General features: G+C 42.3%; 2 protein-coding genes across 2 annotated transcripts; both read right to left on the bottom strand.

The window, feature by feature from the left end:
* Positions 1 to 30181: 30181 nt before the first annotated feature.
* Positions 30182 to 40360, bottom strand: LOC136367328 (kazal-type serine protease inhibitor domain-containing protein 1-like). Its single transcript, XM_066328843.1, has 4 exons — positions 39813 to 40360; positions 33283 to 33443; positions 32417 to 32561; positions 30182 to 30540 (listed from the first exon to the last, which is right to left on the bottom strand). The coding sequence occupies exons 1-4, from the start codon at positions 40267 to 40269 to the stop codon at positions 30395 to 30397; spliced, it is 909 nt and encodes a 302-aa protein (XP_066184940.1). The 5' UTR covers positions 40270 to 40360; the 3' UTR covers positions 30182 to 30394.
* A 7299-nt stretch (positions 40361 to 47659) lies between these two features.
* On the bottom strand, positions 47660 to 60433 carry GABRP (gamma-aminobutyric acid type A receptor subunit pi). The gene is made up of 9 exons (XM_066328796.1): positions 60347 to 60433; positions 58913 to 59022; positions 56725 to 56792; positions 55482 to 55699; positions 54623 to 54705; positions 52167 to 52304; positions 50786 to 50938; positions 50094 to 50275; positions 47660 to 49682 (listed from the first exon to the last, which is right to left on the bottom strand). Exons 1-9 carry the CDS (start codon positions 60400 to 60402, stop codon positions 49368 to 49370), a joined length of 1323 nt encoding a protein of 440 aa, XP_066184893.1. The 5' UTR covers positions 60403 to 60433; the 3' UTR covers positions 47660 to 49367.
* Between the last annotated feature and the right edge of the window lie 11656 nt (positions 60434 to 72089).

The following is a 72089-nucleotide window of genomic DNA, read 5'->3' as shown; positions in this document are numbered from 1 at the left end:
GAAGTGCTCTATGCAGAGTGTTCTATTTCCAACAGTGATTCATGGTGCTGGGCAAAAAAACGCTGACACTCCGAGAAGATATTTTCCCGTAAAAGGTTGAAGTCCTTAAGCAGCAAAAAACACAAACGTCCATCATCTTTAAACTCTATTGATTTCTGGTGAAGATTTAAAAGGCTGCTTACTTATTTCCCATCATTTCTGTCGGAGCTGTAACAATTCTCTTCCCACTGAATAAACCTCTCATGATCCTCTTGGTGATTAAGGTCAGACAAAATGTCAAACTCCTAATGCTAAGTGCTTTCACATTAAAAATTAATACCAAATCACCAAGTAAAATCCAAACAAGAAGTCAGACATGTAAACAGAACACAATAAGGCCAATACTAGCCATTACAAAAAAGAGCTGTAATGCATACATGAAAAAACACTTGGCAACAGGTAAGAGTGCATTCTTTCACTTTTGCATCTTTAACTCCCTTCCTTATCTCAAGAGTTATTGTACTATGTTTGAAACAATCCTTTTAAAAATTCTTTTTCCATTAAGCTTGCAGTTGCCTCCTCTATTTACCCCTAAATGCCATTTACTATATGACTGAAGTATTACAAGGATTGTTTTTATTCCATTCTGAACTTCATCCAAGAACAGAGGACTTGCTGATTACTAAGCCAGTATACAGGTAACAGAAAGACATCATAATGACCCTCTAAATCAAATTCTAACTTATTGCTAATTATCTATGCATCATTTTAAACCATTGAATATATACATACATGAACAAAGGAATGCAGAACATAGCCCTGAAAGAGGCTTCCTAGGGCTTTTTATCCAGACTGCTGCTGGTCCAGGCAACCAGACCAGATTAGTTCATTCATAAACTTATCAAGTACAATCCTAAAACTAACTACTTTCTTCAGCCTTATAAAGAGTTACTCCTATTCTGAGGGAAAGCATGAAACTATCAAGTGTAGAACCAAACCTGTAGGGTTTGTAAGCCCGCAAGCAACTATAGAATAAACCACAAAGGTAGATCTCGAATAAGGTACCAAGACAGCCAAGTAAACACTGGTTTGGTGTAACCAAAGGAATTTATTCCAGTCAGTTACCTTTAAAGTTTTGGCCCACCTTGCTAATTGACCTACAAAAGATTGCTCTAATTTAGAATGAATGAACATAAATGAGAGATTCACAGGTGTTAGGGTGAGGAAGGATCTCTCTATACTGCCTGAGTTCTGAATGGCCACTTCAAAGCCAGCTTCTGTGAGAGCTGGGCCATATGAACAGAAATGTAAAAGTTACTGTATTGAGAGGTGCCAGGAGGCATGGCAGAAAGGAGGATGGTGATTCTGTGATAGGCTTTAATATAAAGCTAGGAATATTAACAAAATGCAGTCTGTTTCCATGACCGATTATAAAAAGACCACAATTTGCAGTAAAACCAAAGTTGTTACTCTTCTAATTATTAACTATATGGTTAAGCTTTCAAATCAAAATTACTACAAAAGAATTAGGAGCTGTTTGTAATAGGCAAACGTTGTTTTGGGGTTTTTTTCTGCATTTTACCTTGCTCCCATAAGACTTTGATGGGAGTCTGGAGAAGGGTCCAGGAAGGACCTTGACTAAAACAAAACTTAAGTTGTTTGGTGTGTCAAGCAAACAGGGTATCAAGGACAAACTGCTAGCCAAGCGCACAGCCCAGCAGAGCTGTAATAGAGAGAACAGAGAATGCAGAGAACTCTTCTGCATTGGTTCCATGAAATATTAAATGAGAAATTGACTGTTCCCATAACATACTCCTTGCGAAGCACACTCCTTGGGAAGTGATGATGAAATAATCATCACTACTTTTGCTACACGTTGTAGTGGAACGTTTATGCAACACCAACAAAAAATTTGGTATGTGGCTATCTAACGATGCTTTGTGTGTTTGGATACCAGTAGAGATTACAAAGATTCAGCATGAATCAAACAATAAGAATGTGTCAGTCAGTGAACTGAAACACTCCAGTTCAGTATAACACAGCCTCAGTGAAGCACATTACATGCATCTCTGCAGTATTATAACTTCAAAATTGATCTGAAAATTGTGTTTGCCTTTGCTTTAATATTAAACATTATAATTGTTTAATATAATTTTATCACATATTATGTTCATTTGTATACTGTTTAATATTTCTTAAATACTCCAATTCTGATACCAACATGTAAATGCTTTAGGCTAAATTTTGCATTTCTGATCCAACTAAAATATTTTCTGTGCCCTATTCTTGTTTTCTGCTGTATTAAAAATCACTAAGTACCTTGAATCATAAAGGTTTGCAAAAAGTCAAAGAACCCTTACTTCCTGCCTCTAAGGCAAAAATTTGTATACAAAGGTTTTGGGGGATTTTTATTTATTTCAGAATGAGTAAAATTGCATAATGAAATAATGATTTGTAAAGGACAATGTTACAGTTTACCAAAGAAAATAAATTATTGCTAAGAATCTTTAAAGTAACACATTTTGTTGGAACTGCCACACAATCTTGCTATACTCTTCTCTGTGATGTCTTTGCCACAATTAATCAGTAGAGTGTTTATAACCCCTACCTCAGGGTCACTCAATTTTTTCTGTAAATTGATGAGTGTTTAATATTGACATTCATGATGCCCTCCCTGCACTCCAGGCAGGAACACCTGTCTGCACAGAGATGCTCTCATGCTCTCGGTGTTTTCAGCAGAATCTGACATCTGGATTTGGTTTGGTGGCCATGTGGCCTCTCTGCTGCACTGCTGAGGCACAGCAGGAGGGACCGTAAGGTAGTTGTGAGACTCTCAGTGACTTTAATGAGATTTAACTGATAAAGCTTGATATGTAAATAGTGTCCAGGGACTTACTAGACTTTACTGTTTAAGTTTATTTTCATCAACCTCCTATATGCCAAAGACTACTGTATGTTCTTGCTATCATGCTCCCCAAATGCTGGTGAGACTCCCAGAGCCATTGCAGTGAGGAGTGCAGGACACCCCTGCAGACCTGGGGCTCTGTTGGCCTGACAGAGGGGAGATAATGAAACCAAAGCACCCAAGTCTCAGAGAGAACTCCTGAGAACACGTTGAGAGAACCAGAGCTTCTGCTTGACGCTGTTTCTGCTCCAAAGATGTGCCCAATGTGCCAGCCTGCAGCAGGCTCCTGTCACTCTCACGGGTGTGCCGGGTCAGGCTCACGGCACCAGTTAATGCTCAGAAGGCTCCACGTCCTCCAGCCTGTGCATACCTACATTCAATGACTGTACAGACAAAACTAAAAGATGCCCCTTATTACCTCCCTGCATTTTCAGTTATCTAAGGAAAACTAAAGTAACAAATTGCCAAAATGAAAACTTCATGTGTGAAAAGAAACAATAAACCAGATTAATTTCTGGGTTTATAAGCCCAAGATTAATCATGAATGAATATAATTAAGAACACCCAAATAACTCCTCACTAATGTCTTGCTTTCCACACTTACTCAGCTTCAAACAACAGCCCTCTCATGTACATTTTATATTAAAATCTTGTAAAGCTTCTACAGATGTTTTTAAAATCTTTTTTTTTAGAAAATAGAAAATTATTTACCTGATATTAACTGGAAGCATTTAAGAGCAATCCTTCGTAGTCTGAATGTGCAGATTCTCACCTACTAACACAAGTATGTGCTTAACCTTTGAAAGACTGAAATGCGACTGTATTTGTGGTTTGTGTTATCCATGGACAACTTAAAGGTGTGGAATCCCACCAAGTCATGTTACTCAATGATTTATGTTTAGTTTGACTCCATCTCTGAGGAAAAGAAAGGGTTTTTCCTTCATATATTTCCTTCAAATATTCCAGAATCTCGAACCATACGAACTTCTCTGAAGCTGTATTTTTGTGAAAAAGGTATTCTTCCTCACATATAAAAATCTTTCTATGTCAAAAATTTCTTCACTATTTGAATATTTCTATAATAGAAATGTTTTTATAAGAGAAGAGTGCATTATGAGCATTACAAAACTGTTAAGACTGTTTAAGTTATATATTCTAATTAGTTTGGCAAAGCTAATACAAATTATGTTTACAGACTAACAATAATAAAATTGAAGTACTAGTTAAATACGTAAAATAATTAAAGGAATCATTTTTAGCCTGGCATAATTAGCTAATCCACTTTACAAGCACTTATTAAAATGAATTTACATGTTATATTCCATAGGTAGTTACACAATAGTGTTTATACAGGAAAAATATAATGAACCAAACTCTTTGTATCCAGCTCTCCACAATTAAAACGAAGACTCCCCAAGTAATATCAATCTAGGAGAGACTAATTAAGTTTGGTTTGATAACCATTCATTTCTTCTATTGCCTCTGAGCAAATTGTTTATTAGAGAAAGTTATTTTACACAAATCAAATCAAACTGGGTAAACCATTATATTTCAGAGAAACCTTAGCCATCAGTCAATTAATCCATCATTTTCTCTAGACACTTTTGTTTAATGAGCAGATCATATTATCAACAATTTAGATATCTTATGATTCAATTACGACAGAAAATTTATTGACAACTTCTCTAATACTTTTCTTATGAATAAATATTAAATGTTTTCCACTTTTGATGAGGAAACCAAATGCGATCGTGTTAAATGTAAAAAATATTTTAAAAATAATTCATATTATTAAAAAGAACAATCAAACATATCTCACAATTTCTGGGAAATGAGCAAATTATCTGATTTCTACTGATTAAATGAGAACACATTTATTTAAGTATTACCAAATACGTGTGAAGAGATTTAACACAAATAAAAATGAGTCACTTCATGCAGCACTCTAGAATATGTAAGGCATTATTATGTAAAAATGGTATCAACGCCATAAAGTTAGAGACACTTTCTGCAACTACATGAAAGATCTGCCTAAAAGTTAATAGAAATATATTCTTCAAACCTTACAGCTGAACATATTTGCTGTGGTAATCATGTCTATTAAAAACCCAACTGGTGAGAGGTTTATAATTAAACATGTCAAACTCAAGAAAAGAACATTGCCTAACAATGATTACTTCAGAACACAAGATTCTCTGACAGACATCTCTTTTTGAGGAAATCGGAACTGACTCACTGAGCACTGAACAAACCCAAATCCTGATAAAAGGACAAAGGGAAAACTCTCTCCAAATCAACGCCCATTACCCCATTTATCGGTGCATTACAACATCATTATCACTTCAAAGAGTTTTTCCTTGAGCCAAGGAAGTTCCTTGTCTAACGAGGGGAGCTGCAGGAGGGTTCCCAGCAAGACTCAATGCAGAGCCATGAACCCACAAGAGAAGCACTCACAGCAAACTCAAACAAAACCTCTGCGAGTTTTCCATGTCTGACACATTCTGCACATAAGAAGCAGCAATTTGTGTCTAGATTGCATATCAGCAATATCTTTTGACCCTTTTTCAACATGGAATGCTCTTATTGTATATATCCTAGTTAAAAATATTATAATACGTGTATTGTCAAACATCTATAAAATACAGCAATACCTCCTATTTGGACTGGTGCATAATGATGTGTTGCGGTTTACAGACATTGCCTCTACTTAAAAAACTGAAATGAAACGTGAATTCATGCCAAATGGAAGCCAAAGAAAGGTCAAATACACTTTATTAAAAAGCATGTGCTTGCAAAATCCCTTGCAAAAGTGAATGCACATCAAGTTGCTCACTGCCTCTCAGTAACTGAGTACTCTACTCTGATGGTTTCACTAGTCATCACTAAGAACTCCAGAAGCTTTCATGCAAAAAAATACGGAATATCACTATTATTAAACCTGGAATTGTCAGGTACATAGCAGTACATCACCTTACAGAAATTTTTTAACAACTTACAGAAGTTTTAACACTGTTACGTTTTCAGCAATCTGCCTGTAGATAGCCAAGCCCTAAGGAGTCTGCTCTCCCAACACGTCAGCATCCAAGGGTTAACAACTCTTGCTCATGGAAAAATTCAACTAAACATAACTGGCAGAAAAATGTTCCTCTCTTACTAAAATATGGAAGTTACCACTTCCATATTTCGCTGTAATATTCTAAAAACTTTAGAAGAGAACAATCAACTATTGATGAAGGACAGCACAACGTAGAAGGGTGTGAAGGTTTGGATCCTTCTGAGGAGGCAAGTAAAAATGATGAAGGATGTTGGCACCTCTTTGTCACTATAACAGACTGTTATGTCTTTTCTCTTTCAGAACCATCTCTGAAAACTCACAGGAGTCTGAAGAGATGCTTCCCTCTCTGAATGTCTCATAGTCAGAAGCCCTAAGTTCAATTTTCTAAAATACACTCTTTTCTGTAGCTGGAGAAAGTAGCACCTTGAATATACCCTATGTATACTGGTGTTGTACTGTGAAGTCCCTGGTTCTGTCACAAGAGATTGTTATAGTCCCCAAATTGAAATTCAGCATGTCCTCTCATATTTTAAAATGAAGGTACCTTAAATCCTTTCACTATAGCTCCCAAAATTGCTAATGTATACTTTGCCTTTTTGTGTTTGGAGAACTTATATCACATTTAACAGCTGATGTCTGTTGATTCAGTTTTCCTTCCCTGCCTCTGTCCAGCACAACACCAATGTGTGCAGAGCCACGGCGGTGCTCTCCCTCTTCCCAGCACCTCGACAACCACACCACTCCCCCAGGGCTGTAAATCCACCTCTGGAGCTGAAAGATGCAGTGCAGTTCCTGTGTTTTAAATGCTTAAGTATAAAACAAGGCCTATGTGGAACACAAAAAGTGTATGATTCATGAAATAAGGAAACAGTAACTCGATCATAACAAATATATTTGACCTTTAAAGCAGTAACAACAAACATTAAAAACACTCAAGCTTTCCTTCGCTGCCAAGTTTATTTTCCTCATAAGTTGTGCCCCATTATGCTACAATAATCTTTCATTACTCCAGCCCAATAATGCACAGTCTATCGTCTACCTATAGTTGTCTGGTGTCTATTTAGTTTTATAGCAAGCAAGCAATTTGAGAATATGGTAATAAAGCCTCAATCACAGTAATGATGTATGATGGGCTGTAATTTCTGTGTGCTAATGGTTTACAAACAGTATCCCAATGATGACGGGAATCTCATTGATTCATTACATGAGTGCAATAATACCAAAATAACTTACTATAGATCACTGTTTACTCGTGCACATACTGATAACAACCTCTATATATTTCTATATACAGATATATAGAAATAAAATTAGTATTAGTCTTTCCACATAAAAGTTCACACGGCACAAAACATTTTGTGTTGAGTTCCCTAAATCAATGTTTAAAGTTGAAATTACTGCATTGAACGGGTTCTTTGAAAAGCAACCCATTGATTTTAATCTGCTTGAAGCAATCAATTACTCCCTGTCCTCTTTATTCCAAACTGTAATGAAAACTAAACTGCATTGTCTTGAAAACTAAATGTGAAGATGATCATAAACAGAATTTAAACTCCATGGATTATTCATATCTACCCATTTAGATTTGCCATTTCCATTATGAGTACATTTGCCATGAGCATTTAATGGACATCTAAAAGGGAATTCATTAAAGCAGGAGCTGTTGGCAGCACTTATGGGCTTCAGACTGCTTTATGTTTGCCTTTAATAGCTCACTATTATAAAAGTGATATATTGTGTTCATCCCATTAGTAGTTTGCAGAAATGTCTGTAAGACATAACAAATCCTTTTGAGTATTGTCAGAATCAAAACTAAATCACAGGGTACTTTTTTTTCAAGCAGCATATTATGACCCCAACAAGATACAATTTTAGGTCATTTAAATTTTGATGATCTTAGCCAAGTAAGAATTTAATGGCCCTATGGACAGTTTGTTCTTTTTCTTAATGAAACACACATGAATTATTAATGCCACCTCAAATGCATATATTTTAAAAATTTGTCATAACTGTTAAGGTTAAGCATGCTTAAAAATGAAACATATTTCTCAAAAATATCTTCTCCCTTGTTTTGGGCCAAAGTAGTGTCAAGGCAAGCAGGAAGCTTAATGCCACCACCAACGTGTGAATGGAAACTGCAGCACAAGCAGCCCCCACCCACTTGCTTCCCCTCCCCCTGGCCCTCCAGAGGTGAGCAGGGGAGATGCATTTGCACAGGTGTGTGCTTACTGGCACAGCAGGAGAGCAAAAGGCAAACTAAAAGAAAGTTGAACTCTAAAACGTAACCCAGGGTTGGTGACAGAAAACACCTCCCCACATGACAGATCAGTCCCACTTGACAGATTTATGCACCTCTAGAAATAACTTCCTATCATTCACCATCTAAGTATTCATGGTGGCAGCCTGGAAGCATTCCTGTGATTGAATCTTTATACAATACCAAACAAACAGGTATTTGATTATTCACTACATGTTCAGCAGAAGCACTCCCACCCCAGCCCATCACACCCAGTCCTGCATGTTTCCTTGTGCTCCTTCTGCTGACCCTCTGCCTCTCACACATCCCAACAGATGAGACTGATGGATTTATTTATTTGTAAAGGAAACAAATAAAGGATTTCACAGCGCGTACATCTAAAACTATTTTTTAAAGGATCACAACAATTACTAATAAATACCAATCATTAGATTTACTTTTGAAAAGTATGATTTTGCTTAAAATCCCTGTAGTTCAGGAGAACACCTGAGCTTCCAAGGGTACTGGCAGCTTTACAAAGCTGTCCTGGTACTGCACTAAATTCAGCCACGGTGCCACGATACTCAGAAATAACTTAAGCAGGGGGCTGTATAAATTGAAGGCAGCTGCAAAGCCTGTGCAGTTAGAACAAGCCTCTAACACCCCGAAGACCTTCTAAGCTATGCAGTTTGGCCTTGAAAAAATAAGCTAATGTCAACAGCTTGAAAGCTTCTGAAGAATCAAAAGCTTTCTTCAAAACATCTGTAACAGCCCTACTGTAGATTCCTAAAAGGATGCTGCTCATCTCTCATGGCTCACCTTACCTGGATGGAAAGCTCCTAAGAGCACTGACTTCTCACTTGGGCCTTTATGAGTGCTCCTAGAATTGCGGGTGACAAGCTAAATATTCCCTGAGGAGGAGAATGACCTAGGGTAGGCTGGTTTCACGAAAGATCTTGCAGAAAGATGCTAATTCCTTGTGCAACACAAAAAAGAGGAAACAATAGGGAGGCAATGGGTTCATTTTCCTTTTCCTGGAGAAAAAAAACACTGCCTGGTACCCTCTAACACCACACCTGTGTTCTCTTTGGCTTTTCAACACCAAAGCCAATCACACAAGAAAAGTGATTGGCTCTGTATTTTATTATTTTTTAAGTATTTTCTCAGTTAAACTTGACATTTGAAAATGCTTTACTGCTTTTCCTAATGGTACAACAAAATAGGATGAAAAGCGCAAATGGTTCAAATATTTAGTAGAAAAAGAAAAAAAAATATATCAGAGGGCAAGTATTATCAAAATGTTCGGATGAGCCACGAACTGCCACCCAAATAGAAACAGGAGTGCTTGCTGGAAGCTCTGTCCCTGACTGAGCAAAATGCAGTTTCTGCAGAGATTTCTGTGCAGAGCTTTCCTGGTACGGTTATTGTCACACAAGTGCAAAAAGGAAGTAGGTATGACATCTCATCTGCCTCAGAGGAGCCTTTTCCCTTTATCCATCATGAAGCATTTTACAGTGATGTGAATGTTTTCTTCATCTGACACTCTCAGACAGTGTCTACCTAAGTCATGTGAAGCCAAGGGTAATCCAAATAAAAAAAGAAAAATTTAAATTAGATTATGAAATCTGATGACTTCCCACATCTGGAAAGGCTCCAGATCAAAGGAACTGCAAAACAGAGGAAGTAGCTGAAGCCTCATTTCTATCTCAAACCCCAAAAGGTTTCTCATCCTATATACTGGATATGACTGCTGCTCTAAAGGAAACAGTTCTTAGGAGCTCAGCTTCACTGGCTCTCTCTCTTCTGGAGTGGAAGTGGTGCATTTCTGGTCAGGTGACAACAGCTTGAAAAAGAGACAAAGGTTTCTGTACATGCTGCTCCATGAACACTTGATCAGGCCAACATTGCCCTTTCCACACAAATACTTGTAAATAACTCTAAGAAGCATGAAAAAAAACAATTAATAGACCACAACAGGAATGCAAACTGTCCAATCCTATTTAATTAAAAAAACAGGAGTAGTGATATGAGAGTAAAAGTTAAATGGAGGAACAGCATGTCCTTTGCAATTCTGGATTAATCCAGAACTTACAACTATAACAAAGTGCCCCGAGTGATGGACAGTTCCCATGTCATCTTTAACACTCACTTTTTTGTAAGGGTAAAGCTAACCGACCTTGAGGTCACTTTATAATTATTATTACTCAATTTCACCTTTGTCTCACATATAAGAATAGAAATCATCAGTGCATAAAGCTACTTGTAAAGATTGCTACTTGGGTTAAGTATTTTCTCAGGGGAAAAAATTCAATGAACTGAAGCTAGTGCTGTAGAACAATTCCTGTTTAAGAGCACTGCCAGACAAATACATATTCCCCTTTATAAATCTAAACTGACAACATTGTTCTAAAAGAAAATCTAGAAGGTCATCCAGATAACTGTTTTTGTAATACCCTAACTGCCAGTAACTAAATTCAATTCATAAGTAATTTTGAAGGAGAGGTTAACAACTCATCAGGTAAAATCACACAACCTTCCTTTCAGCAGTGCTGGCCAGTGCACACTATGATCCCAGGACCCAAACAGAATGGTGGATAATGCCCCCAGTATCAACAAGAATTTTCTAACTTCCTGGGATTTTACTGGATTGTTCTTATTTTGGACAGATGTACTCATGATGAGTTATTTTGCATGTTTTTTCTCTTTGAATTACACAAATATGCAAAAAGCAATTTCCTAATTAAATTTAACTTGAATCATAAAAATTGCTGTAGTCTAATATTAAAGAATTATTCACTTTGCTCTGAACTCTGATGGTTAATTTACTTACTGCAAGGTCTGTTAAATTAATTCATTAAGTTACTTAAATAATGAGGATACAAGGCCAACGTACAACAACAAAACCAATATATTTTAGATGAGTAAGCTGTAAGTTAGCCTGGGCTGCTGGGGTTGTTTTTTCCCCAAGATGTCCTATTTGCTACTTATTCCTTCTTGCTAAATTCGTTCGGGAAAGGCAGCACAAGTGAAAAGGTTGAGCAATTAGAGGTTACTCAGAGAATCTGCTTCAGGTGAAATACATGAATTTTCAAACAAAGAACATAACATAAAAATACAAAGGATCTAATAAATACAAAATCGTATTTAGTGATCTGGGCAGTAAACAAACAGCGTCAGAACAACCAAGTCTGGCCATCAAAGACAGCAGAGGCTGGAAAGCCACAAAGCAGACACATGGGAAAGCTGAATCCAAAACTGCAGTTGTAAACCAGAAAGAGGAGTTCCATTAGGTATCTGTTAGGTCTATCTGTACCAGAAAAAATTATTAAGCAATGTAATATTTCCTCTGTCCTAGAAAAATCTGAAATGCACTTCCACTCAAAATAAGATGTAAAATCATGAAAGACTGAGTCTCTTAACGCTTTCTGCCGAACAGCATTCCCTAATTATCCATTACTGAGACAGGTAACCAAATTAGTCATAAGGGTGGCTATCACTCACATGCCAAAGAAATACAACAGAAAATTAATTTATACAAGCACTTAAAAGTCAATTGCTACTATGCATATTGTGCATATAAAACAAAATGTAGCAAAAGGTCACTTCATTAGATGCAAACATCTCCACGTGTGGAATTACTGACAGGTGACTTAGACTAGTTTTGCAAATGAACTATCCACCTAATTTCACAGGCAGTTTCATGTTCTGTCAGCAGAAACACTAGTATTTTTCTGAAAGCAAATCAGTGCACGAACTCAGGCTTATTCCTCTGCAAAACACACTTGTGATACTAGGAAAATCTTTTCCTTCTTGTCCTCTAAGCATGCAACAGGTTTTTATGTGGTTAAATTGCTGTACTAAAATTGTCTGAAATGTAACTCAGAGAAAAATTCATCCTGTTTGCAGCATTTAGTGACACACTGTAATATTATCTTATGAGCATTTTGTTGTCACCACAGCTTCTCTCTTCTCTTGCCACCAGTTCAGTTCATTCTGGGCACTTGCTATTAGAAAAACAGTATTCTCTCTCACATCACAAATTATACTCACATCCAAATAACTCAATAATATATTTGCCAAACACTTAAATCATCAATAATTTGGAGTGAAAGTAGGATTAGATTTTAAGTCTGCAAGTGATGGAATCAATTCTGGAATGTTTACATATTAGTTTACAAATATTGCTTATAGCTTAATAGCATCATAGATGTAACTTCACACAGATATTGGCTCTAGACAGTAATTATACCCTCAGCCTAATGTTGCAGTTAATGGACATACACATTTCAGTGATAATTGCAATCCTTGAACATGATAATGTGTGTTTATTAGCAGCTACAAAATAAAGCCCACTTACAGCCAAGTGAAGAACTGAACTGTGCTTATTATTTATTTTTAGTATTGCCTGATCTGTGTTACAAAATTCTAAAATAAAATAGCATGGCACTTAAATCAGTGTTTTAATTGCAAACATGTGAGGAAAGCATATCTCTATAATGATTCACGCAGGTTTAGTTGTCATGAGCAAGGAGTCCAAAAGTAACAAGTGAGAGAGACAAAGGTGTTAAGTGACAGAACAGCAGATACACTACACTTCAGGGGGGAAAAAAGAAAAGGAGGTTTTTAAGGACTTAAATGCTGTAAACATCATTGTAAGAGAAGCAGGAAGGCAGGAGTATATCATGTAAAATCTGAGAAAAGAGAAAGCAGAATAAACATTCCCCAGGCAAATGCAGAAAGGAATGTGCTGTTCAGTCCAGGAAGAAAAGCATCAATTCACATATAAAACAACCATGTAAAAAATGATGTAATTGAGGACATGTAAAATGAAGAACAGTTTACAATTCAACTTAATGAAGAACCCAGGGTTTATGATTCCACAAAGTTCTGAGTGTTTGTCTCTGTGTTCTGATGTGTGTTTGCTGTACAGGATTTCCAAGTAATGGAGAACAAAGGAATTTTCAAAAGCAGTTAAAGGACAGACATTGTGATTTAAAGTTTGCCACGGTTTTGTTACTAAGAGCTAGTTATTTTGACTTCTGTACTAGCACTTACCTTCTATTTAATTCAGCATGGGCTGTTAAATGGATTTGGATTTTTCACGACCAGCACTTTTCAGTGCTTCCCTGCCATTCTGTAGCTGGAAAAGCACAACCCTGCTGTGTCTGATAAACCACAGGCAGTTGTGCTGGGCTCTTCCTTCCTGCACACAACCACAGGGGAAGGTTGTGGGTGCCTCATGAGGAGAGGAATTGTGCAACAGCTGCTGGAGTTTTCCACTAGCACCAGAGGATCTCAGATCCACCAAAGCAAATCCTGACTTTCTTATGTAAACTGCAGAGAGATTGGATGAGATCAGCGGGAGAGCTATGACACAGAATAAAAATGAGATTTGACCCAATGAAGGGAAAAATAACAGTGACAATATTTTTCTTCTGAAACAACCATTTTTTATTCTTCCTAGAATATGCCACAGAAATAAGTTGTATCCAATTCTCCCTGTGATATATCCTTAACAAACTCTAAATGTTAAACTTAAATGAGAGGCATTTCATGCAATCTGAAATATATTCAGTTCAATTAAAAATAATTGATGCATAGTGAAATAATTCTTCCCAAAGCTGCTGTAAGATCTTCAAAAAATAAAGCTACTTAATAATTTTCATCTCCTACAGGCTAGAGAGAAGCATTATTGCATATTAAAAATTGGAGTGTGGTTTTCCCAGAGGTGAAAGAAAGTTATTAAAACAACCTATTTATTGTTGATATAACTATCCATTTGTGCTACACAAAAAGTAACAATTTCAGTACATTAAAAGAAAAGCTAATTAAGACATAATTAGTATTTTCTATGTTTTGATAATTAAGGGTTAGTTGGCTATTTCTTTTCAAATTTCTATTTGCGGTAACCCCAACCATGTCTTTAATGAGCAGCTAACACTATTGAGTCCCTGATGGCTGAGGAGTTTAGTGACCACTACTACATTACTTTCATTTATCACTGCCTCTTTATGTATAAATTAAAGTAGCCCGGTAGCTATGTTGATCTACTTTATATCAATTTCTTCATCCATATCAGCTGAATATGTATGGCATTAACCTCATTTACCAGTTTGGAAAAGCTGAATTAAAATGAGATCTAATTTCTAGTGCACAGAACAATTTCAAAACTGCCTGCTAATTCCCAGCACCTGTCAGTGTTGGATCTTCACCTCGTGGTAATGAAATAAAACAGTGTATGTATTTTACAGCCAGGAAAGGATAATCATTCTTAAGGGTTAAGATATCATTAATCATGGAAATGCCAGGGCCCAGAGCTTTTGCTGAGCCACTCACATTCAACTCCTCCACCTGCAAAGATCGCACTAAAGGCAGTGGGAGTGCTGCAGATCCCTGCTCTCGTATTGCACAAGGGAAAAGTGGTCATACACTGCACAGTAAACGTATTTCTCTTTTTTGCTAGGTCATGCTTTGTGTCTGCAGGTGATGTAATCACAGAGATATACACATACCAAAGAAATCTCAAAATAGCAAGTCAAGAGAACGCCCCTTCCAGGTGAGAGGACAAGCCTGTGTTCAATGCTTTGGTGATACCTGGCTATACACACATCTGGCTTTCAGCTGCTGCAAGCACTATCCAGCAAGAAAACTATTCTTTTCCTCCCCTCTAAATGCACTGTAGTCTAAATTCTAAACCCTTGAGATACTTTTTGATGATAATGAAGATCTGCCAAGTCTAAAAGCCCAGGTTCCCAGACTGTGTGGCCAACAACCCTCCGGTGCCAGGTGGTGGCTGCATTTCTCTGTGTTCGCATGAGGCTGTTCCCCAGGAACCTGCAGCCAGGATTTTCACTCCTGCTCTTCCACCTCGGCTCCCCATCATTGCTATTTGAAGCTGGGGCAAAATAAAAGCACAGTTTGCTGGAACACCGCATTGCCTGGGATCTTCACTTCCAGAATGGAGGGCTCCCTCCAAGTGCAGCACCCGAGACTGATGAACCACCCCGGGACTCCTCTGAATTCGTTCAGGGCTCCCGCTGGATGGAAAGATCTGAGCACGGAACTGTTGATCGTCTCACAGCAAAGAGCTTGGCTAAGTGCATTTCAATCAAAAGACCTCCTTCGAACAGGCAAAGCAAGGCCCGGCCCCGCACACGCAGCTCTCCGGTAAGATCCCGGTGACATTCCGGCCTGACAGCGCTGTGCCCGGACCCCACGGCCACCTCCTCATGTGCTCCTGCCTCACTGCACTGCCCACACAACCACCCTGTTCTCAATCACAAAACATTTGACCACTAAAAGCACTCTCCCAGAAAAATAAGATGCAAAAGAACTAACAATAAAAAGAACTTTCTGTCTCTATGCGTATATTTTTCAAGAACTAAAACTATTTTTCACTTCCAGAATAACTCTTAATGCAACTTCAAGAGAAAAGTCTACAGCCAAAGCAATCTCTTTTTTTACAATCACAGTGTACATGAGTACTTGTGGAAACTGAACTGTTACAAGTGTCAGAACTCCCAAGTATGAAGCTGCCTTAGTGATAAACTTGTTTCAGGTTAACAATTCTAAGCTAGCTGAAGAAATTTCAGTAACTACCTTCGCTCAGCTGCATTTCGTTGTATACATTAATCAACAATACTTATCAGTTTTATTGACCTTGGCAGTATCTAATGGCCAATTAGGGGCAGTCACAGGCAAACCCTGCCCATCCCACGGGCTGCTGAACGAGCCTGTCTCAGCAGAATCGGGAATAGCTGCACAATGAACTGCTCCAGGGAAGGCTACAAAACCCTCCTGTTGCTTTTCCTCCTCCAAGAACAAATGTCTGCTGGGCCTAGCAGCACTGCTTTTCCAGACAACTTTCTTCCTCCTACCCTGCCAACATCCAAACCAGCAATACACCACAAAACCATGACACTGTGAAAAGTAAGTCATGCCAGCATTAAAACAAAATATGTACTGATAGACAATTGATAGATAAGTATTAACAGTCCTGTACAGTAGTACCAGATGGTCCAGTCCAGTATTCAACAGAAATTTAATATGCATATATTCATTCAAAGATCTGCCCGTTCCAAAGACAGTGTCTTGATGCATTATTTTTATACTGGAATGGTTATGGCACTAAAAGTGTAGTACCGCATCATGGAAGAAATCTCCAAGGTTTTGCTCTCCTTCCTCTGACAGCAGGCCCCAGTGGGCTTATTAAGAATGCATTCATTTGCCTAACCAGTTCTCTTTTTCTATAATGAGTTTGCTTTTATTATATGTACATGTTTAAGAATATGAGTTAATTAATGAACAAAAAGTGTATATTTATATAGAAGACATGTTCTACATTTTCATTAGACGCTTTACTGTTCTCTAACCATTTTCTGTTTGTCTGTATGCAAGCATATTGCAAACTAAATCATTACAACATGGCTGAAGCAGGCACAACTTCCATTATCCCTTCTATAAATAAAACAATCCAAGAAATCCTGAATATTTATAAAAATGTGTATTAACTTAGTAATTTGATTGATGTCTGACTTTTCTGCTTCCAAGTGCGAGCGTGTTTATTGCCAGTTTGCAGAGAGCTGCCAGCAGGACCCGTATGTGAGGATTTACAGCCATGGGGGCAGCGTGCCATCTGCTGCTCTCTGAGCTGCTACAGCAGCAGCGGCACAGCAGCCACCCAGTGCTGCCTTCTGCTGCTCTGAGCTGTACAGTGCACACAAACAGCTCAGCTGGCCTGACTGAAAATGTTTACAAAAGCACCAAAACAAGGAGTTTTGATGCCTTCACAAACAGCTTTTGTTAGACGAGCTGGCAAATACTGTGCTCTGGACCATGGGCAATCTATCCACGTGGGTGTGAGGCTGCTGTACCAGGCCTGCAAACTAAAGGATACTGGTAGATAATGTAATCAAACCACTGAAAAAAAAAATCACTTTGAAAGTGCATTTGCAATGAACTCCAGGGGTCAAGAGTGGGGCTGGAATTTGGGAATGTTTCTTTTATTGTTACATACCAGAGCCTTGCAGAACTCCTCCCGTACCAGCCTGGTTCCATAGGAGCACATGCAATGGGCAAAGTCAGTGTATGAAATAGGATTTATTACCAGTTAGACTCATGTCCACTGACGGGGTGCGGGAAAACCAGAAACAATAAACCAACACAAAGCCGTTCTCTTAAATTCACCCTACAGTGTTTCACCATGTCCTTTAACTACAGGGCATTTCTTTCTCTTCCAAGTGCTCTCCAATAAGTCAGTTGGAAATATTAGCTAGCATTTTCCTCAGTAATTAACCATTCAATCCTCCCCACACAGTTACCAGGCTTGTGGTCACTCACAGCACACTGCCGAGCTGGCAGAGTCAGCTTGGACATTTTTCCTACTGATCACAGAGCTCCAGGTGATTAAATATAAATAATGCACTGCCCATTTTTTGCCTGCTGCTCCACCCACACACAAATGCCTCCTCCAGCTCTCTCTAAGGATAGATACAAAAAGCTTGAGGTACAATCTCCTACCCAACCCCTCCCAGCACACTGTACATTGATGGGGCCTCTCCAGGCAGTTACACACCCGTGAGGCAGGAAAAGAGGAGAAACAGAAACCCTCAACATCAGTTAAAGGGAAAAGAGTAATTATAATGGTATAATTAAAATAATATTATGAATAAAAGAAAAACAATAACAATAATATTATAATAATAAAGAGAAATTACAGATCAGAATGAAAGCTACCATAGGGCCATACTGCCTTTGAAGAGCCATCAGTAGGAATTTTGCTCATGAAAATACCTGGAGCACCAGTATTTTTACTGGGTACCTCCTGCTCCTTAGCACTAGAGAAGTCCACCAGATTTCAAAATAACAAGTCAGCTTTGACAACTCAAAGGAACAAATTGCTTTAATGGAAAAGTAATTCAGTACAGTGAAAAACTTTCTTTTTAATAGTAAGTGAAAAAATTGAAGTACATTTCAAACCTGAAGAGGAAAAAAATATTCTGGAGACTGGGACTGTCCACCAGAAAGCAAGGAAGGAGTGTTACACCAGTGAAGCCAAACCTCAGTCACTGTCACAATTCTTGCTGAAGATTTGCTTGAGGCTCTAACAGAATTCTTTCACAAGATCAATTGATCTCATCTTACTGACATTCTCTTTATAACATCTACATTATGACTGTCCCCTACAGTTAAGGTGAATTAACTGCTGCTTCTTCAAAAATGCATCTTACTTTTCCCTCTTCTGTATTTAAAATGCAGAAAAGCCAAGTAATGTGAGAAATACAGTGGAAAGCACATAAATTAATAACTGTCAAAAGAATAGAACTATTAAAAGAATAAATCTTGTGTACCCAGCTGTGAAATATAACACAATATAGGAGATGCCAGCTGAATGTTTGAAATAAAAAACTGAAATGCAAAGTAACCTAAAATTGTTTAATGAACATAGCTGTTAAAATATTAACTACTTGCATACCAAAACTCCAAAGCATGCATGGTAGGAAGCCTGATCAGATGAACATCACATTAAAGTGGTTCTCTCTCTCTCCCCATTCAGTCGTTTTCCCCCAGCTGAGCTCGAGAGCTTTTATAGGTGAGAAATATTGGCAGGTTCATCTCTGCACAGGCTGTTTGAGTTCAAATGTCGTGGTTTACAAGTATTTACCTTTGAGCTGTACTGAAGCTGGGCTCCCACACTCTGATCCAAGAACTACAGAGTTGCCGGTTCTACCTCTTCATTTTTGTACTGGCGTAACTGGGTATGCATCAGAGATCATCTGGAAAACTCCTAATGACACAAACAAACATTTTCAGGAAGAATTCTCAAATGAAAGTATATTGTCACAGCCAATTTCTTAAGAAATGCATCAGCTACCTTTGTTAACCCAGATTTAAGGTTGTTCTAAGATTTTGTTTTATTTAGATGCTAATTAGACTAATTGACCATGATTAAACATAAACATCAACATAATGCTTTTCTAATTACTTTGTCATTTGAAATTTCCTCAGATGTGTGTATTATATTGTGGTGAATTCGTAAGAGTGTTTTGGGTTTTTTTCTTAGAACATCCCTTCCATATTGAAAGAAACAGAAATTTGAGAAAGAGAGGTCTCAAATTGCAGGTGCAGAAGAGCAGTTTGGGTTCCCTGGAAATTGAAGCTCTTGTACTTAGAAACAAATGTACATATGCACCATATAATGCAGTGTCACCCTCACTCCCCCTCCACTTCTGTCTGCCCTAAAACATCTGAACCAACGCTTTTTCTGACATAAATCCTCACCTGGTAAATATCTCCATATTATCAGGATCAAGGTCAAAGAATCAATTTCAGCCTATGTCAGCCAAGAAAACAATTAATTTTTAAAAGAAATATTCCTTTGTTTAACCTCACAAGTTTTTCTGCTATCTATTCCTTGAAATCTGAATTCCCTAGCAATTAAAAAAATTAATTTTCACTTTTTGTCAGGTCTGATATACACAGTCACTGGATTAGAAGTCAGTAGCTACTTCATCTGTAAACCTGTATATTAAAACCCTTCACTTTTAATAAAAACATAGTGCAAGATTGCTAACACCACAGAGCCCCAGGGTAGATTAGGAAGGCAAGAAACAAAGGAGAAAATGTAAAGCTTTTTCTTCACTTCTGAGTTGCATGTCCTTTTTAATTTGTTAGGTAGTAGATGGAAAAGAACAGAATAAAACATGGACAAGGATTAAGAAAGTTTTTGCCACAAGAAATTGGTCATTCACAATAATCCTCAGCTCACTGCAAAAGGAGGACTCTAATATGCACATTTTTAAATCTAGAGCCTTCTTTTATATTTGAAGCTCTAGTCTAAAAATAAGGCTAAATTTCCAACTGTTGACCAGCAGCTCCTCTGCACTTCTTCACCCACAATAATTAATGTAAAGCAAGTACTGCAGCAACCAGAACCCATAAGTAATAAAATTTACACTTGTGAAACACCCCTCCTGCCAAGGCTCTGGAGAGATTACAGACTTAAGTACTCCAAAATGTTACAGAGAGGATGATGGAACGGCTCAAAGAGAAAAACACCTTGGCCTGATTTGACGATGCTGCCTTACCACAAGGATTTGTCTTTCTTCTTAGTTGCTCCTTATTCAATAAAACAATTCTTTTAGCAAATACCGAGATGGTAGGCTCAGCAAAACTGAGATAATTAAATTAAGAAAAACATTAAAAAAGAAGACAAGCTCAGAATTTAGACAGTCCAACCTTTATGGCAAGACATAGAGAGATGGCAGAGAAATTGAGAGACAGCAAGGGAGATGTGGAAGAAAGAAGAACGGAATTTTTGTCTGTGAACCATTTTTCATCACTGGAGCTTAACTGGGTACCATGTAATCCATTTAAGCACAATATTCATCAAGTCAGAAAAAATTAAGGGGCAATTATGTAAGCAATTTAGGTTTAATAATGCAAACACTTACCTCCTTCAAAAGAGCATACAAGCAGCAGTATGTCCCTCAGAGAGGTGTCAAAATGAGGCAGCTACTTTACAAGACTTTGCTGAAGGTCTTGAATAATCAGCCTAAGAAAAGTAAGGATAGAATAAACAATGTTCCTTCCTTAATAAAACTTGATGGATATTTAGCAGATTAATTTGACACCGGAAATAAAAATTATGGCCCCACACTAAATGCAGATTTCATCAGGTTCCTAACTTGCCTCATTTTTTTCCTTCAAGGGTGCTCCTCTTTCTGGATGGACAGGTCTGAGCACTTTCTCAGGTTAAGATGTAGGCAAAAGAAAGTCACAATGCAACTGGTTGTTCACATTGCTTTACAAGTTCTGGTGACCATGAAAAGAGAATTGATGTGTATAGTACTGGACAAGTCCCTGCACTAAGAGTTTCCTGTGTCTAAATGTATTTTTGTGAGAGAAGAAAGGTATTTTAATCCCTTCACGGCTAAAAAATATTTCTCATGAAAGGCTCTACAAGCATCCCTTGCAGAAGGAAAAAACAAACCAAGCTTACCAGACCCATTTCCTGGTTCTGAGAGAACCAATTCAGTTACGTAATAATCCACAATGCCCAGTGTGGGGAAAAGGATTGCTTAAATGTCAGGCCTTGTAGTTACCATTACCATCCAGCATTACTCGAATCAGATCATATTTAGTATTTTCCAACATTTCTAAAATGAAGAGGAATTGTTAGGTTGAGACTTCTTAGGCTGTTTAGAAGGCTTTCATGCCAAATTACATCAATAGCAATGGAACTAGGCCTTCACACTCCCTAATTATCTCTGAAAAAACCCTCTCATCATAAATTTAAAGAATTGTCAGATAACAAAAAAACATCTGAATACAGACTCCAAAGAATTACAGTCTAGAAATTCACTCCTCCACTTTTCTCAGAGGTCTTGAGGTTCAGTATTCTAGCACTTGAAATGCCAGCTGCATAATATTCAAACCATTAGAAAAAATTAAGCTGTGCATGGCTGAAAGTGATCAGAGGGCCCTCTCAAAAATACATGCTACCTATCTAAAAACTTCAGTCTCTTCCCTCCCTAGTTTACAAAGCATTGTTTTGAACTGAATGATACATTGCATCACTGAGAATTTTTGTCTAAAAAGTGACATAGTTCAATATTCCATGTGAGGATACAATCTCATCATCAGGACTTAAGATCCTTGGAATGCTTCAAAATGAGATACAATGCAGAATTGTGCAATTAATTAATAAAATTTAACTGTCTTCATTCAGCTATGCCAAAGCTTTTACTGAAAAATTAAACCTGCTTGTTCTTAAGACAACTAAAACCAACTACCTCAAAATCAATTAGGCCTTGCCATTTAATCCAGGGAAGATTTCTGTGGACTTTTACAAACTGCAGCTGTAAAAGTCCACAGACTTTTGCAGTTTTACAGCTCAGCTCCTCAGCTTGGTGTCCAAAACACCAAGGCATCCTTGTCAATATTTTCCTGCTTTTTGTTGCATTCACACTCATTTTTACAACTTTGAAGATCACCTGGAGTTCGACTAAAGAAAAATCTGGCCTGGGGCCAGACCAAGGGGCCTGACTTCTCACTGGCCTCTATTTTGTACTGTCACACCAAAGCACACGAGGAGAGACAATTTAGGGGAGCTCTCAGACTGAAGTTACATTGCTGCCCTATCTACCTTTTACATTTCACATTCTGCGAATAGTCCATTGGAATGTTCCTCAGATCACACAAGCATCAAAAAAGGCAAATGCACCCTCCCCTTCACCAGGTGTGAAACACTGGGTGTTGAATTATGGAGGAGATGGGAAAAGAACTGCAGACCTGGTTGCTAATCCCTTTCCCAGTAATAAATCACACTCAAATTCACACTGGATGAACCTCAATCTGGAATGCTAATGTATATGTATTTGAAACTATCATATGCTAATTATTACATATGTTAGTATTGTTTAGGGACTATTTCTTTATTTTTTATATAAAATTTAATTCACTAGATCTATGGCTTAATTTTCTTTTCTCCAGAAATTCTTAATTTAACTAAAGAAATCTCTTAAACTATATTTTGTATTTAAATCACTGTTTTTAATGAGCTGCACACTGAAGAGTCACACTGCAATCATTTTAATAATAAATGCAAACTCCAATTACAGTAGATTCATAAAAATAACTGCAAAATGGTGAAGTGTACTTGAGTTACTTTGTTTTTAATAAACAGATTATTGCAACTTATCTTTTATTAGACATTCCCAAAGTAACTCAAAGAGTACATTAACTTGAACAGTATTACAAACAGTACTACAAAAAGTAAGACTGAAAAGCAAATGAGAACCTCACTGGCAAGTAACAAAAACTGTTAACTTTGTACTGCCTTGCTGAGTTACCAGGATCACCAACATGTTCACACATAATGGATCATCCTCCAAGTAAATTGCCAAATAGCATAAATTTTCCCATTTTTTATTCTCATCAGAAGTTGAGAAAGGCTGAACTTTCACACAGACATGTATCAGAAATGTGTTTCTATAGGAGCTGAAGAAAAATGGAGGCATTACACAGAATGGCTTGACAACAAGGGCTGCTATTTTACAACCACACTATAAAGGAGTGATCTGAGAAAGAACACCAAGAAAAAGGCATGACAGCACTATGGAGTCTGCGAGGCATCAAACCCCACAGCCTCACACAGGCAGCTAACCCACCCTGGTCCTTCCTCATGGGACAATCTGTTTCAAGCAATGCACTTCACACTTCATCCACCCCAGTATCAAACCGAGGAACATAACATGCCAATACCTATAAATTAAGAGGTCCAAACAAAAAACCAAAAAAAAGGCAGAAGTGACCACTATTTCTTACCTCCAAAACTTTTTTTTTTTTACATCAGCAATAATGTCTCTGAAGACAAGCTGATTTTTCAGCACATCAAGCCATCCTAATTTTGTAATTTTAGAAATGACATGAATAAGAGCTTGATGACAAAAAGAGCCACTTTGGATAGAGAAGTTAGTGGTTCACAAAGTAATTTCCTGTAATGAAGCATTTTAACACTAGCAATACAAGTTTTCTACAAAGTATATGAGCTAAAAAGTTCTAATAGAAACTTAAGGCAGGGATTTTTTTAAAAAGAATTCTTATGGTTAGTACAATAATTAACATTAAATCATTAAATAAAGGTAAACATTTAGTAACACAAATTACATTACATACACAGTCATTATTCTAGGACACATGACAGCAGTTTTTGAATCCATAGAACACTGGCAGGTAAAACAGTAATTATTCATACCATGGGCACTGATTATTTCACTATGGAACAGCAGTTCTCACAGCCAACTATATTCAAGTTTTTATAGGCAAGAGTCACTACGAATGTTCTCAATTCAATCTTCACCATCCCACCAGGTAATGGACTTGGCAGTGGTAGGAATTCTGCTCTGGTACCTCCTTTGCTTAAACTCTTATCAGCAGCTAAAAGGCAATTCCTAAGAAAACAACTGTGTCACCAGAGATGGTCCAGCAGTCAGACAGATCCTGGCTGCTTTAAATGATTTGGGAGTAGAAACAGACATGAACAAGAAATGGCATTTTTAATCACAAAGAATGGCAACTTTTTCTAAGAAACAGAATTACACCCTAATGGAAAATATTAGATACTATTTTTTCCACACTTGTCACATTTTCATAACATTTAAGAATAAGCTGAACAAAAGTCTGTGAGTAGTTCTAGTCCTACCTCTCCAGGCCCCTGAAGTCCCAGGCATCTCTCCTAGCAGCCTGTCAAAGTATCAAGAACCAGAAATATTGGAGGCCCAGCTCCGCAGCAGCCCACCAGGCAGGCAGCCACTTGGCAGGAGCCAAGCAAACTGGCAGGAAACCAGGGAGGTTCCTAATTGAAACTTTGCTGACACAGAAAGATTCCCATAAACACTGTGATTTTAATCAACACTTGCTGACTGAAAACACTCTATTAAGAAAGTTCAACCAGCTCTACCCAAGAGCATCTTGACAGGAATAACTCCTGAATTGCCACAGTTGAGGGGGAAAAAAAATTAAAATTTAGTGGTCCTTTCATGCGCCTTGTACTGAACTGTTTAAATAAATGCCGAAAACGGCCTCTCTCACGCTGCCAGAGCCTTGCTGCCAGCAGGGGAGCGGAGCCTCAGGGGACGCCAGCCACATGCCTGGCACCTCGGTGGGGTCCCCCGAAGCCCTTTCCCGCTCTCGGTTCCTTCCTCCCCTCCTTCGAGACCGTTTCACCGGCTGATGTTCGTCTCGGACAAGTTCTGCAGCGGGGCTGCCTCTAGTTTTCGGGGAAGAAGCGGCGCAGGAGCCCAGCACTGCCTTCAGAGAGCAGCGGCACTCAGGAGCAGGCGCGGCTGCCTTCCCCCGGCCTGGAGCCGCCGTGGGCTCCGCGTGGGCGCTGGCAGCAGAGCGCTAGGAGCGGGACGCTGGGAGCACGGGTGTCCCGGCCCCACGGGCGTCCTGGCCCCACGGGTGTCCCGGCCCCACGGGCGTCCCGCCTCCGCAGCACAGCCGGGGCCGCCCGCTGGCTCCCGCTGGCTCCCGCTGGCTCCCGCTGGCTCCCGCCGGCTCCCGCCGGCCGCGGCCCCGCCGCAGCTCCCCGGACAGGGCGGCCCCCGGGCACCTTTGGCCCCTCTGCCCGGCCGGCCCCGCGCACCCCACTGCCCCCGCCCCGCACCACCTGAGCGCTGCGCCGCGGAGCTCAGCACCGCCCTTCCTCCTCCTCCGAGCCCCGGCCCGTCCCCAGGGCGGCGGCCACGGCCCGGCACCGCCCGGAGCGCCGCAGCACCGGCCGAGGGCCCGCGGGGCCACCCACCTGGAGGCGCAGCGCATCCCGCCGAGCGGACGGGCCCTGCGGGGCCGCGGGCCGGACCGGGGCCGGGCACGGGCGGGGGCGCTGCGGACACGGGAGGACAAGGGCGGACACGGGCGGTGCCAGCTCCGCCCGGACCAGCGCGGCGCCCGCCTCGCGATCATAGAGGGCCCAAGGACTTGGTGTGAAATTATTAATGGTGCCGATGTTTCCCTGATGCTTTATTGCCCACGTCGCAAAGAGTCCCATGCGAAGCCCGGTAGCCCCAAAGAGGGGGCCCATACTGATAGGATGTCTCTGGAAATGGAAACTGATTTAGACCTGGAAGGAAAACATGAACTGTATTTGCTGTATCTTCAGCAGTGAGGTCGAAAAACAATTATTATCACAATTTAATCAGGGTAGGGAGAGTGGTTTCTTTGTATATGAGCTATCACATTTGAATCACTGAACTCTATGCTTTTATAGAAAATACTTCCATTAATTATTTGTCTGAAGCAAAAATATGGAAAATTTATAGCAAATAAATAAATAAAGAGTTCACAAGCAGAGCTTGTGGATAGCATATGTACCTAAGTGTGAGTGAGAGCTGGACTTTCTAAAGGATGAGCCAGTTTCCAGCTTGCCTGGAGTGTGTTTTTTCCTGGACAGAAATGTCAGTTCTCCTGGCCTGGGTCTTCTGCCTGAGGTGATGGCTGAGCATGGACAGAAGGGGAGAGCACAAAGCTATTCCAGGGGACAGGCGGGGAGCCCACACTATGCTCAGCTGCACAGGACACCCCTGGCACTCCCTTTAACCATCACCTGAATAATTTTAATCTCTGGAACACAGAAAATTGCCTTTCTATATCCAATTTCTGTCAGCTATATCCTGATTATTTTAAGAGAGAAAAAAATTGCTCCAGTTAAAGAATTCCTACACCAATAGCTGACAAAACTTGAACACAGCAAGCAATAATGTTAGAATGTGAAAGCGACCCAGCCTGTGTCAGGGTCCTGTCCAAAGGACCTTCTGCATTAAGCAGTGTAGTTTCTTTAGCAGCTTCTATACAATTCTTTTACCCTCAAGTGGGAGGTGGAAATTCCACAGTGAAGATGATTGTGTGACAAGAGGAAGCTGTGCCATGAAGTTCAGACTTGCATGTAACAAAATCTAACAGTCTTCTGTGGAAGCTCAATTAAAGAAGGTTTTAGATCTGCCTCACAAAATACAGGACTAGTACCTTGTTTTCAGCTAATTTCCTGCTGCGTGGAATAAATGTCACTTCTTGAACTTGCTATTCTTTTGGGTTATGTGAACAGGTCTGTTGCTACAGGCAGTGCATTCACAATGAGATCCATTTCAGTATACTGCTTAGAGAGGACTGAACCTTCTCCATGCTTTTTAAAATTTAATTTTAAATTACTTGATTAAAGTATATAAACAAAGCCAGCCATTTGTGTCCCCTCCCACAAAAGAGAAACTAGGAATTTTTCAAGGTATCAGTGTTCCTTTTTTCTGCATCACACAGGGATTTTTCCTAAAATGCAATTTTCTTACTGAAAGGAATGGCCGATAATTTACAAGAACTTATTAAATATATATAAAAAATACATAGAGAGAGAAAATGCAATATATTTAATTTAAAATTCTTTGTTCAGGGACTGTTAGCTTCTCTTAAATAGACATACTCCATCAGGCCAAACACTTGGTATTTGCTAGAGTTCTGCTGCACATTTTCTCACTCAAACATTGTTTTCTTTCTGTTTTTCATTTTCCATTAACAACAGCAAAAGGCCCTAAAGAATTTTATATTCTTTCTATGGCTAATGATTTCAAGATTTTCTGTGCCATGTACTATACTATACCAATATATATTGCCACCATTTAGTGAGTACTTTAGTAAGCTAATCCATTAATTTGCAATGCAGATCATAATTAATCTTGAGTATATGTCTGCATATTAAATAGCTCCATAAAACTGATCAGTCATTTCTATCAGATAATGTTCTAAGTTAATATATAGTGGATAAGCAAAAAAAAGTTATTAACATACCACTAAGAAGATCAGGAAGAGTCCATAAAAACAAAATCAGTAGTTAAATACAAGGCTGCTTCCTATTTCTAATTAAAACTAATTAATCTTTTTCAATAACACAATTACACACTTTCTTCTCATAAGCTGACAATACCCCATGAAGCCTGAAATTAAATAAATTATTCTTTGTTTGTTTGCTGGACAAATGTCAATAATACCTCAAGGCAAACACAGTCTATAGCAAAATCCTTAAAGAATTTCAAATTGAAAAGAAAAATCTTTCTGAAAGAAAAAAAAGGCACAAATAGCACATTAAAAGGAGAATTTGTAAGGCATTGTATATGCATTAAAAATCGTACGCTTTGTGTGCAAGAGAGGCCCCTAAAGCCTCCTTGTACTATGGATCCAGCTGGTGGTCACCTCAGTGTGTGCAGGGATCACTGCATGGGGCTGTGCCTTGGCCAAAGGAACCTGCATATACCAAGGCTTTCCCTGCAGATGCTTGAGATTCTGCTGCTTTAGTCCTGAATGTGTTCAGTAATTTACTGCTGTTCATCTGCCTCAGCCATTGGGAGCCAGAGGTGTAAGTGCAGGGTTGGTGTTTTCCACTGCCCACTAACTCAGAGCCAGCCTTCATATAATTAGTTAAAAAAGGAAATAGAGAAATTTCTCAGGGTGCTCACTTAGCCCTTGGAACAATGCTGTGGTTTTGACTCCATCTCATTTGTTGTCTGGTTCATGGATCAGTTGGAACAATGTTCATATGTTTCTGTGTATCGTGGGTTTTGTAACAAAAAACCAAAACCAAACCAAAACAAAAAAAGTTTATTCTATTCTATTCTGTTGAAACCCAGATGGGGAGATTTTTTTTATCTGTTGTAGCTCCAGAAGCGAGGGGATAACTGCCTTCTCTGATAACAAGCCAGCTGTTAAAACCGGGTGGGGTTTAATTGTTTCTTATTTCTGTTCAGTCTTCCACTACCCCCATGGGGATATCTTCTGTTAATGGACCATTAAAGCTCACCAATGACATGACACATTACATTATCCTATTGTGAGATGCTCCATCCAGGGAGGAGGAGCCAAACCAACTTCACCTAGATAAAAAGTGTTTTATTTCTCTGGGGAATGGTTTTTTCCCCAGGGCCCCTGGAGCTTGCAACCCTATAGTTTGACCCTTCCTTCCTTTCTGGACCTAATTGGCTGAGTTCCAGCCATCCCCCCTGGCAGGAGCCTTGATAAGGTCCTGCTCTTCCTCTTCTCGCTCTCTTACCTCCTGGGTCCGCTCTTGCCTCCTGGGGCCCCTGCCTCCTACCCTCTGGGCCCTTGCCTCTTGGCCCTCCTGCCTTCGCCTCCCCGTATGGAATAAACGTCTTGGATCAACCCTGGGGGTAAGAGCCTCTTTTGGAATCTTTTGCCCGCGTCCCCTCGAAGCATTTCCCCCAAAGCCTCCCAAGAAACAGAGCTAGCCCTGGGGGGCTGCGGGGGAGTGCTTCAAAAAAGGAGCCACAAGTGTCACCAGACATCCAGTGTTCCCACAGGACTCCCAAAGGAAGACTGGACCCATCTCTGGACCCTTGGTTCCACAGGACCATCTCTGTTTCCAACAGGACCACATCTGCCACTCCAGGAAGGCTGACTTTGGACTGTTTCCAACACCCTGACCAACAGGGTGTCAGGTTGTATTTCTGACTCTGTCAGGGTTTTCTAGGATTTCCTGTTTGGTTTGTTTGCTTGCTTATTCTTCTGTACTACAACATCTGTATTATTTTTAATATCCCTAGTAAAGAACTGCTATACCTATTCCCAAAATCTTTGCCTGACAGCCTTTTAATTGCAAATTTATAATAATTTGGAAAAGGGGAGAAGGGGGGCATGCATTCCAAGAGAGACTCCAATCTTCCGTGGCAGATGCCTGTCTATCTAAATCAAGACACTGTGGTTTGCTGCCCTTCCAGCAGCCTGGCAATGCTGATGGCTCAGGGATAGGGGCACCTTGTTCATAGCCCCGGACAAAGGACAGATCCTGACTGAGGAGTGCAATCCCTGTGTGTTTGAAAGGGAGCTACAGAGCAGCTGCTGCCTTTAAACTGCAGGAATGTCCACCAGTAGGCATCCGAATCAGGAGGAAGATCATGATCCTGAACCCTGAACTGCTCCCAGGCTGCTATGAGGACACCATTGCTATGGGGAGCAATGCAGGAGCTCCTACAAGAAGGAGCCTAAAGGTGTGCTCACAGATTTGAATGTGCAAGGAATCTTTTCTGGCTGTGTTAGAGTATTGACTATAAAACAGCATTTACTGGCTTTAGACCACGATTGCTTAATGTATCTATTAACAGTAAACAAAATCATCCCCCAAAAGACAGATACCTTTGATGAGACATGGAAAATTTCAAATGAGAAGGAAAATCCTGCTGAAACTTATGAGAAAACATGAACTATGGAGATTAAAGACTATTTTGCAACCTCCATACTTACTTAGGCTTGTTGCCATGTGAACAATCTCTTGATATTTCTTAGTAAGTACTTTACAAAAAAAAGAAAATTGATACAAAGTAAAGATTTTGTTTAACAATTGGCATTTTTACTAGACAAATTAGAATGTGTGAAAGAAATGGTAAGATAATTTAAAAATTAATATAAAATTGGATCCCTTTGGCATACTTAGCAGAAAGGTGCATTGTGAAGGATGATATTTAATACTCTAAATACATGGTGTTACAACTGTTCTTATTTCTGGTGAGTAGCATGATACACTTCATCCAAAGCTGCATTTCAGGAAGATGGATATACAAGTGAGTATGTGTGTTATCAGAGGAGGCATTTACAGAACAGAGACTACTGGTAAATATAACAATGTGAAAGAATTTGGACAACAAATGTATAAAAATTATTACTCAGAATTGTTTTCATTATCGTAGTTCCCGGATTCATATTCTTCATCATCTTCCTCATCAGAATTGTCGTAATACTCCTTATATTCAATGCTGTAGCTTGTGCTTCTACTGCCAGCAGTAAATGCAAATGCAGGAGATGGGTCTGCAAGATGTAATTGAATCCAGATTAAATTAGTTGAAGATAGGAACGCAGAGGAAAGTATAGGTTTGGATTTGTACAGCAAGCTCATAGTTTCTCAATCATTATTATCTATGAAAAGGACAGGGTTTTTAGTGGATGGCTTAAGCTCATACCACTGAAGGTCATGGTCCAATTTCTATATAGAGTCATGGAATCCCAGAATAGATTGATTTGAAATGGATCTTAGAGCTCATCTTGTTCCACCTCCTGCTAGGGGCAGGGACACTTCTACTATCCCCAGTTGCTCCAAACCCCATCCAGCCTAACCTTGGACACTTCAGGGATGAGGCAGCCACAGCTTCTTTGAAAAACTTTCTGAGTAGACTTTCTTCCTAACATCTTGTTGCAGTGTGTAATTTTGTGTTTAATACCCTATGGTTTATTCCTTTCTCCCCCTGCCCAGGGTGGTAGTTTAGCTTGGGTTGTTAATCTTCTCTGATACCTTCCCCTATTCTCAAATGTTCCCTGCCAATCCTTCCTGGTACCAGCCCCTGTCTGGACTGCCTCTCGGGAGAACCCCCTATTCCTCGAGGCTCTATTGGCCTCTTTACATAAATCTCATCACATTAGCCTTCCCATTGGGTTTATGTTTTGTAAACTGCACTTTGTGTCCCTCCTTGTTCTTCTCCCTATTGGCCCCTTGACCCCAAACTCCATCCTGATTCTGTCCTTTAAAACCCACAGTCTAACCTTTGTTTCCTGTCTTCACCTCTGCACAGTATTCAGGTTAATAAAGAAATCTTGGACTGCACGTAAAGCCCGCTTCATTCCTTATTACATTGAACAATGGTGACAGCTTAGGACTCTAGGACCCCAGGGATTCTGTCATCCCCCCATTAAGTGCCATATCTCCAGGCGGGAGATTACAACATCTAAATCTCTCCTATGTTAGTTTTAAACTACTCTCCTTTGTCCAACCACTGTCTACTTGCATAAAAAAAAATCCCTCTTCCTCCTTCTAGTACTTCCCCTTTAGAGATTGGAAAGGCTCTGGGATCTCCCCATAGCCTTCTCTTCCCCAGGTTTATCACCAGCAGCTTGCTCAGCCTGTCTCCAGAGCAGAGGTGCTCTAGCACTGGGAGCATCTCCGTGGCCCTCTCTGAAACCACTCTAACAGTTCAACATCTTTCCTGTGCTGAGAAAATGTTGAAAATTCATTTAAATCTTAGTACTAAACTGTCATATCAGTCCTCTGCAGCTCCTGTGCATCTGCAAATACTCCCAGAGAAAAAAAAGGCTTTGAAATCTGCTTTTCAAAACTGGACAAGTGACAAGGTCCCCTAGACCAGGAGGTAAATATGACAATCTATCTTTATCCTGAATTTTCCAGGAAAAACAATTCTCTGTGGAGGAAGAATGTTGTTACTCTGCAGGGCTGGACCCAAAACAAACCAATAGTAAAGCTATTTCTTACATCTTTCAAACAACTCTCATTAAGGAACAACAACTGTTTCCTTATTAATTTTACGAAAAATAAACAGCTAAGCAGACCTGCCATGATTCAAAGACTCTCTCAGTTACACCATCTATTCTGGGTCCTGCCAACATCAAAGGACTTCTCTGGGATAAGGACAGTGGAATAATGTGTGTCAGCTGTATGGCTCCAATCCACAGCTTTCTGTTTTCTGGAAGCTTGTATAATTTGCAGCAAAATATTACTATATAAACCCGTTAGGGATAAAGTAAAAGAAAAGCACACAGAATAGTGAAAATATAGGCAACTTTGGGTAGTTTCTCCTATGCTTCATTTTCATTCCAACAACCCTATCCTTTGCATCTTGCTTGTATACATTTTTATATTTTTTACATCCAAATAATAATAATAAAAAAAAATTACCATCAATGACTCTCAATCTTGCAGAGGCATGTGTTGTACCATGCTTATTTTTGGTGTGGCAGATATAAATGCCTTCATCTGATTTTTTGAGTCCTTGAATCTGCAGCCAGCCTGTCACACCATACTTCTGAGGCCCACCTCTTGCCTTTGACAAGGAAAGAAATGATTGAAATTACGTAACTAGGAGACATCATTATATTTTTCAAAATAACTGTGGACAGATTAAATATCATTACAATTCTTGTGCTTTTTTTAATGCCATCATTCTCTGATTCTGTTTAGTTTTAATGCCATCATTCTTTGATTCTGCTTATTGCTGCCCTGTGTTTTACATCTTGCTGCTCTGCACCTCTCTGTGTTGGTGCTTTCCCATCTCTGCTCTTTCACTTTCACTGCCCTGCACAGTGCTCACATTCCTGTTCCTCTTCACACCACTCTTCCCTGTGTCCTCGTGTCCCTTGTCCCAGCACCACTTGCTGCTTCTTCAAAGCATTCCACCTATGCTCAACTCAAGATGAGATAGGGAGTGACTCTGGGGGAGTTATGAGGGCCAAGGGGGCCTAACCAAACTGACACTCAGCACCAGGTTTTATGATGGATTGGAGTGACATTCCATGGGAACTTTCACACTTCATGACAGTTTCAAGTGGCTTGGACTAAAGCCTCCTAAAGAAGAATACGTGGTGCCCTGGCTATTGTTTCTTCTGCTGGGACTGCTGAAACACTGACAGAAATCATCATTCTTTGCATAGTCACAGTTGGGAATCAATTTATCTCAACAGTGTTGTGTTCTTTAGGAGGAATTCATAGATTAACCACCTTGCTCCTGTTCCCAAACTGTATGCAATGGTAAACTCTGTTTTTACCTGAACTGAGAGGTGAGTATCGTCTCCTGGCAGAAACATTTTATTCCCCTTCTTTTTCCATTCAAGCTGTGGCATAGGATAGGCCGACACCTCACAGCCAAAAATGACATCATTGCCAGTGTAATTCTGGGCATCCTGAGGTGGCATAGAAATAACAGGAGCTGCAAAGAACCGACAGGGTGCTTTATGAGACACATGTGCACAAAAAACACAAACACAAAAGTTTTGTTAACATTAATCCCTGTTTCACAGGATATCATCAGATTGTGTTTGCCTTTTGACTCTCACATACTATGAAGAGCTACGTGATTCCAAGCATCCTCTAAAGCTCAGAAAACCTTGTGTCTGTGCTTTCTAAAAACACTTATTCAGGCCTGCTCTTCCCCTTACAGATGACCATGGAAGCCAAGATGAAATTGAAGGCTTAATTTTGCCCCATGAGCTGCCACTGTGGACCAGGCTCAGGCCCCCAGCAGAGCCACCAGTGCCCGACCTGGGCTTCAGAGAAAAGCACAGGAGATTCTGCCACACACGAGTCACAGGGGGATTTGACTGTGTGATAGCTCTGAATGTGTTACATTTTGGTTAGCTAAAAGCCAAAATACTATGATTGCTGGCTTTTTCTGAGTACATCATTGCCTTGAAGTTGCTAAACATCGTCAAGAACTGCAATCCACGGACATCACAAGTTACAACAGCATTAATGCATTTTACATTTATCCTCAATTGCTATGGATGTAATCGAATATTCGTGTTAGGAATTAAAGGGATTGAAATGAAATTATTTCTGTAAGGTTTATGTTATGCTTATTATACCTGTTCCATTTCCACTTGTTTCCTCATGTTCTCTCGTACTGTCGCTCCCTCCAGTGTTTATTGATTGCCTCGGAATTCTCACTTTTCCCTATTCCCGAAGCAAAAGCTGCCGGCAGCCACGAGAGGGAGCCAGCCCGGGGGCTTGGAGGCGCCGAACCCCAGCCCATGCCCGGTTCCTGCACCCCTGCTGGCGAGCACATCCATCCCTCTGTGAGTGTGTGTGAGGTCTGCTCATCTCCCGTGTTAGCAGGGGACAAGCATGTCCGGCGGCAGAGACAAAATAGTGCATTTACTGTTAGCAAAGATTTCCTGGGTTGGAGATCTCTGCACTTTCCCCCTCCCCGATCTATTTAATGACAGCAAGACATGTTTTGCCTTCTAAAATCTGCTTTCTATCTATTTCCAGACAAGTGCTCAAAAAAGAATGCATTTTCTGGGAGATTTGGCTTGTATTGAATTTTCTTCCCCCTGCATCTCAGATGCTTGGACATAGAATTGTAAAGTTTCTATTAACAATAAAACAATAAATTAAATTATTAATAAAATATTATAAACATTAAAACAATAAATAAATATTATTTTCAATATTTGAATCAATACCTAGGTGCAGCATTTACTCTTTGGTATTTGAAACTGTAACAACCTGTTCCATGCTTTCAAACAATAATTTATAATGTATTTGTCAGTTTTTCAGGATTGGTGTCTGTGCAGAAAATATTAAATGCATACTGATTAAAATTAATTGCAAACAAATTATAGTGAAAACTACCAATTTCCCCGTTTACAAATCCCTCATTAGACAATCTTGCTACTCTTCAAATGTAAAGTTTTTCAAGCTAGGAAACTTAAATCCTTAATTGCTTGTTCTTTCACGAGAACTGTACATTCAGAATCTATTATTTCAGCTGTCTTTATTCATACCAGCATTAATTGAATATATTAATTGAAACCACAGTCTTTTTAATGATATAATCACTGTAGTTAAGCTTAAAATGTACAAAAGAAACCAAAAGTCTACATTGTCTCACAGGAGTTCTTTAAATTGTTCCCACACAGAGACAGTGCAAAAAACTTTTCAAGTAGGCAGATGTTGCCTGATGAGTATTTTTGTTGTGCTGTTAACTCAGGTGTCCTGTGGATCCTCTGCCAACACTGATGTGTGGCCAAGGACCAGGTCCTGCCCATGCCACTGTCCCCAGCCATGGCTCAGCTACCCACGGGAACATATCTGGAGTCTGGAGGACACAAAGGTCTGAATTATAAATCCTCATTACAGCTGTCCAGCGCTGCATACCGTGCACCAGGATAATTCCACACTTGGAATTAACTTTTGCCATTAACTGTGAGGAGAACACATCTGGGAAATGCCTGGCTGTGGTCCCAGTCCTGCAGCTGAGTCCAGGACTGACCAGGACTGGCATTGCCTGAGACCAAACTAACAGCAAGCAGCAGTTCTGATCTAACCATACTGCCCTTTCTGAATCTCAACACACCACCAGTACTTTCATTTTCCACCCAAACTTGAAGTACCTTCAGAAATAAAATACTAAAACCTCACAACATCATTTTGTTGTGTTTTGTGGAAGAAAATTGAAGTAATCTTCTACAATTTAAACAGAAGCTTATAAACTTTATTTTTGAGTGTTTCAGGTTTTGTGTTCAGAAAAATTCTCCCATGCATAGCTGTGTGTACTTTGATTGCATAACTGATTAGAAACAGAGCTGTACTCTTATGATAACCTGTCATTGTGATTACTGGAGTAGATACATTTTTGTTGATAGCTATGGAAACTGTTCTGGTATCCTGGCATCCAGAGCTGAATGGGCAGGAGCTGCTTCTTTCCTTTTACAGTCCCAGTCAGTCATGAATTATCCCTCTGTGTTATAGAAGACACAAAGCAGAAGCAAAGAAAAGTCAAAATACTGTTTTACCTTTCACAACCAACCCTATATCACTCCAGAACAATTAATTACATAATTAATAGAATATTTTTCCTCATATTGTGTATTATTAATTTTTGCTTATGTATGTCTGATTAGATGGAAGTGGTGGAAATTTTTGCGGCTTGTTTATTTGTTTTTACCCCAAAATTTACATTTAAAATGAGTCGTGTGACACAGCTAAATATAAAAAGAACCACTGGTACATTGTTCTGTTAGTTCATTAAGTTATCAACGAGAATTGTTTGAATGTGAATGAGGAAGGTTTAAGTCTGGAGAATCTGTATCTAATCAACGTACTTGGTAACCTTGGTAAATTATTAGATAAACTGACCAAAACTAGCTTTCAGGAAAAGAAAGGATTTTTCCATGTTTCTATAGCAAGCTAGGCCTTTTCCTTTTTCTGGCAAGAGAAGAAAGATGAAAGGCTGTACTCGTCTGATGAAAGGAGTTTATTATTATTTATTTATTCATTGGTTGCTGTATACAATCATCCCTTTGGCATCAAGAGGAAACAGCAGATGCTTTGAAGGAGACAAAACAAATATTTCGAGCCGAGTGAAGGTTTTATTTATAGCTTGGTACCACAACCCCACAGTGCTCAGTGTTTGTTTCGCATGCAAATTGCAGTCAGGACAGCTCGTACTGCAGCGCTCGCTGCTCTTACAGCCAGATTCCTGCAGCCTTTTGTCACCAGCTGCCCCCGGAGCGGCCGGGGCGGAGTGCGGTGTCCTCCGGGCCGGGGCTGGGCTGCGGCATCCCGGGACAGCCGCGCCCGTGGCCCCGCTCCGAGCACCGCTGTGCGTGCTGCAGCCCCTGCGAGCCCCTCTGCTGTCCCTGCGAGCCCCTCTGCTGTCCCTGAGAGCCCCTCTGCTGTCCCTGCGAGCCCCTCTGCTGTCCCTGAGAGCCCCTCTGCTGTCCCCGGAGCCCCTCTGCTGTCCCTGCCAGCCCCTCTGCTGTCCCTGAGAGCCCCTCTGCTGTCCCTGCCAGCCCCTCTGCTGTCCCTGCGAGCCCCTCTGCTGTCCCTGAGAGCCCCTCTGCTGTCCCTGCCAGCCCCTCTGCTGTCCCTGCGAGCCCCTCTGCTGTCCCTGCGAGCCCCTCTGCTGTCCCTGAGAGCCCCTCTGCTGTCCCTGCCAGCCCCTCTGCTGTCCCTGAGAGCCCCTCTGCTGTCCCTGCGAGCCCCTCTGCTGTCCCTGAGAGCCCCTCTGCTGTCCCTGCCAGCCCCTCTGCTGTCCCCGGAGCCCCTCTGCTGTCCCTGTCAGCCCCTCTGCTGTCCCTGCCAGCCCCTCTGCTGTCCCCGGAGCCCCTCTGCTGTCCCCGGAGCCCCTCTGCTGTCCCTGCCAGCCCCTCTGCTGTCCCTGAGAGCCCCTCTGCTGTCCCTGCGAGCCCCTCTGCTGTCCCTGAGAGCCCCTCTGCTGTCCCTGCCAGCCCCTCTGCTGTCCCTGCGAGCCCCTCTGCTGTCCCCAGAGCCCCTCTGCTGTCCCTGAGAGCCCCTCTGCTGTCCCTGCGAGCCCCTCTGCTGTCCCCAGAGTCCCTCTGCTGTCCCTGAGAGCCCCTCTGCTGTCCCTGCCAGCCCCTCTGCTGTCCCCGGAGCCCCTCTGCTGTCCCTGAGAGCCCCTCTGCTGTCCCTGAGAGCCCCTCTGCTGTCCCCGGAGCCCCTCTGCTGTCCCTGGAGCCCCTCTGCTGTCCCTGCGAGCCCCTCTGCTGTCCCTGAGAGCCCCTCTGCTGTCCCCGGAGCCCCTCTGCTGTCCCTGAGAGCCCCTCTGCTGTCCCCGGAGCCCCTCTGCTGTCCCCGGAGCCCCTCTGCTGTCCCCGGAGCCCCTCTGCAGCCCCAAGAGAAGTGCATTCGCACCCCGGCGCTGCCGGCCCGGCGCCCTGCCCAAACTCCCGCGCTCTGCCCGGCTCCGGCATGGGGCGCTTTCCTCCTCCACAGCCTCCTTAACGAAACTCCCCGCAACAGCGACACGGCTGAGAACTTTCCCAGGCTGCTGTGCAATTCAGGAAACTGAGCGGTTAGGATAGTTCTCGGAGAGAGGCTTCAGTTTTTTGGGGAGCCAGGGAAGCAGCGGGAAAGCGCTGGTGGTGATGCCTGCATGCAGAGCAGCCAAGGTCCTTCTCCTGCTGCAGGAGCAGCAGTGCGATGCTCCTCGAGGGCGACTGGGGGCTGCTGGATGACACCAGCAATTAGAAGTGGTAGTACTTCCAAATTAAAAAGCCTCTTGTACGCGGCTAGTTCTGTAAAATTCATTAGAGAGACCACTGCTTTAAGCCTGTGTATACCTGAGCAGCTGCCACTGCTACAGAGTTACCGGCACTCGCTGTAAGGGAGGGGCACTTCTGGCCGAAATCTTCTGGAGGGGTTATGGCCGCAAGAACTACTGCTACTCAATCCCGAACAAGGGCTCCTCCCCAAGCTAACCCGCTTTCTGTTGTGCTCCAGGCTGGCGTGAATGTTCCTTTCCTGACAAGCCTCGTTTCCCAGCTTAATACCCCGATAGCAAATAAAGGATTTTCTAATGCATATTTCTCTTGCAGCTAGAGAAAGAGGAAAGAAGCCTGATATTAGCTGTTCATCACTTTTTCTAAGTGTTCAATATCCCTTGTTCATTCTATATAAATATAGAATTTATATTTAAATAAATATAAATTTATAAAACCACAGCACACAGTCTGACTGCCAGAGAGGAGTGGGTGAAATATAACCAAGTTACTCCCATATGTAGCCCTTTGCCACAGCTGCAGTTTCAGATTCCCAGAACTATGACCCATTTGTGAGCCACCTACCTCTTCTACTTACTTAATCTGGGAAAACATTTGATTAACTTAAAAAACCACAGTAATTTCTCATTTAGAAACAAACAAAAGCCTCTTCACATTTTCATTTTATAGTCATATCTTAAGTGAAAGATGCCCAGGAGTAATGACTTATAGTAATGCAAAGAATGGAAACAGCATATGAGCAGGGAGCAGGAGTCCCCTATATGCCCACCTAAGAATCCTTCCACTACCAATTATCAGAGAGCACTGTGCATTTTAAGAGTCCTTTAGGGAAATTTTTCCAGCTTGATTCTTTTCTACCATTTGGATTTCTCTTTCATGGGTTAGCTAGATTTTATGATGATTCTGAATTGGACTATTTTGGACCTTTTTGGTAAAAAGAACAGAGCTGTTAATTAAACCCTATCTTCTTCTATTGCCTTGTGCTTCACTGCTTACCATATATCCTCACAGGTGGATACACACATGCACACACATGTATACACACATGCATATATGTACCTATGTGTGTGTGTATGTATACACAGGATACATATATCTATCTATCTCAATGAGATCTGCTTTACTATCATCACTTTAAAATTAGGTCAGTCCTGTTACAATAACAATCATTTGCCTGTTCCTCCCAGGCTATCTCATCTGTTTACTGATTCCCAACTACACATACAACTTCTGTAAAAAAAAAAACAACCACCCATACTCTGATTATAGTAATCATACTCTGATTATTCAGAACAGACCCTAGTTGTAGACTGATGCCTTATTAGTCACCATAAGGTTTAATCCACTAGTCTAATATAAAGGTTTATAACAGACAAGATTAAGTACCAGATGGTGAAACACGTTTAACACAAAGTAGTATTATAACAGAATAATGATAATTGTAACAAAATCACAGTATTAATTTAATGAAGTTAAGCTAGAGTAGCTAGTAAGACATCTGAAGATATGAATCAGCTTTTTTTTCAGTTTGTAAGTGCCTCTATACACATTACCTGATTCACATGGCCCTTTATGTTTCATGCTGATGTTTCTTTTCGCAGCATAAGCCTTGTTGAATTGACAGATGTTTTCATAGGTTTTCCCATCAGGTCCACAGATGCTGTCTTGAGATTTACACACACACTGGGGCTCAGGGACTTCCCCAAACCTTGCTTCATCAGCATCCAACCTGCACTCGAGGTGATCCCCACATTGCCCATAAAAATGATTGCCCTGGTCCAAGTCACAGATCTGACCTTCGACGTTCCCGCATTCAGGACAGCAGCCACAGCGATCCAGCACCGTTCCGGCTGGACAGTCCTTGGGCTCAGAGCAGAGTGCCAAATCACATTTCCCACAGCTATCTGCTTCCCTTAGCAGCCTCCACCAGCCTCGGTGGTACAAGGCAGGGAAACTCTGTGAAACCTGTACCAGTGCTACCAGCAATGCTGTAACCATCCTGTGCTTCATCTCGAGAGTGTAACAGAAAGCAGAAAAAGTCTTTGGAATAAAGCCAGAGAGAGGACAAAAAACAAACCAAAAAAAGAGCAGGCTAGTGAGAGGAAAACATCACAATCCTGGTTTTGTTTGATAATATAAGCTGTATTCCAAACACAGGCTTTAAGGAAAAATTAGTATCAGATTCCTAATCTGGAACTGATAACAAAAATGAATAAAAACCCAGCAGCTTTTCTCTAATGCAGTTTGGAATGTGAGTACTGCTTGCACAGAGACCAAACTGCCCCTTCTGACAGCTGAGCTGAAGCTCTCTGAAAAGCTTTTTGCTCTGCTTCTTACTGAGCCAAATTTGCAAAGCCTTGCTCTACTGAAACATTACAGTGCAACTATTGTAGAAAGGGGAACAGGGTAAAGGAGAGTAAAGTGAAAAAGTCGCTACTGTGAGTGGCTCTCTCCTCCATCAGGTGAAATAGAACATCACAAAAAGATAAATATGTGTACAAAGTAGCACCCCAAAGCCCAGTGCCCTGGGGCTTAACCAGTACTCTAGGGACTAGAGCTTGGTGCAACACCAAATGTAATCCATTCCTGATCAAGGCTAGGGGCTCTGAATTAACACTTATTTACAGGCTCTACACAAGCAAGAGGCAATCCAAGACAGCTGGAATTGACTTTAAACTCTCAGGTTTAACATGGAAGATGACTGTAATCATTAAAGGATTATTGTTGTCTCTCCATATATTTTTTTCAGTGCTTATGGGTGTCTGTGGTTTGCAACACAAAATAATGCGGTCCATCTTTGCAAAGGTTTTTTTAGAGCACGGGCAAACATGAGCAAAATGCTACAGCTTCAGAAGGAGATTCTGCCAAAGTATTCGATGCTGTGCTCATCTTTTAAAGCACTACTCTGCCTTAGTTTCATAAGATGTGCTTATACTGCAGGTTGTGAAGGAAGATGAAAGAGGTAGAATGGACTTCTTTCCAAGCTTTTTCCGTGCATATATGCTCAGTTCAGGGAGATGGCTTTGCAGGGTGGTTTCTCACCTGGTGTTGCACTATTCTTTCTCCATCTCAGGGTTTAGACATGCTCCCTATCTCCTGGGAGAAATCTCTCTATGACTCACTCTCTACAGCTCACTAAAAGGTGGTTGTATCAGGTTGGGGTTGGTCTCTTTCTTCAGGTAGCAGCTGACAGAACAAGAGGACAGTCTCCAGCTGCATCAAGGGAAATACAGGTTGGATATTAGGAAAAAGGTTTTCACTGAAAGAGTGATAAAGTACTGGAATAGTCTGTCTGGGGAGCTGGTGAAGTCTCCATCCCTGGATGTGTTTAAAAAAAGACTGGATGTAGCGCCCAGTACCATGGCTTAGTTGAGGTTTTAGGGCTGGGCTGGACTTGATGGTCTTGAAGGGCTCTTTCAACTTAGAAATTCTGTGATTCCGTGATCTCCCTTCCCTTGTCCTGCTGCTGATATCTTGCGTCTGTAGCCCACAGGCTACTGTTACTATTGTTCAAACCACTTGCAGCTCACCAGCAATTTATCTTCCTGGCTGTAGAGGTGGGAAATGAAGGACCATGGACCTGCAGCCCTGCAAGCACAGCTCAATGCCATGGGTCAAGGATCACCACTACCTACAAAGTAAATGTCTCTGGATGTTAGCTGCATGCATCACAGTAGGAAGATAAACACATAAAACTAAGACACTGTTAACATGCTGAAATAAAAGAGAAGTCATGCTTATGCCTACTTTTTCTAAAATCTTCCACAAGCAGCTTTTCCTCCCTTTTTTTTTTTTTTTTTTTTTTTTTTTTTTTTTTTTTTTTTTTTTGTTCATGGTGTATAACTGCTTGCATAAACTCATGAAGGATGCATTTTGTTGTGCCAGCCTTGCATCCTCTGGATGCATTCACAAAGGCCAATGTTTTGATGTCATATGTTTACTTTTCATCCCAAACATTTCCATGGCTTTTCCCAAATTCAGCTCCATACCTTATGCATCATTTCAGATTATCTCTTCCTTTGAGTTAAGTAGCAGGCTGCTTCAAAATCACTTCCTTCTCCTGAGCAGCAGAAAATGCAATTTCTCTCAGCCTACACTGATAACACTTCTCAAAGCCAGCCTGGAGACACCTGCAGGATGCTGATCACTGGGATAATTCATATTCTGTAGGTGCAGGTTTTTGCTTTGAACTCTGAATCAAACTAACCATGTGTGTAATTGATGCTTTTAATGTGGAGAGTCAGAAAAAAAACCCCATAACCACTTAATTTAATAGGAAATTGATTCTTTTTTCCTCTTTGATGTGTTTTATTTCACATTTCTTTATAAAGTCCTAATTGGACATATAGTTTTGCATTATAGGGTCTACTCATCACACTCTATTTCATTATCTGTCTGTACCTATAAGACAAGTACCTATAGGACAAGGATTTGCTAAGGCTCATATGAAGTAACAGAATGTTTAAAGGGGTGAAGCCATATGTGCAAAGTTGAGCCAAAGCAGGAAGGGCCTGCAGGCCAGCACCATCCCTGCTCACCCTGGTAATGGTGAGCTGTGTTTGGCATTCCTCAGTAAACCTGGGATCTTAGAGCTGCAAGACAGTGAGTGTATTGCAAGGAGGTACCTCCTGTGAGGTGGCACAGAGAAAACTCACGGATATCCTAGAAAGCATTTTTGGTATTTACCTGACTCATGTAATCTGAATTCTTGGTGGGTTCAGCCTTTAAATTAAGAAGTGGAAGTGCCTGCAGTCTTATTTAAACAGCTGCCACCTGGCGGATGATCTGCAGCTGAGGGTTATTTGGTCACAGATTTCTGAGATCATATGGAACAAATTGAGGTAAAAAGACTGTGGAATGACATGGAGATTTGGCCTCTGAATGTCTTTCATTATCTAGCCAGCTATGACAAGCTAAGGAGAACTCCCCACACTGGATGGATGTGTGACAGTCAAAGCAGAGGAGGGAGAGGGAGAAAGAGCAGGATGTACAGCTGAGTTTGAAGAGGCAGATTAAAGGCATAGTCCCATCTGCTTCAGGAATAAAATATGCATTATTTCAGGACGTCTCCAATCTCCAAAGCTTGCTTTGGTAGGGTAAAGTGTTGATTTTTCAGCACAAACCTTGGATTAACTCTAAATATCTCCCAGAAGGAAACAGAAGCAGCAGTGGATGAATGTCAATGCTGGAGCTGCAGGACAAACAGTGCTGTGCCCTGATCTTTCAGTCAGCAGCCCCCAGGTGTTGCCTGCAGGGTGTGGGCACAGGAGGTTCACAGCCCAGCAAGGGCAGGAGGCTGCAGTGATGGGCAGCTGGCTGCCAGCGGCTGGGAAATGACACCTTGGAGAATCATGTCCTGAACAGGGAGGTGGAGCAGCATTCACGTGCCCTAGTCTCAGTACGAAGGGCTGTGCTGGCTGTACAGCAATTTCCCTGGCTTATTCCCAGTATTTCCATATGGCATGATCAGTTCAGGAGATCTCCACTTTCCTGTGGAAACACGAGTTGGAGGATGGGCCCAGAGAGGACATGGCAAAGCAGTCCTGGGCTGCCTTATGCTTAGCTTCTTATTTGTATCACATTGTTCTGCTTTGTATAATAATAGGTGAGGTAGGTGGCTGATGCAATTTGAAGTCCTGTTGCCAGCAATTTTTGAGGTTCTGCTCTTTCAGACAATATATGGTTTGGCTCTTTATTCTGTTTTTATTTGTGTCAACATGAGTTTTAATTAAGTAAAGGTTTCTCAGTGTGGCTCCTGCCATACTTGTAGATCTGGTTCTTACACAGACATGCACAGGAGTTCTATGAGGAATAACACCAGAACACAAAAATATTTCACGTGTTCCTTCTACCTTCTCTGTCCTGCAATGGTTCCTCCCCTTGAACACCCGGAGTCAAGTTTAGAAACTAGAGTGGTCTGTCTCTCAGGCTGTACTACCTACCTATACTTGAGGTTCCTTAGAAACAGGTAATCTTGCCTCAGTGTGTTTCTATCCAAGGAATTTTATACTTGCATTATGTGCCCAAAAGAAGCATTAAAGAATGTTCAGCCTGTTATACTGGGTCATAGCAGGCTACAGATGGCTGTATCCAGTGGGTATGTGCATTACCTGCTACTGTACCTGTCTCCTAGGAAAACGTTTTCCCCCCACAGTATCCAGAACTGAGCTTCAGTTGAGGTGCTTAGCTCACCTGAGAGGAGTATCTAATTTTGTTGAAGTAAGTGGCAAACAGGGGTGACTGATGCCGTGCGCTGGTTCCTCCCAAAAGTGCTGACTGGAGCAGTCCTGGGATTTCCAGACAGGGCCTTTTCTAGGGCCAGTCCTATGTGCTGACACTGCTTTCATGAATCTCATCATTAGTGCTGTAAGCACATGAACTATAAGTTAATCTTACTGTAACATGATTATTAAATCCATTAATCAAAAGCAGATCCATAATCAACTTATTCTCCAGCTTCAAGTAAATAATTCTGCTGTGAGCTTTAAGAAAGCAATTGCTCACTAATATGCAAAATATAGTGGGGCTATTAGACTATAAGACAGTAATTGTGTAATTAAATTATAAATTTTGCATATTTTAATAACATTTTTATTATTTTCTTTGTAGGTTAAAAGGAAGGTTCATTTCTTTAAGGTTTCACATATAATTTTTAAAAAATCAAAATTAATGTCTGCCTCTTACCTGTAAGCTGATCTTTCCATGAAAGTCTTTGACCAGACTTTGGCTGATTCACCTTGCAACTGTCTCCAACAGTGGCTGACTGTAGATTTCTCCTGTTACGTACTTTAGCATATTCATTACTGGTCACTACAGACATCCAAATTTTAACTTGAAAAGATAAAAGAAGTGCCTGATGTCACTGTGCTGGTGTGAAATGCTGGATTTGTTTCAATAAAGGCTTACTGATTTCCTTTTCCCACAAGTTATTTCTTTCCAAGAAGGTAGATATATCAAGTGCTCTTTTCAAGCCTGTTCTGTGTCTCTGCTGTCTTTTAAATAGACTGAATTTCTGAAAACACTGCAGTCTTATCCAGAAACATCTGAGCTTCCCATCCCAGAACAGAAAGGTGGTGCTGGAAACATCAACAGTTGTTAATCAAGCATTTCCCTGAAGTCATTCTCTTGAGAGGTGAGAGTTGCAGCTAGGAGACTTTCACAGAAAATACCAGGAGGACATTTCACCCATATACCCTGACCACACTTCCACCCTGGCAAATACAGCCTGCTCCTCTTAACCCTTTTTTTGTACACTTCTACCATGAACTGCAGGTAGAAGCAAGAGCCATCATTGTTCTTCTTCCTGTTGAGAGGAGGACATGAACTTTTGTCCACCTTCTGCCTTTGTTTTGGGAATGCTTTTCCATCAGCTCTCTTTTTTCCACAGACCATAGGTGTCATGTTTTACTCAGGTTTCATGCAGAGTGAAGCAATTTTTGTGTCAAAGGCAGTTTCTGCGTACATCACAGTGTCATGGGAGTGCTACTAGGTACAGCAGGGCTTCAAAGGCATCAGGGCTTAGGGAAAACACATCAGACCTTGGCACACAAACCCAGAGAATAAAAGAGCAACACAAGAAAGAGTCTCTGGATGCACACGCAGCCAAGCTACAAGGAGCAGGACAGAAATCAGGCAGTGGGCTGGGGGTCCTGCAGGCAATGGGCAGGAAAGGGTGGGAAATACAAGTAGGGCTCTGGGTGGCACCCACTTATCTCTTCCACCAGGGTGTGGCTAGCATGAGTGTGAAAATGTCCAGCAATGCCAATGTGTGCCCCTTGCTATTCTCAGCCCTTCTGGGTTCAACATGCAGCAGGAGGTTGGAAAACTGGCCTGGCTCCTACTGCAGACCAGAAAAAAATGTGCTCTAAGCATTTGGAGAGTGGCTGGAAGAAACAAAATACAAAACCCCAAACTCACACAAGTTCTGACTTCAGCAATGTTTCTAGGTGCTTTCAGCTGACAGTTAGAGCAGCGTCAGCTTTGGCTGCTGTGGATGCTTGTCCAGCCCTCCACTACAGAGGCAGAGACAGGAGGAACATGAGGAGGCTGAAGCCCAAAGCTGACACTGGTGCTGCTACCAACAAAGTTCTCCAGAGTGGCAACCACAGTGTTTCCTGGGGAAGTCTAATGGAAAGGGAGATCTCCAAAACTTGCAGACAATGAATACAGAGAATTTTTTCTCAGCAACCTTAATGCTGATGGATAAGATAGTTTGCCTTGTCTAGTTTATAGAGGAGCAGCTGATAAAAAATTAATTAATAGCTGGATATTTATGAGAAGTTTCATTTAAAATAATATAGGTTTTGCCTCTGGTGGTGCTGGGTTTAGCCCTATTATTACTGGGAACTAAATCTTTAGGATATTTGACTTATAACTGTGGGACCTGTCTGTCTACAGAGCAAAGTTAGTATTTTCCAAAGCAATGGAAACTTTATAATGGAAAGTCACAGTAGCAAAAACTACCTGTCCCTAAAACCAGTCAGCAAATCAGCCACAGAGAGGAAATATAGGGAATATTCCTTTGGCTGCTCCTGCTTTCTCTCACAGCAATACTGAGTGTTCTCCATGATAGTGAATGCACAGATATTTCTATCTTGGTCCTACTCTGGGAAAGGGACTAGAAACCAAGGTGTGATATAAAGCACATTATCTCACCTTGTCTCTGCTGCACATGGATCTTGCATAAACTACTCCTGTCTCTTGAAGAAAATAGGATTCACCCCTGGTGCCAGACCTGAGCCATGTCCAAGCACTGAAGTTGCAACAAAAGCTGTGGCTAATGAAAGCAAGCCTTGTGGACAGCCACCTGCAGGAATCAGGGAATTGTTCAGGTTGGAAAAGGCCTTTCTGGGAAAGTCTGTACACAACTCATATGAGGAGTAGCTGAGGGACATGAGAAAGGAGCTCAGCCTGGAGAAAAGGAGCCTCAGGGACCTTGTTGCTCTGCACAAGCCCCTGACAGGAGGGGACAGCCGGGGGGGTCGGGCTCTGCTCCCAGGGAACAGGGACAGGAGGAGAGGGAATGGCCTCAGGCTGGGCCAGGGCAGGCTCAGGTTGGATATTATAGAAAATTTCCTCACTGGAAAGGCGGTGGCATTGGAACAGACTGTCCAGGCCAGTGGTGGAGTACCCAGTCCTGGAGAGCTTTGAAAGCCATGTAGATGTGACAATGTGACACTTGGGGACAAGGGCTAGCAGTGGCCTTGGTGGGGCTGGAGGAATAGCTGGACTCGATCATCTTGGACTGCTTTGTACAAAGAAATTCCTTTTGTTAACATTAATATTTGGCAGCTAGTGTAAAACACATTATGTCATTTTAGTTGGGTTTTAAAGAAAGAAACCAATACAGAAAAGAGATAACGATTTTTTTTTTTTAGTAGAGAATCTCTCTGAGGGGTTGTGTTCATATCACAAACATTCACTTTATTACATTTAATGGACTGAACTTCAAATGCCAGTATATACAAGTCAACACTTGATTATTGGAGTTTGTGTTTAACCACTTGCCATTGTTAGCCTGTTCCCCTCTGTCTACTTGTGCTGCTCTTTGTAAAAGTGATGATTTGTGAATATGTGGGTTAGATCCCTCACAGTACAGTGTAGTGAAGTGATTCAATAAAAAGTTATTAAAGTAAAAAATCTATAGTTTCAAGTGCTCTGCTTACCTTCTCTAGGAATCCCCAAGAAAAGATCCTTAAGTTAAGCAACACTACCTGCTGAGACTGTAACATAAGCTACAAACTGAGAAGCCCCACCCAGCCAGAACTCTGCTGAATGGAGCCACTGCAGGCAATTCCAGTTCTGCCCACATAACTGCAGGATTGCCCCGTGTCAGTGATGAAAGCAGCAGAGACCAAAAGAGGGTGCTGGGGTGGGGGAATCTGCCATAACGTTCATTTTACAACCAGCAAATAAAGACTTTCGATACTCTTAAGCTACACAGTACCAAATGGCATTTGGGTTTTAATGTAACTGTCCACCAACATTTCATTTATCTTTAAAAGAAAACTCTAGCTCCTGCTGATTGCAGGATAAACAAAGCTGACTTTGGGCAGTTTCCAGAGCCCACTTAGAATATGATTTTTCTCAAAAACATAACAGTGTTTCAGCCTAAAATAGAGAGTGAAAGGGTGATTTAGACTACCTTGCCCCAACCCACGCATCTTTTTCTCCCAGCATCACTGCTGAATTGGCACAGCTGCACAGCCACATAAAGGAAGGGATGACAAATGGGCCACTTGTGCTTATGGCTGGCAAGGAGTGAGAGCTACTTCTATCAGTGAAGGCTGAAGGTAACACTCTCCAGGACAAAAAATAATTTTTGAAGAAGACAATGAAAGTGGTAGAATCTGTTCAACTGCAAAACAGCAGGAAGAGAGTAAGAGAAGGGTTACAAAATTATTTTGCTGCCTCTATTTCATGTTCCCAAATCTCTGGAAAAATGAAGCTCTACAAATAACAACTTTCCATCTGTCTCAGGAATGGAGAACTTCAGCAAGTGCGGGTTACTTCAGTGAGTGACAGATGTTAAAAGCAGAGAGGCACCACTGAGCAGTACCAAATCACCGTCCTGGCACTGCAGCACCCGGGGCAAAGCAGCACCATGCACCGGAGCATCCCTCTGTGCTGCACTGCAGTGAGCTACTGGTGCTGCCTCAGGGCTCTCATTGCAACAGAGCAGCTATTGAGGCAGCAATCACAGTCTCTCTGTTCTCTCTGGCAAACAAAAAGTAACAGTCATTATCCTACACATCCTCTGGAACATCTCAACTCGAAGGTTCCAAGCTGCTCCAAGATACCAAAATAATTCTGCCAAGTGTAGTTCTCTGTAGCTGCTAGTGGAATCCTGCACACCCATCTATCTCCAGCCAGGTGAGGTGTGGAATGAAATGCAGGTAGGTACAAAAAAGCCCAGCACAGCCACTCAGCTGAACAGCTGCTGTCAGAGCCAGTGCTTCTGCTGCACGCTCATCTCACACACTTCTGGGTACCTCAGGAAACACAAGGAAGATTTTGTCCACATCGAATTCACAGAGGTTAGGTACCTGGATGCCCACTGGCACAATTACTTTCCTGCTGAAGTAGGAGATTGGAGCAACTAATTTCTACTAAAAATATAGATAATAAGCCCAATAAAACACATTGACCACCATGAAAAAGAAAGGGAAAAGCAATTTGGAGTAATGGTCCACATTGCCAGGGTTCTGAATTGTGAAATAACCAATAATCCTATGCATTTTGTTTCTCAAGACATACTTGATTTTCTCATGACTTTTCATGGTCAAATCACTGCAGTTAACATTATCGCTGGAAATCTCAATGCTTGTGAAGCTGATCTTCTGTTTATAGCTGGTGATGGAATTGTTGAGGATGTTGTTGATGTTAACTTCTTCCATTTCTTCAGACAGTTCATTTGCAGCCCCCTAGGAAAAAAGCGTGCACAGTTTTAAGATCTGTCTTATCCTTCAGAGGAAGGAGATCATAAGGAAAAAGACATAGGAACATAGCTTCATATTTGGTTGTCCCAATATTCAAACATACCTTTCAGCTGCTGCCTAATCCTAGGAGGGCCTTTCTGGATGTGGTCCTGTGAACCCAACAGGACTGCCAGTTAAGGCTGCTGCTCAGAAGTCTGCTAGAGAACACAGCATTCCTGTGCTATTCATGTGTTTGTTACACACAAAAGTTTAGATTTATTGCTAGTTAGGAGAAGCATTGTTGATGTATCCATAGCAGGAGACCATTTGTCTTGTTCAGTTAATGAAGAACTAATTGCTCTCAGTCCAAGACCACTGGCCTTATTAAGGTACCTCGGTCCTTACCTCTTCTGGTACTTTAGCTGCATTCTTCTGTGATGAGCTGTAGTGAGCCACTGCATATTCCACAAGGGCACCAAAGATGAAACTGAAGCAGATGCCAAGATAAACATCAATGGCCTTAATGAAGCAGTTGGTTTTTGAAAGTGAAGTTCGTGAACCGATCATCAGAGTTGTCATAGAAAGCACTGTTGTAACTCCTTAGAAAACAGAGAGACCTTTTTTGTGGACACTTGTGGAGAAGCCTTGGCCTACCCTTCTACTCATGTCATTGCCCTCTGTTGCTGGCCAGATGAAGCACATTAACTTCTTACCAAATTCAAATCATCCATCATAGCAACTGAAATGGTTTTGTCCCATTCACTGGCTTCACACAGGCTCTCCCTGCCTTCAGCAGCTTGGCTCCAATAGGCAATTTGCTATCTGCTTTTTCATGCTTTCAGTAAAAAATCCCCTCATCATCCTCCCTCCAAAGCATACCACAAAGACTGTGTGCTTTGTCCTCTACTCACTGCAGTGGATCTCCTGGTGGGCACGAATCCCTTCCACAGCATCTCCTCCACAACAACCCAGATCTGCCCCAAAGAACAGCAGAAGACGAGCAGACAATTTATCCTGGAGCAGGTAGCTCAAGAAAAGTACTGCCTACCCGGCCTTCAAAGGCTCCTCTGCCTGCTTAAGTCTTCTCCATTCCTCAGGCAAGAACTCACCAATGCAAGTTCTTGCAGGCACTGAGTCCAGTGTGATCCAAAAAGAAACCCAAGACAACATGACGAGCAGAGTGGAGGGCACATAGGTCTCCAAAATAAAGTAAAGGACATTTCTTCTCAATTCAAACTGTAGTATCAGCCGGGAGTAACTGCCTGTTTATGAAACCAAGAGACTTGGTGAATGTGAGATTCCCTAGGACACCTGAAGTAAAATTGGAACAGCCCAGTACCAGCCCTTCAGCTTATGGAGCTCAGCAGAGCATATGCAGGTAACACACCTGACACAGGAGGACACACACAGCACTGAAGCAAAGAGGTATCTGAACAATACCATCTGAACAGCACACACCTTGCAAGGGGGCTCCTGCCCCTGAGCACAGCAGGAATGTTACAGCAGGGCTTCAGCTTCAAGCTGATGCTCTCACCTGTTCTCTCACACTCAGCACAGCACAACTTTCCAAACACATGCTCTGAAGGGTACTACTGGTGTGAGCCTTACCTGATGGCTGAAAAACAGACAAAACATTTGTCTCCTGATGCCAGCAGTTTCTGGCTTACATCCCAAAGCATCCCTATGCCTTCTCATCACAGAGAATCAGACCCTCGTTTTCATTAGTGAGTTGTGATTTTTTAAAATGGTATCTTTTTGTGCTCAAAAAAGTTCAGTCATCTTTTAAAAACAATTTGTTGTAAATACTGACATAAGGGTTCTGAGGCTGGATCAGTAGTGTTTTCAGGACATAGTTCTGCTGTATTAAAAAAAATCCCTTTGAAATGTATAGACAAAGTCCATATTGTTCATGGGCTGTGTATGCAACAAAATAACAAAACGTTACTTTTAAAGCCTTGTCATTCTAAGGAAGTTTTGCCCCCTTTCATAGTACCTGTAATTGGAGAAGAGTACTTTACACTGATAATGAAAAAGACATTGAATTCTGATCTACAAAAATATGTTATGGCATCATGATAGAACTGTAATTTACAAACAAATGTATATTTAAAAATTAATTTTACTTGTAGTTACTATATATATTGCTCTCTGCAATATGTATAGACTGCATACCTGGATAGAAGGAATAGAGTTTCTTCAGGTAAGTGTGGAGGAAAAAAAGGAGAATCAAAAAAAAAATTAAAATCCATCAAATGAATACAGTATATTTTAAACCTCCATATTTGTGTGGATTTCCATCTTACAGAATATCCTGACTACAACTAATAGGATGTCATCACCTTTCTGTTCATCTCGTTTCATGAGATTAAGATCTGCTAAAGGCTTTAACTGCTTTAGGACTGAGTAAAACCATCCTAGCCCACAGGAGGAGAGGAGATGGGATGGGGAATACCCAAGAGCTTTCCCTGCTTTTTTCTCTCCTGGCTTTACCTGTCTCCCGCCGTGACTTGGAGACCAGGGTGTGATAGTGCTCCACCATGTACTGGGAGAGCTGCAGCTTCTCGATGCCATGCACGGAGTCGTTTCCCCTCAGCCAGGTGAAGGTGACATCGTTCTCATTGTAGCCCCCTGAGGAGAGCACAGACACTGTGTGACTGCTGTGGCCAGGAGGAGCCCACCTGTGCCCTGCTCTCGTGCAGGGAGCAGGACCCTGGCCCCAGCACTGCAGAGTGGACAGAGGCCCCTGAGCTGTGTCTGACCACGGGGGGACATCGGCTGTGCTTCCCCTCACTGCCCTTGATCTGCTGCTTCAGATGTGGATGGGAGCACATGCCTCTGGGAATGACACACAACATTCAAGGCTGCTGAGAGCCTATTGCAGTTGTTGGCATGGAGTATTTATGTTTTTAAAGATAATCCATTGCTGACATACACAGCTTGATTAGATCCAATGGGATATTAACCCCCAAACATAGTCTCTCTTTCAGTCTGAGAGGAGAGTAGGAGAAATACAGTGGTTAAAAAAGAGAATTCAGATCTGACTGAGCCTCTTACCATGGAGCAGAAGCACATTTCACTGGGTCATCTATTCAAGTGTTTCAAAACATCAGAAAATGCGTTTTCAGTTAGTCAGGAGCTTACAGCTGAGGCTACTATGTGGTTATGAACCAAGCTCCTCTGACTGGGTACACATTGTCCAGAAAACCTGCTCATAAAAACAACTTTTTCTACATGCCATTCCTCCTCTCCTCAAAGGCATTAAGTTACTGAGGATAAATAAATGCACACAACATTTAGGTAACACCAAATTCCTGCCTCAAAGCAGTGGGACTCCACATACGCCATCTGGGTGCATGCCTCCTGGGATGTAAGCGTTTAAATGACCTCAGGTTAGACTGAGGGATACCTCAGTCTGAAGGATAAATCTTGTCCTGAGTTGCCAGCCTGCCACTCCCTTCAAAAATTTGACTTAATTTAGGAAACAGGTCCATCAGTTTCACTGATTTAATTTTTTTATTAAGAGCCCTTGTTTGAGACCATGAGTAAGGACACTGTGATTCTGATAATAACTCATTTGTCCTGCTGGAAGGAATCAGATGCAGTTGCAGCTCTATTTACACCTAATTGTGTTTTCTTATTAGACACAAATTACCAGAGCTTGGGCGTGATGAACTCCTAAATTAGGTGTCCAGAGCATGAATCCCTGAGCAGAATCCTAAACATCTGACTTTTCAAAGTTCCTAAATGGTTTTATAAATCGTGGTTACTCAGGAAAATTTTATAATAAGTGATAGATTGTTGTTAATTCATCTGGTGTATATTTAAATAACATTATTTCTGGGCACTTATCCTAATGAAATCTCCAGTGGGCAATATGTATGTAATTTCATTGGAATTATACAGCAACTGAGCATGATGTAGGACCCAATCAGTTTTAAACCAGGCCTAAACATGCTCCACTTTAGCAGAACAGGCCAATCATTATTATTTCAGGAGCTATTCTTTGTAATAAAGTGAACCATGCTGAAATAATATGATTTTAATGTGAAAATAATATGTGCTTCCCTAGGTGCTTCATGCTGCAACCCCAGAAGTTAAAAAGCTGGTATGAATTTTCCATGCTGAGATGGTGGAAGTTTGGTTTTGTGCCATGCAGCAGGAGCTGGCTGCCTGCTCATCACAGGTCTGGAGCAGCTGCACTGCGCTGGCTGAGCTTTGGGGTAACATCTCTGCAGTGGCCCACATTGCCCTGAAGTCTTTCTCAGTCTTTCTCTCTTTCATTGCCATAGGTGAGCTTTAATCTGACTGAGAGCAGAACTCACTGATAATTCCTCTTCTAGAAAGTCCCCAGCCTGAGACTCTTCTGTTGACGAGGGCCCCCATCCTCTGCATCCCCTCCCTGGTTGGGGGGCAGGTACCACAAACCTGGGTTTGGCCCTAATTTCAGCTCATGAGTTTGAGAGCCATGTTCAATTTCAATTCTTGTGAGAACCACCCTTCCCAATGTACTTTTACAGTGGGGATTTGGGGGCATGCCATAGGTAGTAGCTACCAAAAGATGTGAGAATTGTTCCTTGTACTCTATCACATGCACTTACCCCACAAGTTCGTTTTGAAGAAGCTGTGTGTTCAAAAGGACCTAAATTTTGAAAGCCAACCAATATTATGTGCAATTATTTCTGTGCAAGATTGAATTATCTACACTTAAAAATATTCTTTATTACCACTTTTTTGCATAAACTGCACAGTGATAGGAATTCTCTGGACTATGGATTACAACACAAACATTTCAAGAATGATGACATAGAAGTTGTTTTCTTTTGGACATTATAATTTGCAGGAATAAAAATCTACTCCAGGAAGCTACTGTGCTTAATCCAAATATTCAAGATGTGTAGTTACTTATGAATAAACAAATTTAGACTTTTCTAGAAGGCTATACTTACAGCTTTCTAGCTGCAATCGGCATGTTTGTGTATCCATAGGGTATTTTGACAGGTCCATGTTACAGGCAACAGTAGTAGTGATTCTGTAGGAAGAGAAAGAAATTGAAAATTGCAGTAAGAGCATGTTTTACACAGCAAACTGGATCGCAAAACTCTGCTCTATCTAGATTATTTGGACCTATGATATGAATTAATTGAGAACTCTCAAGAAAAAGCACTCTTTGCAGCCACCCCAATGAAAATATAGCCCAAGGAGGAATTTTGCTTTGATCTGGTGGGATATAGAATGTAGATTCACATTTTTTCCAATTGCTACAATTTGCTCATCTTAAGGAGTCAGCACTTGTGGCATGACTCTGGCTTGGTCTGACATGGAGGTAGGTGAGGTAACTGGGACCCCGCTACTGCAAGCTAAGGAGAGCACTGTAGGAATTGCTAACTCAAGTGCTGTGCACCTTCCTGGAGTTCATGGACAAATACACTTCTTGGTAAAAAACGGAAGTCATTGCTACCTGTTACTGGATAAGTAAATGGTTTCCCATTATCAGTTAAACTTTTACTATTGTGATGTCCTCCTTCCATTCCTCCCCTACCCCCATCTGACTGGATTTTTCCTCAGTGACACCTAAAGTCATGAGTTTTCTGAGCAGGCCTCAGGATACAGCATGTACTGTGATGGGAGATCCTGATCCTTGATAAGCATTTCCAAAGGCCCGAACAAGGGAAAGGGATCAGCAGAGAATTCACAGCTGGCTTGTTGAGCACAAACTCATGACCCGTGACAGCTGGTACCCGCTCTGTCCAAAGTAATTTTGGAAATCTATTGAGCCAGCAGCAGCAAAGCCAGAGGTCTCTGTACCTTAAGGCATATAAGACAGTGCCATTAGAGAACAGCCTGATGAGGCGGTTGCCCACAGTGACATCGTGCAGGAAGGACCTTTTTGACTCCACAATGTAGGTGTCTGGCACCCAGAGCAACTCCACCAGGCGAGCGTCCAGCGTGAAGCTCTTGTTGCCATGGAAAACCAGCCGAGGGTCTGTCCAGCACTGCTGCAGGGAGATGGTGGCTGTGTAATCCTGGGAAACAGAGCAAATCCTGGGAGCGGAGCCTGAGGATGTGTGTCCAGGCACCTGTATGGCACAGCTGGGGCACACCACGTGTGTAACAAGGGGCAGAACACATCCTTGTTCAACCTATCACAGCCAAGCTTCAAGCTTCACTTTTATCACAGATTTTCCCTCTGTAATATTTCTAATACACTTTCACTCTAAGGTGTGGAGTTTGAAGACTAAAGATTATACTTACCGTACTTTATGTTTTTAACGACCAGATACTGTAACTGATGCTTTTGTGCCCATTTTGCAGGTAAGAGAACAGATGGGAAGCACACATTTGAAGCCATACCACAACTCATTGACATTACAGATCAGTCATTGCCAAGAGCTGGGAAATTCAACAGATACTATAAATCTGGTCATCAAAGAGGCACTTTGGAGAAAAAAGGTAAGTGAATCCAACCTGTTATGTCAGGGATGTCTTAAAAAAAATCTCAAACAAGTGAAAAAGGAAAACTTGTGCCTTCTATTTTAATAGGAATTTTGAATCTAAGAACACTGGGATTAACTTGAGTTTGGCCTGCCAAAATCAACCTGCTGTGACTGGAGCATTCTCACAGTGCCCCACCAGAAAAGAATAAGCACCACCACTCAGCTCTGAAGGTGATGCTTTGCTGAGCCTTCTGGACACCTCAGGCACAGGTGGACAATGCAACTTTCTTCCTCACAAGGGATGCCACACAGGATTGGTTTCTTCTATTTCCACAGGGTCTGATTTCCAAAAGGTGCTGAGGTTTTGACCAGCAGGACTTTTGGAACCACTTCTATTTACTTGTAAACCCACATTACTATGGAATCTACACAGTCATAAATAAGCTCTGTTTTCATTCTACTGCTGAAAGTGGTCAATAGCCCTTGAACAGCAAAGCAGTTCCAAAACTACCATTTCTGTTCTGGACACACAGGAATACATGTGAGTATATATCTCAGGTATATCTCAGGTATATACCAATCTTATCTTATAAAATAAAAGTTCTTTCACTTACCATGTCACTCTCCGATATACTAGAAATACTTGCAATGTCCAGACTCATTGCAATTTGTACAGGTTCTCCTGCAGAGGGAAAGAAATACTTCAGCAGAGAGAAGGGAAGTGTGAAGGGCACAGAAAAGCTGCTCAGGATGCTGTGCAGGGTGGTCATTGTCCTCAGCCTTCCTGGCTGTCACTAAAACTGCAGAGGCCCAGAGGGTCAGACCCAGTTTCAGACCATCAGGCTCACAAATTACATGATCCGGAATGCAGATGTCACTGCTCGGGAGGGGCGGCTCTGTGTTTGGTGATGGGAGAAGGGGGCTAAATACCAAGTAGCACTGGTTGCGAAGCTCAGCAGTTTAAATGAGCAGCATTTCAGTGGCATCTGCCGTTGGACAGGCAGCCAGGGCCACTTTGTCTCTTGATCCCAGCCCACAGCAGGCACAGAGCGGCCAGGCCAGGAACCTCTGCACAGAGCACTTGCCACAGCTCAGAGAGCGCTGGTCAGCCCCAGTTCCTCCGGAGGAGGCACCGAGAGGAGAGAAGGTCCCTGGCTGCCGAGAACAGGAGGAGAAACTGCCTGAAATGCGGGGGAGCGGCGGCCTCTGCCCGCTTCCACCTCCCACCCGAGAGCGATGCGCGGAACCGAGAGCCGCGAGCGCCGGGAGCCACCGGCAGAGGGCAGCACCGCCCCGGACAGCGACACGGGGCACGGGGACACGGGGACACGGGGACACGGGCACACAGAGACACGGGGACACGGGCACACAGAGACACGGGGACACGGGGACACGGGGACACGGGGACACGGGGACGGGGACACGGGCACACAGAGACACGGGGACACGGTGACACAGAGACACGGGGACACGGGGACGCCGCGCCGGGCCGGACTCCGCCGACGCCGGAGGAGCGCGGGGCTCTCCCCAGCACAGCCCTCTGCGGGGCCTTTCCGCGTGGGACTGCTGAAACTCCTGTTCATCATCTGAATCACAGTCAGGAACCACCAATGGACACAATTTCCAAAACTCCTCACAGATGGTTTTGGCTTTGATTGTTTGTTTTAAACTCTTCATAAAGAGATTTCCTTTGCAGAAGATGTGTATTTTTTTTAAAGCGGCTGTTGTTCATGTCTGTCTATTCAGACTCAAACCCACTGTATTTACTGAACACAGGACACAGCTGTGGACTCGGCCTCTGGGGGACATCACACCAGTGTCCTGGCTGGTTTTTATTTGCTGCACATGCAGTGGATCTCTGTTATGTCGTAAAGAAGCATCTGCTCACTGGTGTCACAGGATTTAGAGGAGCTTTTCTAGACTTGCATCAGGTCAGCCATTCCAGGCATAACAAAAGGGTAAATTCTGTATTGTGTCAGACATTTCTTGCCATGGCCAGAAAAAAGGAAGCAGGTCAGGGCTGCCATTAGCAGCAGGTCAGTCTACATTGGGAAATATCCGTGGCCTTATGAAAGCTGATGGGAAATTTTTCGGTCAAACAGGGTGTCATTAATGGTTCAGACACAAAACCAAAATTAATAGAAGTAAAAATGGTCACTGCTGTTCCTTAAATTTTCAATACTTTTCATGTTCTGAACGTCATTCTGAGAAACCCTTTCCTATGTGTGATGACCGACACTCACCTACCTGGAAGGTGGGAGACCTGACACCCAAATTGCTCAAAAGCCTCAGATAAGTTCCTAAATTCCTGCCTGCTCCCTATTCTCCAGGGTCTCATCAAGGTTTGAAACAGATTTGTGTCTCAGTGTGAGGTGAAAGCATGTCAAAAATCAATAATCCTGGCAAGAAGAATGGCTTTGTTCCTCTATAGCTGCATAAATAGCTATAATAGCTGTACATGACCAAAAGTAAAGCAGAAAGGTCAGGCTCTAAACAAAAGCCTGTACAGTTAGAACAGAATTTAGTTATTTAGTCAGATCTTTCACCGAGATGTTAAAGTTTATGAATTCCTGCTCCTTACCACACAGCTGGACATGTTCCCAAGCCTTACACATACATGCACCAGCTATTAAAGACAACAGTGGATGCACAGAAAGGAAGCCAGCCTGGGACACCAACTAATTTAAAAGAAACACAACCTTTGAAACTGGAGAATCCTAAAGCAAGCTTAAAGCCTGCTCTCCCCTCCACATGAGCCTTACAGACTGACTTTAAATGCTCCCTTGTGTGGAGCCAACATACCACCGAAGTAGGGCCGGAGGTATTTGTTGTACCCCATGGTGAGGTTCTCAGATCCAGGGAGGAGTGGTGTGCCCTTGCTGTGCAAGCTGGATCCATGGCCCAGAGAGCTCCTGGGGACACAAACACCAACTGTTACATGCTGGGCTGGGCACACTTAGCGTGCAGCTGCAGCTGCTTCCAGTTTGTGCTCAAACAAACAAACAAACTGTATAGAATTGTTATTAAAACCAAGTAGATAATTGAAATCACAAGCATTTGCTCACACTGCTGTCTTGGCTGAATAATTAGCACCTCCAAGAGGTAGGAAAATAGCAAAATGCCTTGGCTGATAGCTGCAGGTTGCACACACAGTATCTTAAGAATGTTCTTAAAATTCCACAGAAAAATTAAGCAAGGTCTGTAGATCACAAGCCTGAACAATAAACCCCAATCTCCCCTTCCCACTCCTTCTTGTACAGCCTACAGAAGGAATACCCATTTCTTTTTTCCTCCCATTTATGACAACCTGAGACAAATCTCACAGCCCAAAAGCTCCTCCTTTCTAATCTCTAGTCCCCTAAATAAAGTTCATCCTCCTATCATGTGAGTGTCAGCTCCTACAGCTGCTGTCAGGAGTAATACTGGAGGGGAAAGGTACCCTTCACAGACACCCCCTCAGCCCTGGGGGCAGTGCTGCTCCAGCTGCTGGGCATACTGAGGGTCCAACTCTATATTACAACATCAAAATTTACGTTTTGTGGCTGGATATTGAAGGCAGGAGCTGTGTTATGAGGCTGACAGATTTGCACCCTCACACAGTGAGAGGGACGGGGTTTGGACTGCGAAAGGTGATTCTTATGGTGCAGGGTGTCACACCATCACCTGAGAAAAGTGTCATTGAGTGAAGGGTTAGGAGTTTGTTCTTATTTTGGGCAGGAGGAGGTGGGAGTCTGAGCCTTTGCTGCTCCCAGTGCCAGGACCCTGCTCTGGGCAGGAAGCAGCCATGGAGATACTCACATTTGTCACCAAGAGTTTTTCTTCTGTTTCCTTCACAGCTGGGTTAATAGGGCCTTGCAGCTGCAGGATTTAGACTAAACAGGACCTTACAGCAGAACCATGTTTTGCACAGTATATATATAAATACTTCAACAAATTTGGGACTTGTAGGTCCAAGGATGGTAATTACAGGGCTGGGAGCCTTGCAGACAGCATTTCTGGTAGAAAACAACAACCTGTGCTGGTTCTGAAAAGGAAATCAGGAGTTGCACTGTTGATGAACATATTGTGGTTTAGGGACCTATGCAGATTGCTCTCTCCTCTACCACATTCCTGACTGCACTCTGCCTCCTTTGGGTGGGCTGGTTAACTGGAAGCATAGTTTCCTTTTGACCCACAATATTTATGTGAAACATCATTCAAATGTTCCCTTTAAAACAAAACAAACCCTCCACTTACTTTTGGGTTGGAAGGAAAAGATACAGACTGAAGAAGGAAAAATATCTGCAGAACATGTCTGGAGATTATTTCTGTATTTGCTCTGCTTGTCTGTGAAGAAAAAAAGAAAGACAAAGTTTTGTGGCTTAAGAAAAAATATTTTAAGGGAGAGTGGGAAAAGAAATACTGCATGGTCAGAACCATCACAGAGTGTTGTTTAACATACCTGATACACAACAGCTTCTGCCCTTTTTTCTGGCTAGTATCACTTTTCAGCATGTTCTATCACTTACCACATAAAGGACCCTGGTGACAACTCAGGTCTTGAAGTCCTCGACAAATACTTGCTCCTCTCCTATCAGTATGGGATGGCACTGATGTTGAGAATGGCACCACAGGAAGGGATTGATTAAATAGGAAGATGTGTGGGTAGTTCCCAGAGCAGTCAGACTCTGAAGCCAAGAGAGAGCCTACCCAGAGATAAGAGTTTCAGCCTCTTTTAGTCCCAGGCTCCCCTGCCCAGCCTCACAGAAGTGCTGTAACTCTGTGTTCCACCGACTGTACCTGGGATAAATGCTGCTATTAACAGCAGTGCTGGCAAGCCACTCATCATGCAGCACAGCATGAGGTCATTGCACTTCAAATGGGTTTCGTTGACTTTTCTGGGAGTGGAACCAAATTTGGCTCGTGCTGGCCTTGGAGCAGGTGCCAGAGTGGCAACTCTGAACTGTGTTTCACTCCACTCTGATCTCCAGCTCCTTCCTGGAAGTCCTGCTCCAGTCACACACCTTTTTTTCAGACCTAGCACCTTTCTCATCACACATGGTATTTAGGGCCTCAGCTTCCAATGTGGCTGCACCATAATAACTCAAATATCATGAGTTTTCTGCTTGGGTTAGATCCGTCCTGTGGTAGCTCACCACAGCCCAGAGGACACTCTGCCTCCTCAGCCAGATGCACAGCTGTAGTACCGTGCCATGGGACAAGCAGGGCACCAGGAAATAAAAACTTTGCCCACACAGAGACAGTAAAACAACCAAACATTCAAGTACTGTGAATGCAGGGCATCTCACTGGAGAAAGGATGGTTTTTCCTCAAAACATGATATGCTTTTATACTGGTCTCACATCTGCCTTTTCAACAAGGCTTTGCTCTTCTAGCCCATTCTCTGAAATGGTACTCAGATGTTCCTAGATGCTCTCACAAGGGCTCTTCATGGTAATGTGAGAATGCAGGACCAGAGAGAATAATTTACGCACTTACAGCAATGTTAGAACACATTTTTGATTGAAAAGAAGGAAGATTGGTCCAGCTTGTTTAAAAAACTTGTAGAAAGAAATTAATTTTACAGATTAGACTTCAGCTAAAATATGAAACTTTATGAACTTCAGCTGAGGAACCTCTCATGAGCATCCCTGATGAATAGCCCATGTTTTGCACAGGATGGCTGTAAAGAAAATAAACATATCAAAGACTGGGAGGCTGTGAAATGGAAATCTGTACATACTCCTGGGCAAGAAAAAGGTGACACCAGTATTCAGAGCTGAATATAACCACAGCATTTCTTCACTGCTCAGTGTGTCAGGTAGCACAGTGGCAACTCTGTTATAGGGCAAGGGCTTTCATCAGAGATTACCAGTAGTGGGAAGAAATTATAATAATGTTGTATATTTATGTTTCTCTGTCCAGTAAAGGGTTTCATTTTAACAGAAAAATGTAGCCTTAAACACTGTTTGGTGACCAAAGGCATAGTCAATACACCAAGAGGCTACAGCAAACATATAGCCACAAAATCCTCAGTGAACATGTGGGAATTTTTCTTCCAACCTTCCAGGTAACAGGCAAATGTCAAATAAACTGTGCAGCTCCCCTGGTAATTCGGGATACTTTCCTTGTTCATCTCTGATGGCCATGAGAAAAGGAACTGCTTTCCCCTGCAGCCCCATGCTGGCAGGCACAGCTCGGGGAGCTCAGCATTCAATCCTGCCATCATTCATTCATCAGCATTCATTCCTGCCATCGAGCAGTTGCTACGTGTCCCGGGCCACCCCTGCAGGGCACAAGCAGCAGGGACTCGCTGATCTCTCCCAGCAAGAAAGAAGTGACGGACAGGGTCACTTCATTGTGTCTTCAGCCTGCCTGAACACCTGCCCGGGGCTGAAGGGAGGGAGTGAGGGTGAAAGGAGCTGCCAGTGACACATCAATTGAAGGCTTGACAATACGCTGACAGATGACCACCTAAAGAAAAAATACGAGATGGGGCCTCGAGGAACCCAGTTCAGACACATTCATTCATCTTACATGTCTGTGTTTCCGCAAAGCAGTGAAACACACTCCTTACTGCAGAAGTTTGGGGGGAAAACCAGCCACATACCGTCCTGAACACCTCCAATGCCCACATCTACCCAACACATTTATTTTGCTCTTGCAGCCAGCAAAGTCAAAGCTGCACTGCAGCTGCATGTCCTTCCACACCAACGTTCAGTTTTCCCCAATAAATACTCAGTATCAATAAGCAGAAAGGTATTTCATCCGGATTAGTTTTCACACTACCTTATTTTTAATAAGGTTTAAACCTCATGTTTCTTAGTGCAATGTGGAATTTAATACAGTAGTAAAACAAGCAAGAATTTTTTAAATTTGGAAGTGTCCTCATTTTAAATCACTCAAGAAATAGCATAAATGTTCCCCACTTCCATGAACAGAGAAATTAAGGTACTCAGAGGTCAAGTTATTTGTTTCAAGTGCCATCAATAACAGCCTACCTATCAAGAGAAACACGCACCGACAGCTCCTCACTCAGATCATGCCTGGCTCACACGTCCCCAAGAAATGCTGATGGCAGCAGCACTGGCAGCCACACAAAGGCACTGCACCGTCCCCCTGCTGCTGTCTGAGCCCAGCCCTGCGAAGTGGCCGCAGCAGCACCCTCCAGATGTGCACTGCCTTGTTTGCCTCTTCATTCTCCACATTCCATTGGGATCCACTGCCCCAGATCCTGGGCCCCTCCCTGCCGGGCCTGGGACTGGCCGGGGGCAGGCACTGGTCTGCCAAGTACCAGCTTTATTTAAGCTAAACCTTCACACAAGTGACCATCAATAACTGCTAACCTACTTCCGAAAAGACACAGATCAATTGACAGAGTATTATAACTCCTTTAAATATTAATGCCCTATCAGAGAGACAATTGCACTGGGCCTAGAGACTCCTCCACTATCAGAAATTATGCCCCAGCCTTAAATAAATTAACTCAATTAGTGTCTTACTATGAATACAAATTCCTGCTTAGGGCTTGCAAATAAAATGATTTAGAGCTGTTCTTTGAGGATAGATGAGGTGTTTAAACTTGCAAAACAGCAAGGGCTGCCATATTCATTAGTCTTTCATATTAAATGGACTGCTTTGTCAACTCAAACTCAAGGCATCCCTTTTGGAAGGGAAGGGGAAGAATCTGGAAAATTGTTACATTTTCTTACTCTGGACTGTAAAGATGTAGGTGTCTGCTCCCAACTCCAAAGGCAGCTCAGGGCCAGGCCAGTCCTGCCCCAGGGGCCCAGTGCCATCAGCACGGGGCACCTGCAGGACACCAGGAGGTGCAGCCTGCCAGCACTGGCCAGCAATCTGTGCTGCTGCCTTGCTCCCATCGGTGCTGGCAAGAAGTGGGCACGGTCACCAGCTCTGAGAAATTCACCTGGATCCTCAAGGCTGGAAAGAGCCATTCTGCCTTTCTCCAAGGTCGAATTTTATCTCAAAAGTAGATGGAATGTTTCTACCTTTACTTTTCAGTTTGTACATACAAACAGTTCAGAACTGCAAGAAACACATGAAGGACACAATTTAGCACAATTAAAAAAGAGCCACACTGATTTCACTTGACTGAAACAGAAAGGTTTATAGAAAGGACCATAGATTCAGCTTACTTCTTTTGCCCTAGATAGAGGAAAATTCCATCAAAGCCTCACACAGAAACCCTTAAACACAGAGAATTTTACAAGTGGCTCAAGGGGCTTGCCTTGGCAGCAGCCTGCTCCTCCTCCATGTCTTCTCTTTGCTGCACTGGGTTTGTGCAGGTGCCTGTCGCATGCCCCAGGGGTGTATCAGTGAGCTGCTGAGCTGTTGTGACACAAACCCTCCCAGCAGGAATGCTGCTTGTATGCTGTAGCTTTTACCTACAACGTCTGGATTCCCTTCTGAGCTCCCTGAGGGCTGGGAGAAATTTAATGCATGTCTCCAAAGTGAGAAATTGAGGCAAAAAGAGAGTGTGGACAGGGAGAGAGGGTGCAGCCTGCTTGGGATGGGGGGAGACACAAGCAGTGGCAAGAGCAGTTCTGTCTTTCCCCTCCTTACTCACCTTACGCACATCTCCAGGACTGAGAACCCACTGTGGTGCCTGACCTACCATGGGAACTTCCGGCACCCACCAGCACTTGTGGGTGCCATTTCCCAAATCCTGGGTCTGAACTTCCAGCTGCCTCAGTTTCCCCACAGGTCTCACGTTTACAGTTGCATGCAGCCACCAGCCCCGAGCTGGCTCGACTACCCAGGGACCAATGCTCACCCCTGGACAGTCCACACAGACACAGCCACCCACTAGCATAAGGCTGTCACATTTAGGGTCACCAAGCTCTTCAGGTGATTGGAAGATGCGCCTGTGTACTAAGAAGCAGTGTCAAAGCAATCTGCAAAAGGTAAGGTGAGAGCAGTGACTTGCCAGCCCTGAGTAGCATGGGAGGGCAGCAGCAGTGCTTACTCCCAGCCCAGCTGTGCGGCCACCCCCTGTCCTGGCACCTCGGGGGCCCTGCTCTGTCTCCACCAGGCTCGGCTCTGCCGCAGTGCAGCCGGGGATGATCCTCACTGGGGCTGGGGATCCTGGGGAACATGATTACTTAATAGGCTGCTCTGTGCGAGCACAGGACCACAAAGGGAAGAACACCTTATCAGCCTTGATCTGGCTTTACAGCCTGCTTGCTGCTTGGTTCTGCCTCCCAAGATCAGAATTAATTGCGGGCTGGAAAATACAGATAAATCAATCAGTTCATAGCACATTTATTTTCTGCAGCTGTGCATTGGGCTCCTAGCAGCTTCAAACAGAAGCAATACCCACTCGTGCTTCAGGAAGTGGTGAGGGTGGGGCTCTTGCCAAAGACTGCCTGCAGAAAGGAGCACAGGCAGGACAAGGTGGCGGCTCAGCACCAGCAGTGACCTGGAGCCAAATGCCATCCCAGCAGCAGTACTGTCCCAGTTCAGCCTTTAAGGTGACTGCCAAGCCAGACCATTGCGTAACTTATCTTTCTAGATTTTCCAAAATAAATGCCGTAAAGACAGGTTAGAAAGAGGAAGGAGAAAAACCGACATTCTGTGAATTAGAAATGCTCCTTTATACTGTAGACTTACTTGCAGCGAACTCTGTGACTTGCCAACGGTGTCTACAGAGAAAATAAACCACTCAGTCATTACCAGTCATTACTCAGTACTTACTTGCTTTTTTGAGTGAAATGATAAAGCAAACACCAACTTCAAACCAGACTCAGACTGCACAGGACCATTTTTAGTCAGTGCTTTCCCACCCATGGCTCTGGTCCCAAGCTGCAGGGCTTCTCACCCATCACCATCGACTGAGGCCTTTGCCAGGGAACACATAAATCCAGGTATTAACCCCTTCCCTTCCCTTCCCTTCCCTTCCTTCCCTTCCCTTCCCTTCCCTTCCCTTCCCTTCCCTTCCCTTCCTTCCCTTCCTTCCCTTCCCTTCCCTTCCCTTCCCTTCCTTCCCTTCCCTTCCCTTCCCTTCCCTTCCCTTCCCTTCCCTTCCCTTCCCTTCCTTCCCTTCCCTTCCCTTCCCTTCCCTTCCCTTCCCTTCCTTCCCTTCCCTTCCCTTCCCTTCCCTTCCCTTCCCTTCCTTCCCTTCCCTTCCCTTCCCTTCCCTTCCCTTCCCCCAGTGCCCTCTGTGCCCAGCCCCATCCCACATCATCTCTGCTCTTTCCTCCTGCTCTGGAAAAGGGACTTTGATGCAGCAGGTTCCTACTACAGCTTGAGCCCCACAGCTATGGGAGATGCCATTAGTGGGACTGTATTTTGTCCTGTTGTTTGCATCGTAGATCCAACACGGCAATTTTTTCTCCCCAGAATTCAAAGTGCTTAGTCAGAAACCAAGCAAACCAAGAAAAAAATCCAGAAACCAGAAACCAAGCAAAGGCAGCTGTGTTGTCCCTGTGCCCCAAGTGCCATCCTCACTGCTCATGGCAGGGCAGAGCAGGGCCCAGGCTGCCCCAGCACAGGGGAGCAGGGCTGAGGGTGCCCTCAGCTGCTGTGTCTGAGGGGCAGCCCTGGGCAGCCCTGAGCCTTTCAGAGCCCCTGTGCGCCCAGAACTCTGCAGCAGCCCCCAACACTGGCCACTACCCACGGTGAGGCAGCTCCTGCTGTGAAATGCCCTGCAGGTTCCACCTACTCTTCAAGAAACGTGTAGTGCCCACAGCAAATGCTCTGTCACGAAACCCACTGTGTTCTGAACAGGGCCCACATGCCAGTGATGCTCATACCAGAACCAGAACTACAGTTGAAGTAAGAGCAAAATCTCTGGACTGATACCAGTCATGGTTTCTTCCAAACTGTAACCCCATTTAATTATTTCCATTATGAAGTTGCCTATTACAATCTGAAAACATTTTATCTGTGTGCACATCAGCACTGCACTTTTTAACTCCACTTTAAAGAGAAAGAATACAATTTAAATGTAAAAGAAAGTTGATGTAATCTCTTGTCAGATACAGGAATGAGTTTGGGAACTGACAATTAATTGGACACTCAGTTTTAAGTGCACAATATTCTGTTATTATCTCAGATAAATGCACAGTTGTGGTTTTATTTTTGGCCAAAGCTCTTACCTAAGATGATGTAATTCCTTTTTGCTCCCTAAGTTGTTAAAAAAATATTTGATCCATACAAGTGACTTCAGCTGCCAAAAGCTGGGCAGATAATTTAACTACAGTAGATTAGGATTTATTGGAAATAATTGTGTATTTTTATGTTAATAGAATAGAATAAATGCAGATAGCAAATGAGATCAAGATGTACTTATTAAATGAGATGCAGTAAGTACTAGTTTCTAGTTTTCATGTTCAATAGACAGAAAGTTATATCTACTAATAATACCTGGTATTTCAAACTGTTCTGAACACCATAAACATCAAAGAAGCTTAATTAAAAGGCTTTCTTTTAGTTTAACTTTCCCCCCAGAGGACTTAGGCCTACATTGTTTTGTCAAGAGAGGGGTGAGGAATATTTTTAAGGAAAAAAATCCCCAAACACTTTACATTAATCCATTATTGCTTTATGCTTCTCTCCAAACGAGATAGCGCTTACCAGTGGGATCCATCCCAGGGGCACAGCAGCATCTCCACTGAACAGTCCCAGTGCCTTGGGAGGTGAGGGTGCTGCAGGGGCCCCCACAGCTCTCAGCATCTATCCTAGCACTGCAGCAATATTCCAATTCCAAATCTTTTGGGTTCTCATTTTGTCCTGAACAGTCACAGAGAGCTGATACAGACACATCCCAGTGTTTTGCTGCTGAAGTAGCTGGATGTTGACTATAGGACAACACATGCTATTATTATTTTCACTATTTGAGAATAATAATTTTCACTGAGGAGCTCTGGCCAGTGGAAGACTGTGGCTTCATGTTATTCACGTGGGATATGTGTGTTTTCAGTAGAGGGGGGAAAGAGCAGATAAATGTCTCACCTGAAGCTCTTGTCCTCTGCTGTTACATGTGAACACCAGTCCCCAGGAGATCCAGCATGGCAGGAGTGGAAGCTGCTCTTCGGCAGATTCCCTCGGGCACAGGTTTCAGTTTCTAGGGGTGTGTGTGTTATCTCCACTGGGAAGGACCTCTTTGAAAAGCTTCTCCAAAGAGCACTTCAGAATTTCCAAAATAAATGTCCAAGGAGAAAGCATTTCCTGCTTTTAGGTGAAACAAAATGAGGACGAAAATCACTGAGGTTCACATGGGTTTATCATGCCGGTAGGTTTGCCAGCAGGAAGACAGCTCTCATTACTTAGCATGGGTTGAGGCTTGGTAGTCTTAAAAATGCCTCAGCAAAAGGCAATGCAGTACAGAAACATATTTTGTGTTTAAAAATAGTCTCAACAGTTGTTAAATGAGATTAAGCAATTTTTTTTCCTGTATCAGCAAATGGAGCAGGGCAGACAAAGTAAAAGGGTAACTCCGGGAATGAGGAAATTTTATCTAATTTACTGCAGCCTGAGGTGAAACATTAACTCAGCTCTTAGCTCTGATGGGGTGTAAATAGCCTGAATAAAAACACTGCTGCACTTGCTTTTGGGGTATGAACTCAGAGGTCTTCAAAACTGTCAAATGGTATCACAAAACACACCTTTCATTTTACTGAAGCATTCACTGAAACGTTTACCTTTGGAGGAGATAGTTTTCAACACTGTGGAAGTAAGGAGAAGGAAATAATTTTATAACAGAAGTTTTCCAAAAAACTGTGAAAATAGTTTAAATGGATGAAACCAAATCAGTGCAGACATATCTTCAAGTTTGCATCTCAAAGGACAGAAAAAGTCTTTTACAGCATTTCCCCACAGTTCAGCAGGTGCTACCTGCAGGGAACCCTGCCCTCTGTGTGTGAAAAGTCAGCCTGGAGTCAGCCCCCCACGGGCTCTGGGCTGGAGCCCAGATTGATGCTCCTTGGGCATCTGGGATAGAGCAGGTTTCAGGCGACTCCTTCTCAGGATCATCCTTGATCTTGATCTGTGTCAGAGACATAAACCTGTCTGCCTGGGAATGCACACCACCAAACCAAAGGGAAATGGAGGAAAAGATCTGACATTTTCTCTCATGATTATTTAGTTTATCTTTGTTACAGTATAAAGCACCTCCAGACTTGGTAAAAATAGAATAACCAAAAATCACAGAAACACTCGTGAGCTAATGGAGGACATACCCTTGGGTATGAGACTGATAATTATCTGACAGGGAGAAAATGTCTGGTGTCCTTAAAGGCTCTGTAGCCTATTTATTGCTACACCTGTAGTCGTGCCACATCATCACACACCCCTTAGGAAGCTTTGTGGTGTATGGAAAACTACTGACCAATATGTCCCTACCATGGGGACCAGCAGTGCCCTGGCAGAGCCCTGATACAATTATCATGGGGAATTTGTGTGTGCCAAGGCCATATCTCTGCCTGCAAGTGGATGGGGACATTGGCACGAGAAGGAATAAAGCTGATGTACAGTTCTGGACTTTTTTATCAGAGGGAAGGAATAGCTCATGCAGCTATTTATTGTTTGCCTCTGTGCCACATGCAGACAGTCAGCACTCACGTAACAATGGCTGAGGGGAGAAGCTGCAGCCCCCCAAAACTGCTGTGCAGGTTTGGTTCCAGCCTGGTAACCCTGGGGAACTGTGCTCGTGTCCAGAGGTGCTGGGCTGTGTCACACAGTGGAATGACATGAGCTGTCCTTGTGGCTCAGATGCCACCCTGGCTGGGGACAACTGGGTCTCTGCAAAGCTCATCCACTGAACACACTTTGGGAAAATTGAGGGCCACTTTGGGAACACTGCAATCCTTCCTCTGATGTCCTGAAAAGCACAATCTTGAGGCACACACCTGATGCCACGTCACATTTGCAAGGGAAAATGTAAGTCTAATAAAGATTAATTCAGTGGAACTTACTGTGGGAAATCAATGCACAGAAAATTCTCAAAACCTCATGCATGGAGGCCCAAATACAGCAGAGAATACAGGGTTCAACTTGAGGCCTTGGAAAAGGCTTCCAGATTAAGAGACCTGAAAGCAAGAATGTGGATTTGTAGTTTAAGGAGAAACATATTAAGCTACGTAGTGGAGAGTTTGAGATTTTAAAGTTAAGATACAGAAGTAGTTACAATAAGAAGCTTTAAGATGTAATTCTGTAGGACTGTGTGTCACTATATGACTGGACAAAATTGTTGTCCTGGGTTGTAGTTTAGGATGTATTCTATCACCATCTTCAGTTAATGGCCCATCAATGCCTTTTGCATGACTCAGAGATAACTCCCAGAGGGAGTTATCTCTCTCTTTAATGGGCCATTAAGGCTCTCTTCCATGACTCATCATCCCATTGTGAGATGCTCCGCCCATGGGGAAGAGCCAAGCATTCTCACCTGGATATAAGCTGGGATTTGGGACAGTAGAAGCAGCTCTCACCCACTGGATTCCCAGAGGACTGGAGCTACCAGACCTTTCTACAAGATTTCTGTTTCAGGAAGACCACCTCGTCTGGACTGTTTTCATCATCCTGATCAGGTTGTATTCTGACTCTGCCAGTGGTTTTTTCTTTTTGTATTTATTTTATTTTATTTTATTTTATTCTATTTTATTTTCCTTTTCTTCTCATTAAATTTTATTTCTGACTTAGAGCCTCTTACTTGGTTTGTTTTCAAAACCACAACAATTGTCCACATTGTTAAAAATTACTGTATGATATTGGCTTTTGTATTTGTGTACTAGCTTTTACATGCTATTATTAATTTTAAGTATTTAAATATAGCAAAGTTTATAGCTCCTTTTAGCTGCTTACAGATATAACAAAATTTATCATTTTAAGTATGCACTGTATAGCCCATAGAAATCGTAGTGTGATGAATATATTATGTTAATGTAGACACCTTATAGCTTATAAAAATATTAATGTAATAAATGTATTGTAGGCCTTAGCAAAATACAAAATATTAAAATATTAAAATACTTCTATGTAACCGAGAAAACTATATAAAGCAATTAAGTTGTTTGCCACATCTGCTGACTGACCTCTCTAAGTGACAACTGTCACACAAACCAGAGCACTGGAGGAGAATTAGAGAAGAACTTGATAGCTACTTGTTATCAGAGGAGTGTGAAACAACAAGATGAAGCCACAGGAAGGAATAAAATATATTGACTTGATCTGCAGAATGTCATGTAGGTAAGTCTGAGTAAAAAAACAAAACAAAAGAAAGTTTCTACAACATCAAAAGCTACCAAAAATGTTTGAATAATGCATGAAACTTATGAATACATATGTACCTTAGTAAAGTAACTGTATATAAATATAAACACTGTCTTAATGTACCAGGATTAATGTTCATTGGCCGATAGCCAGGAATACCCCAGTGCTGGACATGGTCCTTTTTTATTCCCTTATTAAATTTTAAAAAATTATTCTAAGAGTGAACTTTCATTTTTCACAGCATTGCAGGAGGACATGATACTGTTTAATTACTGTTTAATTGGTGTGAAAGTTAAAACAATATGTGTGGCAGTGGATCATTGGCTATTTAATCTTTAAAAAACCTTGTAAGCTGTGATACTGTGACCACAGGTGACCACTGGCCATGAAGTCCTGGTATATGCAGTGAAGATGTTCTCACCCTTCCTGAGACTGTAGAAGAGCAATAAATCATCTTTTAAGACATTTCCCAGTGGTCCCGCCTCTCAAAAAATCCCAATAACTTACCACCACATTTTTTCTAGTTGTATTTGGTTAAATTTTGAGCAGTTCTGAGCAAACTCACAGCCTTTTCTTTTCCATTTGCCAGGCAGGGACTGTCCAGGGCATGACCAGCACCTGCTCTACAGCAGCAAGCCACTTTCACTGGGTACTCCAAACCCTTTGATTCCCAAATGTCCTGTAACAGCCTATATAGCCTGTGGCAACAGAACCTGCAGAATATGTGATATTATCCTTATGCTCCATACATCCACACACATCCAGGCACATC

This window comes from Sylvia atricapilla, chromosome 14 (assembly GCF_009819655.1).
Source record: "Sylvia atricapilla isolate bSylAtr1 chromosome 14, bSylAtr1.pri, whole genome shotgun sequence".
Taxonomy (NCBI): Eukaryota; Metazoa; Chordata; class Aves; order Passeriformes; family Sylviidae; genus Sylvia; species Sylvia atricapilla.
The sequence above is the reverse complement of the archived record's forward strand: the minus strand, read 5'-3'. Positions and strand labels throughout refer to the sequence as shown.

Excerpts from the sequence above, each read along its gene's own strand:
- LOC136367328 (XM_066328843.1), bottom strand. The coding sequence starts at position 40,269 with ATGAAGCACAGGATGGTTACAGCATTGCTGGTAGCACTGGTACAGGTT. Across the intron at positions 33,444-39,812 it reads TAAAGGGCCATGTGAATCAG|CTCCTGTTATTTCTATGCCA; the intron begins GTAATGTGTATA and ends GGTTCTTTGCAG. Across the intron at positions 32,562-33,282 it reads ATACTCACCTCTCAGTTCAG|GCAAGAGGTGGGCCTCAGAA; the intron begins GTAAAAACAGAG and ends TCCTTGTCAAAG.
- GABRP (XM_066328796.1), bottom strand. The coding sequence starts at position 60,402 with ATGTTCTGCAGATATTTTTCCTTCTTCAGTCTGTATCTTTTCCTTCCA. Across the intron at positions 54,706-55,481 it reads ACTGTCTTATATGCCTTAAG|AATCACTACTACTGTTGCCT; the intron begins GTACAGAGACCT and ends CTCTTCCTACAG. Across the intron at positions 52,305-54,622 it reads CCGATTGCAGCTAGAAAGCT|GGGGCTACAATGAGAACGAT; the intron begins GTAAGTATAGCC and ends TGCTCTCCTCAG.